At 45.9% G+C, this 72,089-nt stretch overlaps 1 protein-coding gene across 2 annotated transcripts; it reads left to right on the forward strand.

The window, feature by feature from the left end:
• The first annotated feature begins 12,286 nt into the window (after positions 1-12,286).
• INCENP (inner centromere protein) lies at positions 12,287-54,419 on the forward strand. Of its 2 annotated transcripts, none has more exons than XM_088454549.1 (18): positions 12,287-12,456; positions 20,228-20,372; positions 24,531-24,641; positions 25,611-26,377; positions 28,485-28,533; positions 28,651-28,678; positions 31,315-31,438; positions 44,713-44,749; positions 45,888-46,005; positions 46,081-46,227; positions 47,284-47,393; positions 47,599-47,719; positions 51,582-51,701; positions 52,223-52,398; positions 52,498-52,609; positions 52,712-52,867; positions 53,810-53,966; positions 54,043-54,419. In XM_088454549.1, exons 2-18 carry the CDS (start codon positions 20,236-20,238, stop codon positions 54,255-54,257), a joined length of 2,685 nt encoding a protein of 894 aa, XP_088310675.1. In that variant the 5' UTR covers positions 12,287-12,456; positions 20,228-20,235; the 3' UTR covers positions 54,258-54,419. The 2 variants fall into 2 exon arrangements, with proteins under 2 accessions (XP_088310675.1, XP_088310676.1); XM_088454550.1 differs by having other exon boundaries at positions 12,288-12,456; positions 52,223-52,395.
• Positions 54,420-72,089: the final 17,670 nt, after the last annotated feature.

Consider the following 72,089-nt stretch of genomic DNA (forward strand, 5'->3'; position numbering starts at 1 on the left):
AAATGGCACCTAGGCGACCATTCGCAAAATGGCGTCTTGCGATCTCATTTCCAAAATGGAGTCTTGCGGCCAGTCGCAAAATGGCGTCGCTGCGATTAAATTTTAAACTGAACTTGTCTCAGCCAATTATTCAGCTTCGACAATATTTAAAACCAGCTCTGTCCCTGCTGCCTGGTGCTGGTTCATAAACTTACAGTGGAACCCTACACATTTTTTTCCCTGTAAATTTAAGAATCAGGACTAGCTGGCAAGTCTTTTGGGGGGGGACCTCACGTCATTTTTTCCCTAAAATTTACCCTATTTTAACCATTTACATAAATAAACATACACAAATCACAATGATTTGTGTATGTTTCTGACCATCTCGCAGCTCAGGGGGTTGAGAGTTTGAAAAGTGATTTTGACAGAGAGTTTGCTCCTATCTCACCCGAGCATGTCATCCCGATTCTTGGTAAATTTGAGAGATGTATGTTTTAGGTGAAAAGTACTTCCGATTTGGCCTGATGGTGATTTGATTCGAGATTGCTATCTTACCCGAGTTTTACAAGTGAGATGAGAAAAATCTCTCTAACTCACCCGACTTTACCTTTAGTAAATTTGCAAGCAGGAAAAAAATTAATAAATCACCCGAGATCGTCATCTCGACCTATCTCGATTCTTAGTAAATTTACCCCCCCAGTGTCTATTCCCAGTGCAACTTTCTCCCAGTACTGTTCTGCTGCATAACATCTATTTCATCTTACACCTATGAGGAAGAGTAACATACATCCTTCCCTACTCCAAACCTCCAGCGCTATCAGTGAGCAGGTATCTAGGTCTCTCCTGGGAAATCCAGAGTCCCCAGTCCTGACAAATGACGTGACACGCCTGTGTTTTTGCCAAAAATCCCCAAAACCTTTCCCAAACCCTGCCAGCCTATCAATCACACTGCAAGTAAAAAGTACCAGCGATAATGTACTTTAACGCAGTTTACCAACAATCTCTCAACTCCGAAATCAGGGTCCTTGCCAAGCAATGTGAAATTGTCTTTATATCAGAGCATTTGTGGTCCTAAAACAACCCTGCTAATGATCTGATCAACATTTATCATTATGAAACATGATGTTTGTAAGATAAGATGAATGTTTCATGTCTGTGTGCGGTCCTCTAACAGCCCTCAATTAAGTCAGAAGATATTTCAGCTGAATGGATTGATATTGCCAAGTTTAGTATTCATGTCAGTCAGTATTGGACATGGCCCGGCTTGGCTTCACTCACCATAACTTTCACTTTATTTCCTCTGTAACAACAGTAGATAAACCATCTGTTAATTTCAAGTACGTTTATGCATGCTTAGGTCCCCTAACCATAAGGGCTGCAGAGCACCCTCTAGTGGCCAACAAAGATCTAACACCTGATTCAGAGATCGACACAGAAAGTGCTAATGCCTGCAGGAGGCGTCTGAAGGTAAGAGACGCCTCTAGCTGGCATCGCAGATCTGAGTGCTGTGTCCGAAGACGCAGCATCGGCTCAACGTCGCGACCTTCAGTTGCAATCTTTGTAGCATTGGCCATCTGAGTAAGCAGAAACGTACTCAGATTGACCACCTTCTGCCAGGAAATCTGCATCCTTCACCGCAGTCCCTGTCCTCTGCACTCCCAGAAAACGGGGGAGACACACCCATTACCAGGAATGCAGGCCAGCGACATCCCCTCTCAATCCCCAACAATTGCAGCTTGTCAATCATGCTGCGGCTTGAGGGCACTGCGTGCTAACACGAATGACTCGTTCTGCGCATGCACAGACCCACAAAAAAATAAGATGTACATAAGCCATTGGGTTTATGTACATGTCTGAGTCAGTCCCAATGGGCAGACTTCTAGATAAAGAAGATGGAGTTACATTATTGCACACCTCTTTGGAGACATTTGCATTACAGGTATTACTATTGTACGGTCTTTATTATTCTACTTACATCATTTTCATGCAGGTTTTGTGTATGCCTTATAGTCACCTTAAAAAATAATGATATAAAAGTAGATCGTTCAAGTGCTACACCTATATAGAAAGAGCTTGCAGTGTAATTTATAACCCGTAAAGTGTGAATGGTATGGTATCCGGATGGAAGGTTGACAGTAATTAGAATGAAAATCAATAGGTCGACACCAGATTGTCGGCATGCAATAGGTCGACTGACAAATGGCCGACAATGCAGATCGACAGGCTTAAAAGGTTGACAGGTTTAAAAGATCGACACAAAAATGGTCAACACATTTTTTTTTTTAATGGTTTTTCAACATTTTTAAGGTTAGGATGTTCTCAACCAAGTAAGTGTACTTATGGTACTGACGGATTTTGTTTGCAGTCCCATAGGGGACGACCTCCGATGCCGTTTCATGGGCAATTCGCCCTCCTCGCATGCGGGAACGAGTTAATTGGATTGAGCCCATTCAATTATTAGATGACATTAGTAAAATTGTGTTATAATGATACCTTACAATCTATAAAATGCCCATGTAATAATATTGTAAAAACTGGTAGGATGGGATAAAAATATTTGTTCCACATATCTATTTCTTAATATGGTAAAAATGACTCCTAGAGCCTTTTGTTAACATAGATTAAGTTTATACTAACTCATTCCAGGGTAGGGTATTTCCAATGCTGTACTGTTTCTCTATATAGATTATTCATCGAAAAATATAGACATTTTTAAGGTCTGGCTTATTTATTTATTAACAGTTTCTTATATAGCACAGCAAATTCCGTTGCGATTTTACAATTTGAATCAACATTAACATTTTAATGGGTTGTAAAAGACATACATACATACATACATAAAAGACATACATAAGGTTAAGAGGGCCTTGCTCGCAAGCTTACAACCTATAGGGAAATAGGTGTTGGTACACAAGGATAGGTGCTACATATTGCAAATTGGTCCAGCCCGATTGCAGATGTTCTTGGTGGGCTGTATAATCCAATCACACTGGAAAGTTGGCCTAGGGTTAGGAGGATGTTAAATTGAAGAAAGAGAAGATGTGATAGGTGTTTACTATAAGAAGAGAGTATTAGATAGGGAGCTATAAAAGGTTAGGTGGGCGGTCCTGGAATCTGCTAAGTTTGTCTGAAGAGGTGAGTTTTCAGAGAACGCTTGAATGTTTGGAAACTAGTGGAAAGTCTTATTGTGCATGGGAGGGCATTCCACAGGGTGTGTGCAGCCTGAAAAAAGTCCTGTAACTGTGCATGGGAACAAGTAATGCGAGACGCAGATCTTGTGCGTGCAGAGCGGAGATGTCGGGTTGGAAGATATTTTGAGATAAGTGAAGAGATGTTGGTGTGATTTGGTTAATAGCTTTATGTGTGAGTGTAAGTATTTTAAATTGAATACGGTAGAAGACGGGCAGCCAATGGAGGGACTGACAGAGTGGATCAGCAGACACTGAACGTTTGGTGAGAAAGATCAACCTCGCAGCTGCATTCAAAATGGATTGTAGTGGGGAGAGCCTGTTTTTGGGAAGACCAATAAGGAGACTATTGCAATAGTCAATGCAGGAAATAACGAGTGCGTGTATTGGAGTTTTTGCAGTGTCTTGCGTAAGAAATGGTCAAATTTTGGCTATGTTTTTTAGATGTATGTAACAGGATTTAGAGACATATTGAATGTGGGGAACAAAAGACAGTTCAGAGTCAAGGATGACACCTAGGCAGCGAGCTTATGGGGTGGGGTTGATTGTTGAGTTGTCAACAGTAATAGAGATATCAGGTTGGTAACTACTATTGGCCGGTAGAAATTGACAGTGGTCAACAGTGTCAAAGGCAGCAGAGAGATCTAGAAGAATTAGAAGTGAATAATGGCCTTTAGCCTTGGCAGTGACCAGATCATTTACTACCTTAGTCAGTGCTGTCTCAGTTGAGTGTTGGGAATGAAAGCCTGACTGAATTGGGTCCAATAAGTTGTGGGTGTTAAGAAAGTGTGTGAGGCGAGTGTAGGCAAGTTTCTCAAGTAGCTTGGAGGGGCAAGGTAGCTGGGAGATAATTTGAGAGTTAGGGTCAGAATTTTTTTTTTTCAAAATGGGAGTGATCACTGCATGCTTGAACAGTGATGGAAAGATACCAGTAGAGAGAGATTACAGATTTTAGTTAAGTGTGGAATGAGCACAGGAGACAGAGCTTTACTGATTTGTGAGGGTATAGGATCAAGAGGATAGGTAGTAGAGTAGGAGGATGAGAAGAGTGTAGATACTTCATCTTCATTAGTGGGGTCAAATGATGAGAACATGCCACTGGGTTCAGGTAGGGAATTGAACAAGACCCTGGCTGAGGAAGTGCATACCATTTCATTTCGGATATTATCAATCTTGTTCTTGAAATAGGAAGAAAGATCTTGCGCACTGATAGTAGCAGGTGGGTTGGGTGACGGAGGGGTAAGAAGTGATTTAAATGTATTAAAAAGTTGCTTGGGATTAGAGGCTTGGGCAGAATTAACAGATTGGACATATGTCTCTTTGGCATTATCCAGAACATTATGATGAGTGGTAGATCGTCTTATATGTGAGGAAGTCACTTGGAGTATGAGACTTTCGCCACTGACGTTCTACTTTACGTGAGAGGTTTTGTAGGTGTCTTGTGAATTTGGAATGCCATGGTTGACATCTAAGTCTACGCGGAATGTGATGGGTAGGTAGCTGGAGCTACTTCATCAAGGGCTTGTTCTAGGGTCTGGTTCAAATGTGATACAGCAGTCTCAGGAGAAGTGAAATTAGAAATAGGTAAGAGTGATTGTTGCAGAGAGGTGGATAGTTGTTCAAAATTAATAGCATTAATATTTCTGCGGGTTTGAGGAGGTTTGGTTAATTTGCTTGGCATTGAGTTTGACGTAATGGAGGAGAGTGTGCAGGTGATAAGGTTATGATCTGAGAGAGGGAAAGGAGAATTAGTGAAATCAGAGACTGAGCATAGTCTGGAAAATACAAGATCAAGGCAGTGACCATCTTGATGAGTAGAGGAGTCAGTCCATTGGGAGAGGCCAAGAGAAGATGTTGAGAGAAGTTTGGAGGCATGAGGGGATTGTGGACTGTCAATGGGGATATTGAAATCACCCATGATAATGGTGGAGATGTCAGAGGATAGGAAGTGAGGAGGCCTGGCAGAAAAATGTTCCAGAAATTGTTTGTGTGGTCCAGGTGGACAATAGAGCAATGCGCAGATAGAAAGGAGTGAAAGTCCTAATAGAATCTACTTCAAATGATGTAAATGTAAGGGATGGTACCTGTGGAATAACTGTGTATGTAAAAGATTGGGACAGTAGTATTCCTACTCCACCTCCTTTACTATTACCAGGCCTGTATATGTGTGTGAAATGTAGGCCACCATGCAAGAGCGCTGCAGGGGAAGAAGTGTCTGTGTGAGCCATGTTTCTGTTAATGCCAGAAGATTGAGGTTATTTGAAATAAAGAGGTCATGGATGGATGTTAGTTTGTTGCAGACAGAGCGTGAATTCCATAAGGCACATTTCAGTGTTTTGGAGGGTGATGTGAGGCATGTGATGTGTCTGAGGTTTGCTGGATTTATATTCTGTTGTGAGTAGGGCATGTGTGTAGGGATGTTATGGTCAATTTAGAAAGATAAGTAAATAGCTCATGTGTGTACACAAGAGGGGAGCAGATTATTGAGGCTGCAATATCTACAGAGGGGTGAGCTGCAGGGAGAGTAAAGGATGTAATAGCCTTAGAGAACATGCCATGGAGTGAAATAAGAATGAATAATATTTGGTACATGATTTAGAATAAAAAGAGAAAATCCTTAGAATACAAATACATATTGTTTGCATTTAGAAATTACCTGCTTTTTGATGTTGGTCAATGTTTGTTCAACTGTTTTTTAACTGTTCATTTTGGATACTATGCGCATACTGTAGGATACTTCGTGCATGGGATGCACAGCTCAATTGAGCACAGCTCTCTTAGAACTGACTAGTAAGATATACTGTGGCTGATTAACACAGGCTACATCTGAGACATGTCCAGCTGACCTAAGGTGTTAAATTGCCGCGTTTGACTATGTAAACAACAGCCCAGTATGCCATCATAAACTGTGCTTCACTGACATCACAAAAATAGGTAACAGGTATGAAATAGGTATTGCAACAATTTAAGATATCACATACATTTAAATAAGTTGAATGAATAAAGTTCAGAGTATGATTGCAGGAGGGTGGATATCACACACATGGCTTCTGTTCTTGCTGCTTTTCCTTGACTAGTGTGGTTGTAGGGTGATGATTGGATAACTCTGCATCACAAGCAGAAGAGATTATGATATGAAGAACAATGATTTTGATTATAAATATAGGTGGGGTGAGGGGAATGGGGAAAAGGGTTATTCCCATAGACTGAGTGTGTCAGTAGTGGGGATGTCTCTTATAGAATCCTTGATGGGAAATCTTGCACAATAGTCTAGAACAAATAAGTCCTTACAAGGAAGGTACAAGTGAATTGACTTGGTGTTCTCCTGATGTTCAAAGTTACTTCTGCTTTTAACTTGTATGAACAGGATGTTGAGTTGAAAGTGAAGGGGGTACCACAGATCATTAACTACCATGGATGATAGGCAGCTGGTACTCACACTACTAGCCCATTATATCTGTGGTGGCACCCAGACAGACCTAACTCCTTGGTATTGGACTGTTGTGGGCAACGCTGGGAAAGTACCCCTCCCGTTGGTCCAGTAGTGCTGTTGGTATGAGACACCTGCTACATCCAATCCATGTAGATCACTCTGAGGTAATCGAACAATAATTGCTGGAGCCGGTGCACTGGAAAAGCGCAATGGTTCGTCTGTGTCTAAATTCGGCAATGAGTTAAGTGTAAATGATAAGTCTTGCTCTGTAAATCCTACCAACGCGTTTCAACCACTGTTTTCTTTAGGAAATGTGGATAGTGACCATGTTCTTTAGATTGTAAGCTCTCACGAGCAGGGCCCTCTTCTCTCATGTGCTTTTCATTCCCTCACTTACACCATCATCTCCTCCTCACTGCCCATAATGGCCCCAAATCTCTGGGTTCAACAGCTGCCACTACTTTTGTGGGTATTGTGTTCTGCAGTGTTTTGTATTGTTAGTCTTTTGCATTCTTTTACTGGTTTTGTGTACACTGTTTCTGCTTACTTACATTGTAAGGCGCTATGTAACCCTTGTGGCGCCATACATAGGATAATAATGAAGTCTCCATGTTGTCTATTTTAATCATCTGGACTCTCGCCCGTGTTGCAAATTAATATACTAACAAGTGCCTATGTATTAAACCAGAATTATCGTGAGGCTTGTTACCATGTTAGTGTGCTATGGATCAGGGCCGGCCTTCTCGTTTTTTTAGAGCAGCCTCCTGGCCGCTTGCATAGCTGTGGCCACCCACAGCTATAGCGAGCGGCCAGGAAGATGGTCGCGATGGTCAAGACCATCGCGACCATCGGGCTTGCGACGAGACCATTGTGGTAGGGTCTCGTTGCCGCAAGCCCCAGAGAGATTTCGGCTCTAACAGATGTGATGTCTCCTCAGCTCTGGCCTTCAAAACAATTTGCTTTGACACTCAAATACATCTTTCCCTCCATTTTTCCTCACGTCTCTGACTTTCTGACATCTCATCCAGGATATGCCAGCATTTTATGGCAGAGACCAAACCCATTGTCCCTCCGCTTCCAGAATTTCTCCACCTCCTCTCCCTCTTTCTACTAATAACATTACCTTTGCTTTTCATGCCTGGGAGTCATTCTCGACTCGGCTGTCTTTTAATCTCCCAATTCTGCCACTTCCACGTCTGCATCATCTTCCGCTTTGACTACTGTAACCTTCTCCTCTCTGGCCTCTCATCACCCTTGCCTCTTAACATTTCAATCTATCCTTAAGGATCCTGCTTATCTCATTCTCCTCTTTCGCCATACATAATTCTTCCTCCCTCTGTACCCAACTTCACCAGCTTCCTATTCCCCTCGAAATGCATTTAAACTCTCACACCACTCTCCACCTCTATACATCTCTAACCTCATTTCTATGAACACTCCCTCCTTAATTCTCTGCTCCTCCAATGACCACCAGCTCACCTTCACCCTGGTCACTTCATCTCTCACACTCTACTAGATTTTGCCTGTTGTGTCCCCCTTTTCTGGAACCCACTGCCTCACCTGGTCAGACTTTCTACCAGTCTCCCCAGTTTTAAACGCACTCTATGGACACACCTGTTTATTAAAGCTTGCCAGCCTTCCTCGTAACTCGCCCTCATCTTCTCTACTACTCCACCATGCATCCTCCCCAGTTCACCCTCCAATTGTTTATCCCTTCCCCTTAGTATATTAACATTCTCGTGTAGGGATACCTCCTTAGTCGTCATCCCCCTTTCCTTAGCACAATCAATGTCACCTGTGCTATTCTCTTCTGTCTCCTTTTTGTAATTCAGTAACTCAGACACTTGCTGCTTGCCCATACATTAGGTACAGGATCACTGAGTACTGGTTTGACTACCTCTGCTCTTCCTCTTCCCCCGCAGTAAGTCACCACGCATGCGCCTTTTAGCACCAAGTTGCCTTACCCATGCCCCTGTTACTTGTCCCGCACTGTCTGCGGTGTTATAGTAATGTTTTGTACTTAGGCAATGTACTTATCCTATGGTTGGCTGTTGTGTATTGAAGTTCTGTTGTGTTACTCTGACCCGTGGCAGGTCTGTGACTGGGGTATGTGGCTTCTGCAGTGCTAATGCCAAGGAGAGCACAACAGCCCTACAGAGCTGGTAACCAGAGTCGCAGGCTGGAGAGTGAACATCTGACACAGCCATGAAATATTTTCGTTCTGAATAGACGCTGTGCTTTAAACGTGGAGTGATAACGGCCTGTTATGACACCAACATAAGTCACTGGACACTTAAACTGGGTACAGCGTGTGCTGCGCTGCTGTGGATGGGGAGCTGTGCCGGACCCGGGTTAGTACTCGCTCGCGGCTCCTCCCCCCTCTCTGCACCCCTGTGTACAGCGATCGGCTTATCGTACGTACACACTTGCCGATGGTCAGGTATGTCTGCAGACATATCTGTTCATTGGCTGTGCAGCACAGCCAATGCGATATGTCTGTGAAAGACGTTGTTCACAAACATATCGTCTGTACACACTGGCCGACGGGGGAACGATATATATTGGCCGATCAATTGATCTGCCAATATATCGGCCAGTGTGTACCCAGCATTACAGATATTTCACCTGTTCAATGGAACATGCCCGAAATAAAAAGTAGAAAACAAGCACAATAGTGCAATAATGCTTTTTGTAAAATATTAAAGATTTTTAATTAGCTAAGAAGCCACGAGGAATGTAAATAGTAAAAATGTTGACAAATGAGTTCTCTAAATAAAATAAAATTACATAAGATGAAAAGTCATGATAAACATAAATAAAATGTCTATTTGTGGACCTGTACCAGATGAATGTGGTAAAACAGCGTTGTATTGCAACCAGGGGGTTCCGGAGGTTCCCCTGTGTGACTCACTGTTTGTATTACAACAAGGTGGGTTCTTCTAGCAGCATGCAGCGGCCTGAAAAAGCATTATTGCACTATTGTGCTGGTTTTCTACTTTTTATGTCATGTATTTCTGATGCTGGAGAATATTTGCCCGTGAGGCAAGTACAGTATAATTTTCATTTTATTGTGTCTACATATAGTGCCTAGAGGTGCCTTACTACTTCATACCTACTATTTACATGTGCCCATCCAGTTGAGCTGTCAGTCACCGGCGGCCCCTGCAGCAAGTGTACGAGCAGTCGGCTGACGACCCGTACACACAGCACGATGCCCCAATATATCTGCAGACATGGTTCACAGACATATCATCTGTACACAATATATTGTCCGTTCGATTGAACGTCCGATATATCTGCCAGTGTGTAAACAGCATTGGTTCACTAATTTATTGCACTAGGAGCTGCCTGTAGCTTTCATTTGTGTGTGTGTGTATGGGATAGAGTCAGGAAGCCGACCGTCTAATCTCGGCGGGTGTCTAAAGGCAGGCGTCGAAATCCCGACGCCTGTCATTTTACCTAAGCATACCGATCGAAGGTAAGCCGGGTGGCGGGCGCGGACAGCCGCGGGGGGAGGGTTAGGGGCTCCCGGGGGGGACTAAGGGTCAGGCACCCCCCCTGGAGGGTTAGGCTAGGGTAAGGGGGGGGGGGGTTAGGCACAGGCACCCCCTGGGAGATTTAGGTTTAGGCTGTGGGGAAGGGGGGGTTAGGTTTTGGCACTTACAGGGGGGTTACGGTTAGGCACTTCTGGGGAGGTTAGGGTTAGGCATCCCTAGGGGAGGGTTAGGTTAGTGAATAGTTAAAATGCTTACCTGTCGGGATCTTCACTGCCGGGCTACCAGCGTCGGGATTTGAACCGCCCGGTCCAGCCGGCGGAATTCCATACCGATCCCGTGTGTCTATATAATACGGAATACATATGTTACACCACCGACCGCATGGCCGGCGGTTAAAATCCCGGCAGCACCAGCCCGACGTGGAAGGAAATCCCGATCGTGCGAAAGGTAAGTATTTCCTAATCTACTCCCTAACCCTCCTTTAGGGTGTGTAACCCTAATCCCCCCTTTCCTTGCCATCTAAACCTAAGTCCTCCGGGGGGGTGGCTAACCCTAAGTTCCCCCCAGGGGTGCCTAACCCTCACCCTCCCTCCCCCTAGCCTAAACCTAACATCTGATGGGGGGGTGCCTAACCCTAAGTCCCCCCCCAGAACCCTAAACATAACCCTCCCCCCACTGCGGCTGTCCGCGCTCGGCATCCCTTCGATCGGGTCTCCCAGCGTAGATTAACCCTCGCCGGGATTCTGTAATGGAGATCCCGGTGGTCGGCATAGCGACCGCCGGCATCATAAACGCATACCTATAATACGATCCCTTTAAACAGGGGCACATGAATTACACAGGTCTGGCTGACTTCAACCCTGTATTTTACCAGGTTTTAATCAGCCAAATAACCTGTGTAATTCAGGAGTGCCTGGGAGTCTAGGTTTAAATTGGCAAATTCACTTCTATCTGTATGAACCAATAGCAACTATTAGTTGTAAATACTTATAGCCACCAAGTCTCTGTCAGTATAAAAGCCATGCTGTCAATGTCAGTCTCAGAATACGGCCAGGTCAGTGTAAATTCAGCGGACCAGCCCTCTGACAGCATGGACGCAGCTGCCAGACATCCACACACACCGCACTAAGGGCCTGATTCAGACCCGGTCGCAAGCGCTGAGCGCTTTCAACCGGGTTGATGGTGGCCCACAGCGCATGCGCACGACGGAGCTGGCTCCATCGCGCGCATGCGCGAGACCCGGCTAGCGACGGGCACTCCGTCGCTCCGGGTCTAGCACAAAGGGGGCGAGCTGTCGATGTTGAGTGACAGCTCGCCCTCTTTGGTGGGCAGGCCGGGGGGGGGGGTGGCTGTCCAAACGTAGACGATCCCATGAGAACGCCTGCCGTTTGGAGGCAGCCCCACTGACATCACGAGTGATGTCAGTGAAGAGATTCCGGCTCTGAGGGCTTGCGGCCACGAGACCCTACCACAAGGGTCTCGTCGCAAGCCCGATGGTCGCGATGATCTTGACCATTGCGACCATCATCATGGCCGCTCGCAATAGCTGTGTGTGGTCACCCACAGCTATGCGAGCGGCCGAGAGCCCGAACCAAAAAAAAAAAAGCCCGGCCCTGATTCAGAGCGAGCGCTCTGTCAGAGTGACCGGGTCTGAATCAGGCCCTAATTCAGAGCCGGACGCTCTAAACGAGCACTCGCTCTGAATCAGGGCGGGTTTTTTTTTGTGCGGCCTCCTGGCCGCTCGCATAGCTGTGGGTGGGTCTCGTGGCCGCAAGCCCCAGAGAGACATCGGCTCTAACAGAGCCGGAATCTCTCCACTGACATCACTCCGTCGTGTGCATGCGCTGTGGGCCACCATCGACCCGGTTGCAAGCACTCATCGCTTGCGACCGGGTCTGAATCAGGCCCTAATACTAGATTTGGTGGAATAAATACAATCTCCAATTTGGTACAGGGAATGACGCAGATGAGTCTGCTGCAGTGCACAGGGCAGCCCAGCACGCCTGATATATATACTGCCCTGCAGTCACTGAGCCGGTCCGCATTACTCTAACAGGAAGAAGAATAGTATATTATAACTACTGTACAGTATGACATTTTCTGCTTCCCCCCAGTCACATGCCGCAACTCTTTTGTTCGGCATTTCCTTCCAGTCCTCCACGTAACCCTTCTATCCTCTGACACTGCATCTCTATGGTTCCAGGGCCCTCCTTCTGACGTCACTGCGCCTGTGGCAGCGGCCGTTACGATTTGAACTATTTGAACGGTTTAGGCGGGAGCGGGCGGATCTCCCAGTGCCGGCGGGGAGACAGAAACATCAACGGGGACGTGAGGAGTCGGGAGACCGGTCCCGGTGTAGGTAAGAATCGGGGCGTTCAGAAGCCTGCTGCTGTCAGTCCTTATGGTGTAGGTGATGGCGAGGTCGCTGTTGTCCGGTAGATATGTGCTGATGAGGGTCTAAGTGACGCCTGTCTGTGTGCTCTGAAGGGTCCCCAGCACAGGCATAATCTATGTCTGTAGGTGTCTGCACGTAATCACAAGAGTCTGAGACTTTGTGTGTATATGTGAATGTGATATATATATATATATATATATCACATATACACACACGGTACTGGCCATGCCATGGAGTCATTGCTAGCTGGTGGGGAGTGTGCTGCTGCTGTTGATATAGCAAGACTAGTGACCTGTTGGCTGCAGGCTTGTCAGGTTACATGCACCCACCAGTATCTGTGACTGCTGTTGCCACTATACAAGTCTGTCAAAGGACCTGGTTCAAACATGATTGCTTGTACAGCCGCTCTTGCGATGGTGGTTGTGGGAATATGCAGATGCTAATTTCAGCCTTCCCTTTGTGCAATGGAGTGTACGAGCAGTGTGTCGCCCACTTACGGGCTCTGTGGTCTGTGCATTTGCGGTGGAGATTGTAAACACACCAATGTTGGTCGCACCTTTGACATCTGCGGTATCCTAGAGACTACTCTAGCTACTCTCCTCAAATCCAACCCAACATGGCCTCTGAAGTATTGGATTTGCGATTGGGAATACAGCAGTGTTCCCAGACATGCCCATAAAATGCAAAAACAGACCCTTTTTGCGATCAGCTTTGGTCCCCCTCCCAATCTCCACCCTGATATGTCCAGGGATTGCAAACCCCTTCTCAATTATTGGCAATACTGTACGCAATTGTGAAGGTATCGCACTCATTGGTTCGCATAGGGGTTTTCTAGACCTTTTTTGTGTGCGCAGTAGCAAAACATTGCTCAGCTGTATTTGTAGTGGCTGTATTGTGGTGACATTTAACTGGAGCTATATAACAGTAATATGTTTTGTATTAAGGTCCCTCTTTTTCTGTCTGTTATTATTCAGTCTTGTTTTATTACTGTTCTATTTCCCAGTTGTAAAGCCCAATGGAACATGCTGGCTCTATATATAAGTAAATGTTGGTAAATAAAATGCCACAGAAGAAAGCATACCATAACTTTGGCTCTGTTTTCTGAGTGCGCACTGTTTATTTGTGGCCAGATTCTACTTCTCTTAATGCCATCCATACAACATTTATTTTATTAATTATTTATTACCAGTTATATATATAGCGCACACACATTCCGCAGCGCTTTACAGAGAATAGTTGGCCATTCACATCAGTCCCTGCCCCAGTGGAGCTTACAATCTATGTTCCCTACCACATGCTCACACACATACACACTAGGGTTAATTTTTGTTGGGAGCCAATTAACCTACAAGTATATTTTTGGAGTGTGGGAGGAAACCGGAGCACCCGGAGGAAACCCACGCAAGCAAAGGGAGAATATACAAACTCCACACAGTTAGGGCCGTGTTGGGAATTGAACCCACAACCTCAGTGCTGTGAGGCAGTAATGCTACCATTACAACATACATATTTAGTTATTTGTAGCTTTTTGGTACTTTTTGTTTTATATGTATTTATGACACTGTACCCTGTTATAATTCCAACATAAACAAGTAAAGTTTATAGTTTTAAAAACTTGATATCCCTAAATGTGTGTAATATATATCTGTATCCCCCTCCCCCAAAATCCACTGCTGCTGTTTAAAGGGACATTGCTGTATCCCTTATTCCAAGGGCATTAAGACAAATGGCTCTAGAGTGGAACTTGTTATCAACATTAGGATAAATAACCTCGCAAAAAAAAAAAAATTTAACTAAGTTAAGGCCCCCAAACATAGGCATTGTCGCAGTACCCTGATCCCCTGACGCCAGGGCATCAGTGAAGTCCAACATGTTGAATTTTCCTTGATTTATCAATCGCAACCAAAATATGATCGCGATTAGCAATCCGGAGATTTATAACAGGAAGAATTTCCCCAATTCCTAGATGGATTGGCAAACATCGTTGGCCGCTGATCAAAAGTGCGGCTCAGGAAATAGGTGAAACGGAGAGGTCTATGGACCCCTTTAAATATGACAGTATCATTGGTTAAGAAATTTGCTCAGTCGATACAAACAAAATATGAAAACTAAAGCCGACCATACACTGTGCAATTAGAAACCTCACAACGTGTTGTATGATTGCCCTTGCGATTCTTCCTTTGAAAGTCTCCATACGATGTGGTCAAATGGTGTACGATTGATCGTTTGCAATCATACATACATCATAATACATCCTACACAACAGATCGCAATTTTACGGTTTCTCCGTAAGATGTACGATCCAACTATACGACGGCGGGGACACGCATCGGCATCGCAAAAATACCAAAACAAAGCCTTATGGATCGGAACGAACGATCGAAATCATGCACATTGTGCAAAAAATAGCTCAGTGTATGGGCCGCATAAGTGTTTATTTTCCTTCAAAGACTAAAAATTTGTAGTGACCACTGTCTTCACCTATTTATAGCTGCAAGTTTGTGGTAAATATATTGGAATGTAGATGGATAAATTAAATAGTGATAGTAAAGATATCAGAGCATCCTTTAGGAACAAGGTCTGTTAATTAGATGACAGTCCCCAAGATAAATTGGTGCAGGTCTCTTTGTTAAAAAAAAAATAAAAAAAAATATGGATGTTGCTCTTAAGGTGCATATCCACTACACGAGTGTAGAACGACTGTACAATTACAACATAGTAATCGTTCATCATACCGTGCAGAGGTTATTGTGCCCACACTGAACGATGCATTGTTCAGTGCAGACACCCTCCCTCATCCCTGAGCATACACAACCTGACTAGATCAGCAGGTTGTGCAGCATGTTCAGGCGATGACAGATGCCGGTAATGATCAGCGGGAGCGTGCATCGCTGGTCGTTGCCGGCATATTCACTGCACGATTAATGAACGATAACAATGTCGTAAGCGTTCATTTTTATCTTGTAGTAGATATGCACCTTTAGTTTCTGGTCCTAATCAGTAATGGACTTAACATGCCCCAATTCCTATAGATATGCCCTATGGTATTTGCAGCCACTGAAATTGAGGTACCACAACATCTGCCCAGCAAGTGATGTACTAAGTGTTGGTCATACTGTAAATCTCTAGAAAAGCAAAACTGAGAGTTCTGACTGCCCCCTAAGCGCTTTATGCTGGAATTCACTATACAATTTTCTGGGCAATCCGCCTAATATCGGTGGGTCACCCAGGTAATTATACTGTGTGCGCACGTGACCGACCCGAAAATATCAATCTGTTGGGTGTGTGTGTGTCTGATGTGATATTTTTTTTAACTTAAGTCAGCTGCATCGGGCAGTGTATACACTGCTGCGGCCAAACGATGGACATTTCCCCTGTTCCTGTAGAGAAGGGGACAGAGTGCAGATATCGGGTGCCATACACTGAAATATCCCAGTGTCTAGCCTTATATCTGCTGGGTGTCAGACTGCAAGATAAAATGCCTGTGGGTCTGACAGACCTTTTATCTGCCAGTGTATGCCCAGCATTTATATTATTATTATTATCATTTATTTATATGGCGCCACAAGTGTTCCGCAGCGCCTTACAAAGTACATAGACAAAAAAGTAACCATTGACTTACAATACAATACAGGACATGGATAAACATTGCTATATTAGTGACATTAACGCCCGCATAAGCAGCCAAGTGTTAGTTGCCCTAGTGGATAGTAAGAGATAAATTAAATTACAGTAGGGAGAAGCACAAGAGGGTAGAGGGCCCTGCTCGAAAGAGCTTACATTCTTTAAGGGAGGGGAAGACAAACAGGAGTGACACAGAATGGGGTGGGCCGGGAGAAAGGAAGACGTAGCAGCAAGTTAGGATGAGAGCTGGAAGGCTTTAATGAAGTAGTGGGTCTTAAGAGCTCGTTTGAAAGATGGTAGAGAGGTGCAGATTCTGATAGGGAGAGGGAGGGAGTTCCAAAGGTGAGGAGCAGCACGGGCAAAGTTTTTGAGGCGGGAGTGGGAGGAAGTAATCAATTGGCATGAAAGGCGGCGTGTATTAAGTGAACGAAGAGGGCGGACAGAAGAGTGAAGGGAGATGAGATCAGAGATGTAAATGGGAGAGGAATGGGTGAGGGCTTTGTAGGTGAGTGTAAGAGCCTTGAATTGGGTTCTGAAAGGGAATGGGAGCCAGTGGAGGGCTTGCAAAAGAGGGGAGGCAGATGTAGAGCGTTTGGAGAGGAAGATGAGCCGAGCAGCAGCATTGAGCACAGACTGGAGAGGAGAGAGATGGGATTTGGGGAGGCCAGCTAGGAGAAGGTTACAGTAGTCCAGTCTGGACATGACCAGTGAATGTACAAGGGTTTTGGTAGCATCCTGGGTGAGAAAGGGTCTGATCTTGGAAATGTTCTTGAGATGGAAACAACAGGACTGTGAGAGGTTCTGAATGTGTGGTTTAAAGGAGAGAGAAGAGTCCAGGATGACTCCAAGACAACGCACTTTGGGGCTAGATGAGATAGTAATGCCATCTATTAATAAAGAAATAGTGGGACATGATGTTATGTGGGAGGGTGGGAAGACTATCAGCTCAGTCTTAGACATATTAAGTTTGAGAAATCGCTGGGACATCCAGGAAGAGATAGCAGAGAGACAGTTGGAGATATGAGTCAGTAGAGAGGGGGAAAGATCAGGTGAGGAAAGGTAGATCTGAGTATCATCAGCATAGAGATAATGGAGGTCAAAAGAGCTGATGAGTTTACCTAGAGAAGACATATAGAGAGAGAATAGGAGAGGTCCAAGAACAGAACCTTGGGGAACACCTACTGTAAGAGGCTGTGGGGGGGAGGAGTCGCCATGAGAGGAAACAGAGAAGGAACGGCCAGAGAGGTAGGAGGACAGCCAGGAGAGAGCAGTGTCACGTAGACCAAGGGAGTGCAGTATATGCAGCAGTAGAGGGTGGTCCACAGTGTCAAAAGCAGCAGAGAGATCAAGGAGAATGAGCAGTGAGTAGTGGCCCTTGGATTTGGCAGCAAGGAGGTCGTTGCTGACTTTTGTGAGGGCAGTTTCAGTGGAGTGGAGAGAACGGAAGCCAGACTGAAAAGGGTCAAGGAGGGAGTGGGAGGAAAGAAATGTGATGAGGCGGTTGTAAACAATACGCTCAAGGAGTTTGGAGGCAAAAGGGAGGAGAGAGATTGGACGGTAGTTAGAGAGAATGTTTGGATCAAGGTTAAGAATGGGGGAAACACGGGCATGCTTGAATGCAGAAGGAACAGTGCCAGATGAGAGGGAGAGATTAAGGAGGTGGGCAAGATGGGTGCAGGCAGAAGGAGAGAGGGAGGGGATAGGGTCGAGGGGAGAGGTGGAAGGGGGGGGGAGGACTGGATAAGGGCCTTAACTTCCTCTCCAGTCACAGGGGAGAAGGATGTCAGAGTCTGTAAAATGGATGGGGAGGGGTGATCCGGGAAAGGAGGAAGTGGAGAGCTGGGGGACTGGTTGGATCTGGTGTCCTGACGTATAGAATCAATTTTAGATGTGAAATAGGTAGCAAAGTCAGTGGCAGAGAGCAAGGAGGGGAGACGAGGAGGGGGTGGGCAGAGGAGGGAGTTGAAGGTGGAAAAGAGACGCTGGGGATTTGAGGACAGGGAGGAGATGAGATTCTTGAAATATGACTGTTTAGAGAGGGAAAGGGCAGCACTGTAGGATGACAGCATGAATTTGAAATGGAGAAAATCTGCCTGAGAACGTGATCTTCTCCACTGTCGCTCGGCGGTTCGTGAACATTTTTGCAGGTATCTGGTGCATTTGGAATGCCAGGGTTGAGGTGTGAATTTGCGAGGGTGAGTAGTGATCGCCGGAGCAAGAGAGTCCAGAGCAGAAGTAAGGTAGGCATTGTATAGGGAAGTGGCTTGTTCAGGGCAGGAGAGAGAGAGAATAGGGGCAGTGGTGGGCTTGGCCGGGGGACAGGGTGCCATGTGCCCCCCGGGCCGTCACTGACGTCAAGAGCAGAAGTAAGGGAGGCATTGTATAGGGAAGTAGCTTGTTCAGCGCAGGAGAAAGAGAGGATAGGGGAGAGAAGTGAGTCAAGTAGGGAAGAAAAGAAAGCAGTGTCGATGGCTTCAATGTTACGCTTAGTGATGGTGGCTTTCGGAGGTAGTGGAGGGGAAGGAGAGAGGGATAGGTTAAAAGAGAGGAGGTGATGGTCAGAGAGGGGGAATGGGGAATTGGAGTAAGCAGAAATATCACAACGGTGAGTGAATACCAGATCAAGCAAATGCCCACTCACATGGGAGGGTGAGGAGGTCCATTGGGAGAGTCCAAATGAGGAAGTGAGGGTGAGTAGTTTGGAGGCAGCAGATTCTGTGGGGATATCAATAGGAATATTGAAGTCGCCGAGGATAATAGAGGGAAGGTCTGAGGAGAGAAAGTGAGTGAGCCAGGAAGCAAAGTTGTCAAGGAACTTGGAGGGAGGGCCAGGGGGACGGTAAATGACAGCTACTCTGAGGTGTACTGGTTGGAAGAGGCGTATAGCATGAACTTCAAATGTATATGTGAGGGACCTCACATTGCTGAAAGCTAGAGCTAACATTTTCAGTAATGCAGTATGAGGGTGGTAATTCTGATTTGTTTGAATTGTGGTATGGTTTTTATTTGCAGTGATGTAGCGTTCCCGCTAGGCTGTTTTAGCGGGGCGCAGTGCCCTGCCCTCCTTCTGGAGGGCAAAAAGCACCCTGCCCTCACAGCCTGCTGGTGCCGTCTTCACCTGCGGATTGCAGTGTCCCCCGGGTGGAGAAATGTGCAGTAACCTGGTCACCGCCTTTAGAATAAACGCCGGACGCATGCGCCCGGCATCTATTCTCCTTGTCTGCAGCGCTTGGGGGCTGCCCGACATGTCTGTAAGTGCCGGGCATGCCCCCAAGAGTGACTAAAAGGGGATGCGTCTTATAGACACGCTGCCCTTTTTGAGCACGCACGCGCCTTTGACGCGCGCACAAAAGTGCCCTCTCTAGCTTCGGCACCCTGCCTGACGCCGGAGCTGAGTGAACACTAGTGATGTATAATATAGTTTAGGTATTTCCGATAACTGGGGAGCAGTCACCTAAAGCTTACTGCTACAAGAGGTATGGAAATCAAACGGACTCCATGTTTTTTTGCATTTGAAAATTCCTTTGGGAGTCTATATATGAGTAATGTCTTTAATGGTCATATGTTGACTTCTAATATGTTCTCCAACGTCTGCGGTTTTTAAATCTCAAGTATTTTTCAAAATTTGTAACAGCCTAGGGCAGGTTAGATTTGTGGCAGGGTGTTTTCCGTGCGGCTAAAGCTCAGAGTTTAATGCCAGGAGCTACTCAGTTATTAGGCAGTTTCTTTGCATGGCTAACTTTCGTTAACCCATAGATTCCAGGTTAAGTGCCTGGAATTTGTGGGTTACCCTGTGCAGTAAACCCCAGATGGTGCATATAATGTACATTTTTATATTTGTTATCGCAACTCCTCAGGCTGTAAGGATAAATCTGTTAAGGGCATACTGTACGGGATAGCGACACTTAATTGAATACCTCAGGGTAGAGCTTTAGCTGCTACTTGAATCTGCCCCCACGTCTGTTATAAACTTGCAAATTACCAGTGTTTAGTTGTATTAATATCAAATAGGCTATTTTGTTGGAGATTTCAAAGTTTCTAAACAAAGGTTTAGTTACATATTGCTGTTTATATGCATAAAACAATAAACCTATTACTACACTTTCTGCAGGCGCCACCATGAGCGATCCGGAGAGTGTATCCCAGCTTCTGCAGGTCTGTGCTCGTAAGACAGAAGACTTTGTGCAGCTTCTGGATAGCAAGCACATGGTATGGCTCCTGGAGATTGAAGAGGCGGCTAGGAAAATGTTTAGCAGGTGAGTTCAGCTGCATGTACTAGCAAATCACAGTCAGCAATTTCTGCAAGCTTGCCTCAAAGTTTAGATTATTTTTAAACTGTTAAAGCAATTGTCCACCATGTTTTAACTTAGTGTGGGTGCCCAAACTGTAATGTGTTTTGATAATGTTGCTACTCATCATATTGTATTTCTCAATATCCTGCTAAGGGGTTGATTCAGTTGCGAGCAATGACCGTGAATAAGTGTGTGCCTATGCCACACTTATTGTAGCCCTGAGATTGTGAGCCCTATGTGGTGCCTTTGTAAGTAAACCAATATATGTATTCCTAACAATGTATTTTAATGCCTAGTACTTTACTGCAAAGTGCATTTTCCCACAGAGGCCAGGCATGTTGTGTTCCCTTTTATGAAGAACTGTAGGAACTTGCATTTGAGGCAAGTATGGTATAAGGAATTTAGAAGCGAATACTGATTATAGTCTATGGTAATTCCTAGATAACCAAGGTTAGATACTCCTCTTAGTAGCTAGGGCTGTAGATGTTGTATCCTCGTTATTTACACATTTTCGGAAAATGTTCCTGCTGATTTTGATATGTGCATAGATAACAAACATATTGCAGATATATAACACTTGTTATTGAGAAGAGACCTCTGTTGTGCTAGGAAATATTCTTTGCATCTTCAGATTTTATTGTTGACCAATGTATCGCACAATGGGCAGGATATATACAGCGTCGCATTTGGAATGGTATACATCCTGCCACTTACCGCATGCATAGCAGCATTTATTAATGTCGTATACATGTAATTTTGTAATTAAGACCACAAATGACAGCTCTTCTGATAAGCAGGCCTTTGCGGTGTGGGGACATCTTGGTTTATGACCTGGGAGCCCTTCTGCACATATGCAGCCAGAAAAAGAAGCCAATATGCTTCTGTTAGACAACACCATCTACAGATGACATTGCCTCTCAGGTGTAAGGTCCGGAAAGTTTCTTTTTCTGGAGCTTGATACGTATGTGAAATGCGGTCATACCTCCGAAAACGGCGTCATTCAGAGGTTTAACCACATTCATTATTTATTACCAGTTATTTATATAGTGCACACATATTCCACAGTGACTTACAGAGTATATTTTAAGGTTAGTGCATCCTGCCCCACTCTTTTGGAGTAGGTGTTGCTACCACAAAGAAGTCAACCAAATATACAAAAGAAAGTGTCTGTAAATGGTGCATTTGGAGAATAAATTTTTTTTTTTAACCTACAGCTAGCACAAAATATTTTGTAAATGTCTAAGAACAAAGCAAAATATTCAATAATGTAGTGCAGGGCTTGCCACTCCGCAAACCCTGGCCGCACATAGACCCTCTAACTGGAGAGCTCTATACAGCCGGAGTTGGGATACAGCAGGCAGCCAGGACGTACAGGAGGATAAGCTCAGACTGGGACAGACAGCAGGCCCGGGATGGAGATGATGAGTCAGCGCACGCCAGGGACGGAGAGGAGTTAGTGCAGGATGGGACGTACAGGAGGATAAGCTCAGACTGGGACAGACAGCAGGCCCGGGATGGAGATGATGAGTCAGCGCACGCCAGGGACGGAGAGGAGTTAGTGCAGGATGGGACGTACAGGAGAAGCCAGGGCGGACATACACAGCAGTCACCTCAGGCGACTCTCAGCACATGCACTCCTGTGCATGAAATGACCACTGCAAGACTACAGATACTAATCTGCACTGGGGCTGATGAGGGTCTGCTTTCACCCTCCCTGCATATTCTGGTCGCCATGGCGACCTGGCACCCAGGATTTGTCAAGGCCTGATATAGTGTCAAAAGGAAAGAGTGCAAATAAAATATTTAACAGCTGCGCATCTGTTGTGTGATTTACGATTTGTCATATAAATGCTATGTTTGTAATGGATAGCTGTACTAGATATTGCTACAGTCCAACCACTGCAGAGGTAAAATATTTTTCTGCCTCTGAGGCAAGTTTTAGATATTGTATATGTCACACTAAATTTGGCCAAAAGACATTTTGCATAAATAAGGTAGTCGTGGGTACTCCATTAAATTATTGGTCAGCAAGATATTCTAACAATGGCTTATCCCTCTATATAGTGTGTTCTTCATATATTGGTTCCTACAATTATTTGCCTGTATATTTTGCACAGTTCATATCGTTCAAGGTTATGCAGTGATTATGTAGAGAGAAATTTTGCCTAAAGCTGGGTACTCACTAGAACGATGTGATGAAGGACGGAATGATCCCTTGTTCTGTCCTTCCATCACCTTGTGCGGCTCCGCATGCGATAGTCTTGTTGGCCTTGCAGTGTGACCTATCAGAAGATATCGCTAACGACCGCGGGAGCACGCAGGATAGCCGTACACAATGAATCATCCGGCCGATATGTTCCGACTTGGCCGAAAACTACATATCAGTCCACACATGAGGTCTGGCATACTGTACATATACAAGATAATTTGATATTTCAAAGGGGATACATGTGTAACTTTCTAGAAAGTCTTTAAACACTCAAAGGAATTTCTGTGCTGCTGAATAATACTGTCTAATGGTGCGTACACACTGTACGATAAAAATGCACGATATGAACGATAACTATCGTTCAGATCGTGCATTTTTTTTTTTGGTGCCTTTATACCCTTAAACGACTAGCGATGCGCGGGCATGTATGGACGATATCAATATAGTCAATCTGCCATGCATGCAGGTCTACCTGTTCGATATCGACCAGGTTACATAGGGACCCGCGATCGTTGATCGCGGGTCGCTGGCCCATCGTTGGTGGTGTGCTGGATAATCAATATCGATCATCCAGCACACCGGGACAGTGCAGGGAGATCAGTCAGAGATATCGTTATCGCTGACTGATCATACCGTGTGTATGCACCATTAGGCAGTGATTCCCAAACTGGGTACTGTGGCACCCTGTGGTGCCACATGTTGGTGGTCCAAGACCAAATCAACCAGTAATAGTGGCTGCCAATCATAAAAAATGTGGACAAGCAGAAGTGCAGCCCTATCCATCACCACATAACTAGTGTTCACTCTAGGTCCGGCAGCAGGCAGGGCACCAGACCTAGAGCTAGGGCACTTCTGTGCGTGCCCAAATAGGGAGTGTGGCCAAAGAAAAGGGGACGTGACCCCTGTTCATCACTCCTGGGGGCGTACCCGGCACTTACGGACATGCCGGGGCAGCCCCCAAGCGCTGCGGTCGCAGTGAATGGATTGCCGCGCGCATAAACGGCGGTGACCACTGCGCTGCAGTTTTGACCACCTGCTGGACACTCTGATCCACGGGTGTAGACAGAACCTGCAAGCTGTCTCGGCGGGGCGCCGCGCTGGAGTGCAGGGTGCTTTCTGCCCTTCAGAAATAGGGCAGGATGCAGCGTCCTGGTAAAACAGCCTAGCGTGAACGCTACATTACTGATCTAATGCTGGGTACAACATACACAATGTGTACCCTGCACGACATTGCCAGCGACAGGATCTTGCACACGGCAAGTGCATACACACTTGCCAATGCTGGGTCCAATGGGAGGGAGCTACATGTCATGTTGCTTCTGCGACATGGCGTTATTAGCGACATCCCCCGTCGGCAGTGCTGCTAGCGACCTGCGGAAGCACACACATATATATGGTACACACTAGACAATGTACCCGATATATGGTGCTCCGAGCCACGGGATCGGGCGACATATCGTCTGTGTACCCAGTTTTTGGAGTTCGGTATGCAATACCGCCAGACGCAAATCCCGATTCTGGAAGACCGGCACCAGTAAAGATCCCGACAGCAGCTAAGGTAAGTACTAACTAATCTAACCCCCCTCCCCCTTAATTCAGGGGGTGAGCTAGGTCAGCATAGAGGATCTTTTGCAGAAGAGCACTGTTCACCTTGACCTGTGCGTGATCTGCATAGTTGCTTTAGAGTCAAATGCTGCTTAGAGTTTTATATTGCAAGTTCCTGTTGTAGGTACAAACGAAATGCTTACACTAAACTTCATCCTACATTGGCGCACCCCTCAAAGCTAACTTTATATCTTATTTCTGTATGTGCCTACTGCACTGTAAATTGATAGGACATAACCAGCCGTATGTGGGTGTTTGCAAAATGGTAATTTTTACTTTTGTTTTTTCTTTTTTTCTTCTGCCCACAGCGACTTTAGTGCTGAGCCAGAGTTGATGCCAAAGACTCCATCTCAAAAGAGACGGCGAAAGAAGAGAACCTCAATTGTACCAGATGAAAATAGAGACCCCAATGGGCGCAGGTGAGTGGAACCACTTTCACTACTTCTTTGAATTTTTTTTTTCTTAACACCTTTTCATCAAATTGCATACTTTTTTTTTTTTTTAATATACTTTTACTAGGAAGGATAAGATTGAAAGTGGCTTTATTTTCCAGTAATGTTACTTGGTTACAGACAGAAGGTATTAAGCATTACATTCTAATACTTGCCAATAGAAGCGAGTGACAGCTTTTAAAGATTTTAGGTGACTGGCAGATATAAGTGACTTGTGTAGGTTGTCCCAGAAGTGAGGAGCTGGGTAGGTGAGGGCAGAACATCCAGATTCGTAATTGGATTTAGTAAGAGTTAGCCAGCTTCTGGAAGTAGATCTTGGCTGATAAGTGCTATAACCTGCAGGGAAAGAAATCTGTTCAGTTATTTTCTGCTCATCATTAAAAAGCTTTATGGACATATTACAGTTTTTCCATTGTGACTTTAAAGGTGCGTACACACTGTGCGATCAGGAAATACAGTACAATTACGACGTTGTAATTGTACCGTCGTTCCTGATCCCCTGCAGTGCCTACACTGAACGATCAGTCGTTCAGTGCAGGCACACTCCATCATTCCTGAACATGGCCAATCTGTCGTTATCGGCAGATTGGCCTGCATGTTCAGGCGATGGACAATGTCGGAAACGACCAGCGGGCGCGCGCATCGCTGGTCGTTTCCTACATTTTAGTGCACGATTTGTGCATGATGTCTTAATCGTACAATAGCTCAGTAATATCGCCCAGTGTGTACGCACCTTTAGGGTCTGTACTTTTTAACTACATCAACCTTAGTCTGGAATATGCATTGATATGCCTTGTACACTGCTCTTTCTAGCCATGAGAGTTAGACTTTATTTTATAAATCCTACCACTGCATAACAAGATTTTATTGTTGCTTTTTTTTTTTTTTTCGATGAAACCTTTTCTCATTATAATTATATAACAATTGTTTCTGCAGGTTATCAAGACGAAGCAGTGCCAGCTGGAGTACATCTGTACGTAGACTATCAACTAGACAAATTAACAAACAACTTGATACATCCATTCCAGAGGAGATCGTGCAACCTAAAAGAGTGACTCGGGCGAGGGCACAAGCTAGCATAGTCTGTATGCCTGTGGCAGAGAAACCACTGCAAGAACTTATTTCAAGCTCTGCCAACGATCGCGTTCTGCAAGTGAAGATCAGTGCTGAAGATCGCCACAGTGCAGAGCTGCAATTAACAGAGCTGGTTGCTTTGGGCTCTGTGGAGCAAAAGACTGACCCACCTGTCCCAGCCAGTACCACTGCTCCACCTGTCCCCGTTGCTCCTGCAGCGTTGATTGCTACAGAACAACCTGCCCCTGTCACCCCTTCAAAAAATGATCGCACAGCAGCCAAATTAAAGATTGCAGATAGTTCCACTCCTAAGATTGCAGCTGTTGATAAAGAGTTAGTAGATCTGACCCTTGAATCTCCCCAACCTGTTGCAGAAACAGCCAATGAGCTGGCACTGGAATTGTCAAATCACAGCACGACTCCCACAGGGTCACGGTCTGACCGCCGCTCTGTGCGACGCAGCATTGTTGCACGAAAGTCGGTCAGCTCTCGCTGCTCTTTGGCTAATCAGTACTCCCTTGCCAGCAAGCGTGAAAGCATGACTCGAGAAGCTGTGCGCAAGTCCATTCGGCGGTCGGTGTCAAAAAAGAAATCTACAGAGACCTCTTCATCGTCTAGTTACAAGAGCTGTGAGTGACTTCTAAGCATTGCTATGTTGTTATTTATCTGCATAATGCTAACATGTGACACTATAGCCTTTCCAGAGGCTATAGAATCTTTTACATATGTCCCTACCTGTTGGGTATCTTGCAGGTGTGGGAGCCATAAGTGCTTCGATTTGCATAATTTAACAGTGTGGATGTTAAAGCCATGATTCTTAAAGCTAAAGCTTTTTTTTGTCAATGTTGTTGCGACCATGCTTAACACACAGGGCTTGTTTCATCCAAGAATTATTATTGGGTTTGGAAGACCTATTTTAGGATGAGAAGAAAGTTTGCTTCCGTTTTTCCTGGAGGGCATGGAGAAAGGTTTCATGCTTAGTTCCTTTATAGGTTCACATTTCATCTTTCAGAAGATAAATACCATCTGTTTATTCCATCTTTCAGAAGATGGTGTCTGTTCTAATGGAGGCTCAGATTTTTTGGTTGGAGTGCAGAATGTACAGTTTCCATACACTCATCATATCCCCTTGGGATTTACAACATGCTCCTCGAACCTTTTGTATTTGGTTCAAGTTTCATACTTGAAACCAGTGTTTCTTTGGATATCTAGAGCACTTCTGTAAGAGTGCCTAACTCAGGTAACCGATCTCTATTTTATGTTGTTTAGGATGTGGGCTACCTTTCAGCCTAAAGTGGTATCAGACTTCCCCTTATATCAATACACTGATTTGCCAGTGTGCCGTTTTGGGAAGAAGATGCCTACATTTATTTGGCGTTGTCAGGACTCTGTCAGTTACGTGATTAACATAAGTGCTTCAATTTTTTTTTCTCCCCAAAAAAAACAAACTTGTCGTTTTTTTTAATGATTGAAATAGGTCAAGAACATCGTTTTTTTTTTTGTTTGTTTGTTTTTAACTGATCCAACACCATTTTATTTTAACATTTAAAAAAAAATAAAAAATTTTTATGGTATACTGTGTTTAAAAAAAAAATATATATATATATATATATATTTTTTATATATATATGTGTATATATATATATATATATATATACATACACACACTGTAGTGATGACCATCGATGGCTGTAACATAATTGGCTGCTTTTAACCATTGATTCAACAATCGATGGATGAGTTCTGCATATGATCAATTATTCGATTTATTGGAAATAATAGTAACAATGGTCGGGACGGCTTGGGAGAATTTGGGACTAGGGGTGTCCATCTGTAATCACCGCTGGATCTATCAAAGATAACAATCGATGGTTTGCACCCCTGGATGGCCACCACTGCTGGGGACACAGTGGGCTGCAGACCAATCAAAGTGGGGGAGGGTTTGGTGGATGTTAGGGGGGCAGGATGAAGCTCCATCTGGTTAAATAAAACCATGCAGCAGGGTACAGATATGGAACTACCTCTTCTGGCTACCCAAAACCTAACGGGAGAAATGTGGGCAAACTCCCAAAATGCATTTGTCCGCATTTCTCATATGCACCAAGCCTCAGAATGCGATGCACTCCGTGCTTGGTTGCGGTGGGTAGCGCCATCTTCGGATGGTGTTACCCTATAAAAGCCTATGGGCTTCCCTCCGCAGTGCTGAGAGAGGGATCCAATCTGATCCCTCCCAGCACCCCCGTGGCGCATGCGGCGTTCTGTGCATGCGCGGAAGGATGATAGAGAAGCTTCTGGGTCATAGACCAGGAAGTCCCTCGTTCACAAAGGACTGCTTTTATAGAGAGCTGCCCTTTGCGCATTCATTCATGCATATCAGTGTAATGAACGCCCTCATGCATGCGTACAGCGGCGGGATGCGATGCGTCATGCATCCTTCCCATAGGGTGGCATGGTTACTGTTCAGTGAGAGGGAGGCGCTGCTAGCAGCCTTTATCCCTGGTGGCTGCTTCTCCCTACTGGATTCAATGTGGGGGGAGGCGCCGATGTCTGAATCCCGGTGGCTGCTTCTTCATGCACTGGCCTCTACTGACCAGCTGAGTCAGGTAGTCACCAGTTCATTAGTAGGTACGTACGTACTTTTAGTTCAGCACTTAGCTTACAAACCACTAAGGGCAGCTTTGTGAAAGTTCCCAGCATTTTTGGTCTGATGGTTTTATTCTGTGCTTTTCCCTGCAGACCAGAGTTCTGTTGAAGTAGTGGATGAAGAAGTCATTGTTAAACTAAGGTGAGGAAAGCACTAACAAAAAACATGCATGCATACTGAACATATTGATGTTTTAGTTACATTCGTGATGCTCCATCCTGCTTGTTTATAATACTATTTATCTGTTCTCTGATACAGGCCAGACGATGCTGAACTTGCTGAGAAGGTAAGCGATTCTGCAAGTCACTTAACACTTAGAGTTGATGATGGGGTTGTAATAGATGTTTTTGCTGTATTTATTGAGCTTGGTTACATTGTAGTGTGTGCAGCACTTCTCAGGAATTGAGGCCCTGATTCAGAGCCGGACGCTCTGACAGAGCGCTCGCTCTGAATCAGGGCTGTCCCTCCTTTTTGGAGCGGCCTACTGGCCGCTCGCATAGCTGTGGGTGACCACCCGCAGCTATAGCGAGCGGCCAAAATGATGGTCGCGATGGTAAAGACCATCGGGCTTGCGACGAGACCCTTGCGGTAGGCTCTCACTGCCGCAAGCCATGGAGTGCTTTTGGCTCTATCAGCCAAAAGCACTCCCACTGACATCACTAGTGATGTCAGTGGGGCCGGCCCCAGACGGTAGGCGTTCCCATGGGAACGCCTCTGTCTGGGCAGCCACGCCCACCAAAGGGGGCGTGCTGTCAATCAACATCGACAGCACGCCCCCTTTGTTGCGAGACCCATAACGACGGCTTGGCCGTCGTTATTCGGGTCTCGCGCATGCGCACGACGGAGACATCTCCGTCGTGCGCATGCACACATGGGCAACATTGACCCGCTTGCTAACGCTCGCGAGCGGGTCTGAATCAGGCCCTGAGATTCTACCCTAGTTCATATAAATCATATAATAAACTAATAGCTTTTTATTTAGTAAAATCTGATGGCTAGATCATCTATATGCGCACACCGTAATGTAGTTTAGTGGAATGTCTACCTTTTATTTTTCTGAAGTTGTTTTATTTATAGTTGTCACAACTTAAATAGGATGGTACCTTTTTAGTGCTGAGCCTTGTTCATAATAAGTTAGTAGAGTTCTGCGTAATATTTTTACGTGAGTACTATGCTGCTTTAACATACCGTACTTACGCATTGCACAACACCACCTCTATACCTTAAAGCTGACAGTCTGAATCTGGCACATGGCGGCCATGGAGAAAATATCAGCTTATCTCCAACACCACTCATAAGTTTCTCCAGTTTTGGAGTAACTGGTTCCCATATAATAGCACCACGCCACATGGAATCCTGCCCTCAGGCTTTTTGAACCTACTACTTTAACGAACATAATTTACTTATTTATTCATTTATTTTCTTTTGGTTCTGCTATGGTGATTTTTAATCAGGCTTTCCCAATATACATATAATCCCGATTCAGTCTCCTTCCTACTTCCCCTGTAACCCCAACATATTCTTCCCCTTTTTTCCTTTTCCAATCTTTTTCTCCATTTTCTCCTACTCTTAAGTGATTGTTTCCTACTTATATTTTCTTAAGATCTTATTTTGTATTGTTATATACGATTTTTTTCTAATGTGTTTTGATATACAGTATAAGTTTGTTTTTTGTTTTGTTTTTTTTTCTATACTATATTTTATTTTTTTGGATTAGTTTGTGTCAATATGATACCATGCTATTCTGTATTTCTGTATTTTCCAAATACTCTTCTCTGCCTTTGCACATATAGTTGTACTATTTTATTTTTGTAAAATCTAAAAACTTGTTTAAAGTTGGCAGTCCGCACTTATGACTATCGCATGAATAACACGTATAAAACCCATGTGAAAACATGTATTGCCCTACATATGCAGGATTGTTATTTCTTCTTCAGGGTCCATAGGGATCCACAGGGATACCTTGGGGGTTTAGGTGGAGATTAGGACCAGACAGTTAAAGCTGTTGACTCCAACAATGCACTGGTCCTTCCCCAATACCCCATCCATAAGCCAGAAGCCCTCCAGTTAGTTTGGGTGTCTGCAGGAGTCAGACCACCGTTTTAGAGAGTGGGCTGCTTTAGGCAGCCCATAAGCATTTCTATTTCTTTGATTTAATAGTTTTATTAGTTTTCTTTCCAAGTTGGTCTCTACATGGATTCCATTAGAAGGGCTGGCCTGCTAACAAACAGAACCTGGCCAGATAGATTCATATGGCTATCTCTCAGGCCTACTTGCGCTCGGGTCTCCTTGTGCCAGCTACCATCACTGCTCATTCCACTCGCTCTGTGGGACCTTCGTGGGCAGCTCGCTGTGGCACCTCGGCTGAACAGTTTTGTAAAGTGGCCACTTGGTCCTCTGTCCACATCTTTCTGCGCTTCTATGTGTTTGACACGTTTGTCTCTCAGGATGCTTCCTTTGGGCACCGAATTCCCCTGTCAGCTCAGTAGCGTCCCCGCCCTTGAATACTGCTTTGGGACAGCTCCAAGGTATCCCTGTGGATCCCTATGGACCCTGAAGAAGAAAATGAATGATGATAACTTACCTTTTAACTCTTTCTTCAAAGTCCTCAGGGCACCCGCCCTAGCTTTTCTGGGTTGATTTCCCTGGTCACCGTTCTCCGTCTCCCTAGTGTGAGTGTTCCTTCTCTCCCGTCGTCGTCCTGCCATTGGCTTGCTAACTAACGAATGCCTCTAGCTTAGGGGTGGGGGTATAGGGGTAAGGACTAGTGCATTCTGGGAGTCAACAGCTTTAACTGTCTGGTCCTAATCTCCACCTAAACCCCTAAGGTATCAATGTGGACCCTATGGACTTTGAAGAAAAAGAGTTAACAAAGGTAAGTTTTATCATAACTCTCATTTTCTTTGCTGTTCGCTCCTCCAGGCTCTGACTTCTGGCAGCCGTTCTCTCCGAGCACGTGGTTTTAAAAAGATTACAATTAGCAATTTATCAGACTCTGACCAGCCGCAAAGGATGGCGACCCGGCAGTCATTGACATTAAATGCTGGTGAGTTTAATTTGAATGTCTTTCTATGAATGAGTGCTTAATGACTGGATATGCAGCTTACTTGAGGGTCAACCTTGCTGCTTTTAGAAAAGGACATGTTTGCACAGTAAATCATACAGTAGACGTTTTTCCTTTTTGTTTCTCAATCCCCTATATTTTACTATATAATCAGAGTGGATTATTTGTGATTAATCCTCTAACAATCCTGCCATTGCCTAGCAAAAGGGGGAAGAGGTGATGCCAATACTGTGGAATGAATGTTCAATAGGAAGATGCACTTGTTCTCAATCCTTACACATGGGTAGCATAAGGCTATGTGTAACATGTATTTCCCATATTACTCCGCACAGTTGGAATATGAGCTTGTCCACTGAATTTCTGGACCATGTCAAGCTTTGAGTCCAGTTTGAGGATCTCATGAGCATGTCACAGGTTACACAAGTCTGGTGTGACTTTTCTGCTTGGTACAGAGTGCTAGTTTTTATGCCTAGATGTAAGGACAAGCTCCATGTTGTCTGAGCTGTAAAGTGTTGCATTATACAGTATTCTTAAGATAAGGCCCATAGAAAAACATATGTCATTATGAGAGAGGCTGACTGTGTGGGTTAAATTGCTTTTTATTGTATGCCTATAAAGCAAGAAAAAACAAAACACAAATTCCCCCCCTTCCCCCCTGCACTGGGTCAGAAAAGAGACATGCATCCTACATGATAATAACATGCAGATGTTCAGTGACACATTGAGGTGGTCCCACACTACACAATAGCCCCACTATCGGTCATATATTCATGCATTTATAAAGCCAACTTACCTGGAGACACCCCAAGATCCTCCAATATGGCACTACAAGGATCAGCATTCCCTCCAGCTACTGATCCTAAACATGCCCCTCAGAACAGTGATACACAGAAAGTAAGCTGCTCATAATGAATTTATTGGCCCATTACATACAGCCGTTGCCCATTTTATAATAGAATTCAGGAGGCTAGTACAATAAATGGTTGCCAGCCCTGCTGCATCCAGTTGGGTTGCATATAAAATTGTGTGTTGGATGTAAGCTGTTTTCAGCCAGTAGATAAGTTAACGGATAAGACCAGGAGAGTACTTAAAATATCTATTTGGAGAAAGAGAAATGGACATCTAGAGGAATAACTTTGCTGTTCTTTGGAGGAAATGAGGGCTGAATTCAGTAATCTGAGTAATGGGAAAATATACTGCAGGTTATGGTGCATACACACGATCAGATTTTTTCTTCAGATATGGACGATAACGATTTAAAAATCGTTCAGTCGTTCATATCTGAAGGAAAATCGTTCATATCTGACATGCCTGAACGATGGACGATCAACGATGTGCGTTCCCGTTTGTCAGATAACGATATCTGACATCTGATGGGTTTGCAGTCAGACTTGGACGATTCCATTCATTTTAATGCAGTCAAAAATCGTTCAAATCGTTCAAAACTTTAGTCAAATCGTCCAAATCGTTCAAATCGTTTAATCGTTTAATCGTTCAGTCGTTCATCTGACAAATCTGACCGTGTGTACGCTCCATTACTTTACCACCCTTACCGTGCAGTCATGGCTGCATGTGTGCTCCCACTATTCACACTAATTATAATGCTTATCCCGAGGTTCGTGCAGTAATTCTGCCTGAAGCTAAGTGTGGGGAAATTGCTTATGGTCACTAAATATCCTACTTTACTGTGTGCCACTGTTTGGGATACAGTGCAAAGTATTTGGGGCTCTTAAAGTGTCAATTGGTTGATTTTTGCATTTTCAGTGAACAAATGGTAGAAAGCAAGGGTTTTTTATTACATTTTTTTAACAAAAATGACATGCTCTAGATTAATTTTGGTGTGCATAAAAATGCTCGTATGGTAACTTGTGTAACTTTGAAACCACTTAATCAAACACCTGCCCCTCAATACAACTCTCCATATACCTGTACCAGAATCTGTATGTAATGACGGCTGTCGGGATGATCCTGATAGTTTGTATTACCCTCCCCTTTTGTAGCCTAACCCTCCCTATTAGTGCCTAAACCTAACCCTCCCCTCTAAGGGTGCCTAACCCCCCCTCCGGTATTTTGACAACTATCTGAAGTCCCTTGTCGGGATTGAGACTGGCAGCATCACTGCTGCCGGTCTCATAACTACATGCCACCTGTACCACATCATTTAAGCCATTATGTATTTTTGGCTCATATTCTGCAAAAAGCATTTCTACTTCAGGGTCCATAGGGGGTCCACAGGGTTGACCTTGGGGTATAGCTGGATCTGGATCCACGGACACCACGCAGTTAAAGCTTTGCTGCTCCCAGGATGCACTTGGGTCCGTCCTCCTCTATACCCCGCCCCCGACCACAGGCACCTCAGTTTTAGTTGGTGCCCGGCCGGAGTCGGGTCACCCTGTCGCAGTGGGGCTGCAGGAGCAGCCCCTAAGCTTTATTTTAAAAGAGAAATTTTTTATTTTTTTCTACTTTTTTTACACTTTTAGAGCGGCAGCATCAGACTGTCCTTTAGGACGTCCACGCTGCCGCTCCTTCTCCCCGTTGGCGCCGCGACGCCAGTACAGCTCTGGGGATCGCGGCGGGACCCCAGAGCCTGTACTAGCCGGGCTCTGGGGACTCCCTTGACTGCTGCCGGACGCGACGGGGATCAGGTAAGCCGCGGGTCGCCGCGTGCGACGGCCTGCGGATACTTTTTATGCAGTCAGAAGCTTCCGGTCTCTGGGGACAGACCGGAGGCGCTAGCGGCGGCGGCGGGGTCCCCCTCTATTGAGGAATACCCTGCGTTTCCGCTAGACCACCAGGGTAACAGGTTGGTAGCGGGACCGGCAACCCGGGGGTTAATTGCTAGCCAGGGGAGGCAGCCTTCCCTGTCTAGCGGCTCCTCCCCTCAGCTCAGCGCGCCTTTCAACTAGCAGTCTGGCGTCGCTGAGCTGCTCTTAACTTACGGCCACGCCTCCTCTGAGGTCTCCGGCAGCCATCTTTACTGGCAGGCATCGTAGACTCCCAGGCGGTATCAAGTGGACCGGTCCCCCTGTGTACCTCTCCCCTGCTAAAGGACAGTGTACACAGCGCTATAGCCCTCCCAGACATTGGGCGGTTGATTGTAGCGGAAGGTGCAGTGAGTACTAACTTTTCTGCATTGTATGTGACTATTGCTAGTGCTGCCTGTCTGTGACTTATTCTCCTTGCTGTCAGCTTATAACTATCCCTTTCCTTCTCCCACGGCCCGGCAGGTGTGTGGGGGAAGGGCGTTTTTCTGAGACCCTCACTTATATAAATCACGTATTAGTGGGATCAGTCACATACTGTTGTGTGCTACACAGTACCATATCTGGGCTGTTGTGTCGCATACTGGTGAGTGCGCGGGTGTTAAAACCGTAATTCCTCTGGTGATACGTATTTCTTGTGTATTTACGGTATCATGTCTGATGAGGAGACTGAGCGCTCTGTGGCTCCTGTGCTATTTTCCTGCAGACGCTGTGCTGCTGGAGTTGATGGGGAGGACTTATCTCAGGATGGTCTGTGCGGGCGGTGCCAGCTGGTACCGGGCCCCTCCAACCCCCCTGTATCACAGGACCCTCCTTGGGCGATGTTTTCACAGGTGCTGGCGTCTATTGCGGACCGGTTATTGGTCCCATCAGCGGTCCCTTCTAGGGCGTTGCCGCAGCCCACCATCACCCATTCCCCGGGTGTTCCACAAATGTTGGGGTCTCCCCCCGGGGCCCAGACTGTGGGTCCTTACTCGGGACTGCCTGTGTATGTGCAGTCTTCCCCAGTGACGCGTCAGTCTGTAGTGCCTTTGCAGAGTTTTGCTCCGACGGCTCCTCCGCCTTGGGTGGATGTTCTCTCCAGCTCCGTACAAAGTCTGGCGGCTTCATCCTCGGCGTTTCAGTCCATGTTGCAAGTTGATGTGCCACCAAGGGCGTCTAAACGTCCGGTTGTGAGTTCACTGGCTGCGCAGTTGTCGGACTCGGAAGTGTCCTCAGATGATGGAGAAATCCATGAGGACTCTGATTCTGATGCCATGGGGCAGGAGGTGGAAGCCAAGTCCTCCATTAATGTTTCAGCCTTAGTTAGGGCGGTGCGGGCTATCCTACATGTTGAGGATGATGCGCCGGCTCCTAGGTCGAAGTTTCCTAATTTTAAAAAGGCCAAGGTGACTTCAACTGTGTTCCCCCTGTCTGATCAATTATCGGATCATATGGCGGCGTCCTGGCAATTACCTAGTAAGAGGTTCCATCCACAGAAGAGGTTGGCGGCGAACTATCCTTTTCCTGAAGCTCATTGCAGGAAATGGGAGACTCCGCCGGCGGTGGATTCCCACGTTACCCGCTTGATCAAAAGCGCGACGCTGCCATTGCCGTCTATCTCCTCTTTGAAGGATCCCACGGACAGGAAGGTGGAGACTTGTTTAAAGTCCATTTATTCTTTTTCCGGGGCGGTGGCTCGCCCGTCCATGGCTATCTCCTGGGTGGCTAAAGCCATTGAGGCATGGGCCAATGCCCTGGAGGATACCTTTCCTGATGAGGCTCCGGATATCCAGAGAGCGTTAGTGGGACAGATGCGGGATGCAGCTTCCTATATTGGGGAAGCGTCTTTGGATGCCAGCCTGCTCACTTCTAGGGTGTCGGCTGCAGCGGTGTCTGCTCGGCGCTCCCTGTGGCTGAGGTCCTGGAGGGCTGATGCAGATTCTAAAAAGGGTCTGGAGGCCTTGCCTTTTAATGGTGATTTACTATTTGGTCTGGATTTGGACAAAATAGTGGATACTTTGGCTAAGTCCAAGTAGGCTTTCCTCCCTTCGGCCTCTGCGCCGGCTAAAGTGAGGAGCTCTGCTTTCGGGTTCAGGGTAAGGCAAAGGGCCAGTCCTTCCCGAGACATTCGGCGACCAAGGCCGCACCCAAGCCCAAGAAGCAAGCATGGAGTGCTCGGCGCCCTTCTTCCAAGCAGGAGGATAAGCCTGCTGCCTGATGGGACGGGCCTCTCTCTGGGGAACCCAAGAGTCGGAGGCAGACTTCTCCAATTCGCCCAGTGTTGGCACAATACCACCACAGATGCCTGGGTTCGAGAAGTAGTCTCTCAGGGGTACGCCCTGTCTTTTCGGTTCAGGCCGCCCCACCAGTTTTTCTGTACGAGTCCTTCTCTGGACAAGACCAAAGCTGGTCAGATTCAGGTAGCTATAGAATCCTTGCTACAAGCAGGGGTCATTGTTCCCGTTCCGCAGTCTCAGCGCGGGACGGGGTACTATTCTACTCTTTCTGGTACAGAAACCCAATGGTTCTCATCGCCCTATCCTGAATTTGAAGTCTCTGAACAGATACCTCAGAGTTCCCAAGTTCAGGATGGAAACGTTACGTTCCATCATTCTGGCGATGGAACCCGGGGATTATATGGTCTCCCTCGATATCCAGGACGGCTATCTCCATGTGCCCATAGCACCGGCACATCAGCGGTATCTGAGGTTTGCTATCCTGAACCATCACTACCAATTTCGGGCGTTGCCTTTCGGCCTTTCCACGGCTCCGAGGGTGTTCACCAAGGTGATGGCAGTTATGGCTGCCCACCTTCGGGGTCAGGGTCTACGTCTGTTGCCGTACCTGGACGATCTTCTGCTGCTGGCGAGCTCCCCGGAGGTGCTTCTTCGACATCTCCACCTGACCATTGCTTGTCTTCAAGGACACGGATGGTTGATAAATTGGAAGAAGTCCTCCCTGATTCCATCACAGCGGATGGTTCATTTGGGAGCCCTGCTGGATTCTCGTCAGCAACGGATTTTCCTGACTCCGGAGAAGGTCTCCTCCCTGCAGCTGCGGATACACAGTTGCCTGAGCAGTTGCCGCCTGTCGGTCCATTCGGCTATGAGAGTTCTGGGGTCCATGGTGTCGACATTCGACATGGTGGAATTTGCCCAGTTCCATTCCCGGCCCCTGCAGGGGCTGATTCTATCGGAATGGAACGGGTTATCTCACCGGATCCGCTCTCAGATGCTGGTGTTGTCCCCGGAGGTTCGGCAGTCTTTGGCTTGGTGGCTTCAGACAGCGCATCTGGTCGAGGGGCTCCCCTTTTGGATCCCGGACTGGGTCCTGCTCACGACGGATGCCAGTCTCCGGGGTTGGGGGGCTGTGACCGGCTCATTATCGCTTCAGGGTCGTTGGTCCGCGGAAGAAGCACTTCTCCCCATCAACATCCTGGAACTGCGGGCTGTGTACAGGGCCCTGCAGTCGTCCGGCCCCGCTCTTCACGGAAGGGCGGTTCAGGTGCAGTCCGACAACGCCACCACGGTGGCGTACATCAACCACCAAGGGGGAACTCGCAGTCGGGTAGCAATGTCGGAGGTGTCTCGCATTCTTGCTTGGGCGGAGTGTCACGTTCCAGCGATCTCGGCAGTCTTCATTCCCGGAGTCCTCAATTGGGAGGCGGACTTCCTCAGCCGTCACGACGTGCATCCCGGGGAATGGTCACTTCACCCAGAGGTGTTTCAGCTACTCGTGGACAGGTGGGGGCTGCCGGAGCTGGACTTGATGGCCTCCCGTCACAATCACAAGTTGCCCGTTTACGGGTCAAGGACAAGAGACGCAGGCGCCTGTCTGGTAGACGCTCTGTCGGTGAAATGGATGTTTCACCTGGCGTATCTGTTTCCTCCGATATCCCTGCTTCCTCGGGTTCTGCGGAAATTCAAGCAGGACGGCGGCACGCTCGTGCTGGTAGCTCCGGCGTGGCCCAGACGTCCTTGGTACTCCGATCTGAGGTGCCTCTCCATCGACGTTCCGTACCTTCTTCCTCAGCGTCGGGACCTGTTGTCTCAAGGGCCCTGCCTTTACCCGGATCTGGGTCGGCTGTCTTTGACGGCGTGGCTCTTGAGACAGCAGTCTTGAGGTCTAGGGGTTTCTCCAGTTCGGTCATTGGTACCATGCTTAGGGCATGCAAGCCTGCTTCCGCGTGGATTTACCACAGGGTGTGGCGCACTTATTTTCAGTGGTGTGAATCCAGAAACTATGATCCACAGGTGTTCCGGGTTTCCAGAATCTTGGAGTTTCTTCAATCGGGTTTGGACCTCGGCTTACGCCTGGCCTCTCTGAAGGTTCATATGTCTGCTTTGTCCGTGTGGTTTCAGCGACGGATTGCTACACTACCAGATGTTCACACCTTTTTCCAAGGTGTTCTCAGGATCCAGCCTCCCTTCGTGGCTCCGTGGAACTTGGCGGTGGTACTGAGGGTCTTGCAGGGTCCTCCTTTTGAGCCGCTTGAGTCGGTGGAGCTCAAGTGGCTGACGTTTAAGACCATTTTTTTCCTGGCAATTGCTTCTGCCAGGAGGGTTTCAGAATTGGGGGCGCTTTCCTGTCGCCCTCCTTTTCTGATTTTTCACCAGGACAGGGCGGTGCTCCGCACGCGTCCTGAGTTTTTGCACAAAGTGGTCTCAAAGTTCCACATTAATCAGGAACTTGTTGTGCCAGCTTTTCAGTCACCTGATCTTTCTGCTGGTGAGGCTTCCTTGGATGTGGTCCGGGCACTTAGAATCTATGTGGACCGGACTGCTTCGGTTAGGAAGTCGGATTCTTTGTTTGTCCTCTTCGGTTTTCACAAGAGGGGTTGGCCTGCCAACAAGCAAACGTTAGCCCGTTGGCTTCGTTCAGTTATTTGTGAGGCTTATGCACAGGAGGGTTTACCTGTGCCAGCCTCTGTTAAGGGTCATTCCACTCGTTCTGTGGGTCCCACTTGGGCTGCTAGACGTGGCGCCTCCGCTGTTCAGCTGTGTAAGGCGGCTACTTGGTCTTCAATTCAGACGTTTTTGAGGTTTTATGCGTTTGACACCTTCGCCTCTCAGGATGCATCCTTTGGGCGCCGGGTACTCCTTTCAGCACAGGAGCGTCCCCGCCCTTAGTTGAACTGCTTTGGGACATCCCCAAGGTCAACCCTGTGGACCCCCTATGGACCCTGAAGTAGAAAACAAGAGATATGGTAAGAACTTACCTTTGTTATCTCTGTTTCTACGAAGTCCATAGGGTCCACAGGGCGCCCGCCCTGACTCACCTGGCTTCCAATGGGCTGTGTTGCTGGTCACCGGTTTTCCGTCTCCCATTTCTGTGAGTATGGTTTCTTGTGTGTTCCAGTCTTCCTTCTCTCTGTTTAGTCTCCTCCTCCGGCCTTAGCTGCTTACCAACTGAGGTTCCTGTGGTCGGGGGCGGGGTATAGAGGAGGACGGACCCAAGTGCATCCTGGGAGCAGCAAAGCTTTAACTGCGTGGTGCCCGTGGATCCAGATCCAGCTATACCCCAAGGTCAACCCTGTGGACCCTATGGACTTCGTAGAAACAGAGATAACAAAGGTAAGTTCTTACCAATTCTCTTGTTATCACTATTGGCCAATTATACTATTGAGAAACTTCTGAATGCAATATTAATAATAAGGGTTGGTGTTTCCCAGAGGCTCTGAACCAAGTCTTTCACTTTAAAATAGAGATTTTCACCTACTCATGGGTTCCACAGGTATGCAAATTAAGGTTAAATTAAAATTATTCATTATTACGTGTTTTTTTCTTCAGGGTTCATAGGCGCCACAGGGAGACCTTGGGGTGTAGGTGAGGATCTGAATCCCGGGCACCACGCAGTCAAAAGCTTTCAGCTCCCAAGATGCACTTTGTGCACTCTCCCTATACCACGCCCCCGAGCCAGCAACTCAGTTTTGTTGGTGCCCGGCCGGAGTCTGGTCAGTATTACGCAGGGGGCTGCCCTTAAGTTTGTTTTATTTTTATTAATTTTACTTCAATTAGAGCGTGCAGCAGCAGACTGTCCGTGGGACGTCTGCACTGCCACGACTTAAGTACTGAGCCTGGGAGCTCGGCGGGTATTCCGGGGGTCAGAGCTAGCCAAGGCCCATGGGGAGGAACAAGACTGCAGCCGGACAAAGGGGACAGGTAACAGACACGCGCATTAAGGCATTCAATACCTACGGTCTCAGGGGATAGACCGGAGGTGGCTGAGTGTGGACGCAGGCTCTAGCAACCGTGATCCACTAGACCACCATGGACAATCGTGTGGGAACCAGCATCCCAGGGGGGGTTAACGATCAGCCAGGGGAGACAGCTTCCCCATTTCAAGCGTTTCCTCCCCCTCATCTCAGGGTGCCTTTCTTCTGAGGTCTGGCTGCTTTGAGCTGTTCTCCTCCGGCCACGCCCCCTCTGAGGTCTCTGGTGGCCATTTTCTTCAAGTGGTGCAGTTGCTGCTCTCAGGACAGCGCGAGGTCCAGTCCCCCTGCATACCTCTCCCTTGGGTTAGTGTATGTAGCATTATTGCCTACCAGACACTGAGTCTACGTAGTTGATTGTAGTGCCAATTTGCAGTGTGAATTCTGCCTTGTATCTGACTTATGCTAGCGCTGCCTGGCGGTCTTTTTTCCCTGTCAGCATAGATCTATACCTTTCCTCTAATCTGCCCTAATACAGGTGTATGTAGGGTGGTTCTTATACCTCACGTATATAAAAAGATAGTATTTGTGAGGTCTGTCACATACTGTTGTGTTCTGCACTGTGCCATTTTTAGGCAAAGGCTCCTGCATCTTAACCCAAGCATCAGACAGGACAAGTGTTTTTTGCATATTTAGGCAGTGGGCTCCTGTAGCTTATCCAAGCATCATCAGGACCAGTGTTTTGCTCTCCAGCTAGTATACTATATACTCGTGATTGCGTCATACACCGTGCCATATTGTGTGTCCGACAATGTTAACAACACTTCTGCACCCTTTCTGCTATCTTGCAGGTTTAAGTGAGGAGGATTTGGTTTGGGAGTGTCCATGAGAGGTGTTCTAATCCTCCATGAACCTCAGACCCCTCTCCTAAACCTCCCCCAAAACAACAACGGTTGGGCTGCCTTTTCTCAGGTCCTGGCCTCCATTGTTTTGTTTTTTTTTCCCAGTTGGGGGTTACCTCGACAGACCATCATGCCCTCTCGGGGTCTACCTAAACTATGCAGACTCCTCCTGTACCTCAGCAGTCTGTCATTCCCTTACAGGGACTACCACAGGCTATGCATCCACCATGGGTATAGGTTTTCGCTGCTTCAGTGCAGAGCCTGGTGACTTATTCTACCACCCTTCAGACCATGTTGCATGGTGAGAAACCCCCGAAGCCAGCTAAGCGTACTATTTTGTCGTCCGTCCACACAACTGAGTCTGAGATGTCATCTGACGACGGAGAGATTGCTGAAGCCTCTAACCCTGACTCACCTCTGCAAGAGGTGGAGACTAGGTCAAGCATTAATATTCCTGCTTTGGTGCGTGCTGTCACCTCCATATTGGTAAGAGGATGACGAGCCAGCCCATCAATCTAAACACCCTCAGTTTAAACGTGTTAAGGTTACTTCGGCAGTATTCCCTCTATCAGATCAGTAGATCACATGGCCCCTGCGGTGGATTCTCATGTTATACGTTTAATAAAGAGTGCTACACTACCTATGCCTTCCATTTTTTCCTTTAAAGGATCCTACAGATAGGAAGGTGGAAACTTGCCTGAAATCTATATACTCTTTCAGGACCTGTTGCCCGCCTGTCCATGGCTTTCTCATGGGTAGGTAAAGCTATAGAGCTGGGCCGATGCACTTGAGGACTCCTTCCCCTTGGAAGCTCCTGAGAATCAGGTGTCATTGGTTAGCAACATTAAGCGGCTGCATATATTGGTGAGGCTGCTCTGGATTACAGTCTACTGACCTTCAGAGTCTCGGCCGCCGTTCCCTGTGGCTGCGCTCTTGGAGGGCGGATGCTGATTCTAAGGAAGGTCTGGAAGTCTTGCCATACAATGAGGAGATCTTGTTTGGTCCAGACCTGGACAAGACTGACACATTGGCAGCATCAAAATCTGCATTTCTGTCTTCAGCATCTGCCCCCTCAAAGTCTCGAACCTCTTCTTTTCGGTCCTTCTGTCCCCATGGAAAACCCAAAGGACAGTTCTTTCCTAGACAGTCCGCTACCAAGAAGGACATCAAGCCTAAGAAACGGGCCAGGAGCACAAGACACCCTGCTTCCGAACCAGAGGATAAACCCTCAGCCTGATGGGACGAGCCTCCCTCTGTGGGATCCCAGAGTGGGAGGCTGACTTCTTCAGTTTGCCCAGTGCTGGTGTCAAACCAGGACGCTTGGGTAAAAGAAGTGGTCTCTCACGGGTATGCCCTCTCATTCCTTCGAAGACTACCTCACCAGTTTTTCTGCACAGGCCCTTCTTCAGACAAGAACAAGGCCTTTCAGATCCAGAAAGCCATACAGTCCTTGCTGCAGGCAAGAGTAATTGTGCCAGTCCCACTATCCCAGCGAGGGACTGGTGGTGATTCTACTCTTTCTGGTGCAGAAGCGGAATGGATCTCATCGGCCTATCCTCAACCTCAAATCCCTGAACAAATTCCTCAGGGTGCCCAGGTTCAGGATGGAAACCCTACGCTCCATCATACTGGCTATGGAATCTGGGGATTTTATGATATCACTGGATTTTCCGGACGCATACCTACATGTCCCTACAACGCCCTCTCACCAGCGTTATCTCTGGTTTGCTATACTACAGCAACACTTCCAGTTCCGGGCTCTTCCCTTTGGCCTGTCCACAGCTCCAAGGGTGTCTTACCAAAGTTATGGCTGTCATGGCGGCCCATCTGCGGAGTCAGAGTATCTGGCTACTACCATACATGGACGACCTCCTCCTACTGGCAGGTTCTCCAGAAGTGCTTCGCCACCACCTGCAATTGACAATTGCCTTTCTACAGACGCACGGGTGGTTAATGAATTGGAAGAAGTCCTCCCTGAATCCCTCGCACAGGATGATTCATCTGGGGGCCCTACTGGATTCTCAGCAGCAGAAAATATTTCTGACTTCAGACAAGATCTCCATATTACAACTACGAATATGCAGAGGCCTCCCTAGGCGCCGGCTGTCAATCCACTCGGCGATGCAGGTTCTGGGAGTCATGGTGTCCACCTTTGACATGGTGGAATATGCTCAATTTCATTCCAGGCCTCTTCAGGGGCTGATCCTCTCCTGATGGAACGGATTACCCTACTGGATCAAAGCTCAGACAATAATGCTCGCTCCGGAGGTGCGTCTGTCTTTGTCTTGGTGGCTGCAGACTTCTCATTTAACCAAAGGTTGCCCCTTTTGGATCCTGGGCTGGGTGGTACTCATAGCTGGGGCGCAGTGACCGGTCCGCACTTTTTTTTTTTTTTTTTTTAGGGTCATTGGACAGCAGTTGGAGCAACTCTTCCAATGAACATATTGGAATTTCGGGCTGTTTACAGGGCTCTTAAGATGGCCATACACATACTGTACTTCACGGGAACCCCGTGCAGGTTCAGTTCGACAACGCCACCACGGTAGCTTACATCAACCATCAAGGAGGCACTCTAAGATGGCCAGCAATGACAGACATTCTGACATGGGCAGAGTCACCTCCCGGCCATTTCGGCAGTGTTCATTCCGGGAGTTCTCAAATAGGAAGCTGAATTCCTCAGCCGTCCCGACATGCATCCAGGGGAATGGTCTCTTCACCAAGAGGTGTTTCAACTCCTAGCGGACAAATGGGGCCTCCCAGAGGTGGACCTCATGGCCTCCTGACACAATCACAAATTACCAGTGTATGGGTCCAGAACAAGAGATGCCGAGGCAACCTTGGTGGACGCTCTGCCAGTGAAGTGGGCCTTCCAGTTTGCCTACCTGTTTCCTCCAGTCTCCTTTCTTCCTCGAGTTCTAAGGAAGTTCAGTAGCGGGGGCCATGCTGCATCCAGCAGCATGGCATCAGTAGCAACACACTCAGATCTTTCTGCATGTACATTTAAATCTGAGGATGCAACAGACGACCCGCTAGAGAGCGACCTTTAACATTGTGATAGTGTCTTACACACTGGACGATTTGTCGTTCCGATGCATTGTAATCGGCCAAATCGTTCAAATTATCGTCTAGTGTGTTTCCATTTATACACAATGTCGACATTCAATGTGGATGTCAGCATGTCATCTGTCTACATTCTGAGCATGTAGACATGGCGTACGTCAACATACTGATCAGGTTGGCATTATAGTGTTGGCATAATAAATGTCAACATCTCATACCACACCTAAATATATAAAGGTCTATATTGTCTAGTTTGAGGTTTGTATTTTTGAATATTGTGGGTTTTTTATGGAATTTTTTTAGTACAGTAATTGACCTTTTAATTGTACTGTAAAAATTGTACTAGTAGTAATACCTTCTAACCATATTTGACTTTCTGATTTGATTCTGTATTTACAGAAACTGGTTCAGACATACTTGATGATCAGACTATAAGGTAAATGTCTTACTAGTGCTTGAACTCTGTACAAAGAGGAAGGTCCTATTTGTAACTCTAGTGTAACTACACTTCAGCAATAGTAAGGCCAGTGTACTTCACCCCCTAGAAGTCAGGACACTGGAATATAGTAAATGAGACTGTAGCATGGCACCACCTTTTTTTCTTTTTGGTGGAGTGTGCAATGTGATGTAGAAGCCCAGCCAGGAGTCTGGGAACACTGTAGACCTGCAACTCTGAGGGCTATTTTTGTGTTTATTTTGCCTAGTTTCGTCTATCATTGTATATGCTCCATAGTTTGTGTAGTACATACCGTATGTCCCCTTGCTTGATCATTTATCTTCATTATATGTTTATGCCTTTTGTTAATGAATGGGACTTGTTGAATGACTTCCTCTTATACCACTTTCAGACAGAAGATGACAAATAACCCAGCATTTGCGTGCTGGGTTGTTTTGCTCTTCTGTCTGAAGGGGGGTAGACAGGGATTGGCAAATTACCAAATCATACATTTCTATCCAGTAATTTGCTGATTAATATGGCTATGTATTCTGTCTGAAAGGATCAACCCGGGTCAAAAATCCCGGGTTGAAGTCCCGGAACAATACCTGTGTTGACCATCAAATTACCGGGTTCAAATGAAAGACCCGGTAATTTTGGTTTTCTGTCTGAAAGGGGTATTAGTTAAGTGAAGTACAGGTTGAGTCTCCCATATCCAAAATGCTTGGCACGCAAATATTCCAAAATACAGAATATTCTGTTGTCATAATGAAATATCTTGGGAATGGGACCCAAATATATACACACAATATGAATTTGTTTTATATACACCTTTATACACAGCCTGAAGGTAACTTTATACAATATTTTTAATTTGTGCCTTAGCCAAAGTTTGTGTACATTGAACCATCAAAATCAAAGGTTTCATTAACTCAGTCATGCCAAAATAATTCGGTATTTCGGAATATTCAGTATTTCTGAATATTTGGATATGGGAGACTCAACCTGTATAGTTTTTCGGAGTGTATAGAAATTGTACCTACAGTGATAAACAGGAGTTATTGTAGAACGCTAGTTTAGATGTCGTAGCTTTGTTTTTAGATTAAGGATTAAATCTAATCCTGCCGTTTTATTACAGGCGGAAGAGTTATAAGCGAGCTGTGGATGAACTGTCTGATGACGAGCCTCTCAGCGATGATCAGATGCTCTCCCCTCCCAGGAAGAAGACTCCATCTCCACCATGTCCTCCCAGCAAAGTAAGTTCCCATCCTGTTGAAAGAACACCCCTTCCCTTGGACATTACAGCTAAGTCTATGTATCTTTTCTTCTAGGTTGTAAAACCTCCTCCCCATATGAAGAGTTTTCTGCATACAGTGCAGAAGAATCAGTTTCTGATGATGACGCCAGGATCTATTGGGAAGAGTCTGATGGTGAAATCCTTTATAAAACGCAACACCCCACTAAAAACAGATCCAAAGGTATGTGCGTGGTGACACTTAATTGTTACACTAGATTTAGATTTTTATGCTACTATGGTTAATTACATTTGAGTCGTGTATATATGACTGTTCACTTGCAGAGGAGATAGCAAGTAATGCTGTTGGACACTTGGTAAACCATACATGTATTAACAGGTTCACCTTATATACTGTGCAGAATTTACTATTTTCTCTAGGGGGAGATTCAATGCAGTGGGAGTTGAATAGTGGCGGAAGGTTTGGTCTCGGGGCTAGTCCATTCAGTGCACTGTTTAAGTCCAACACTTACAAGTTAAGTCGGAGAATGCTGGTTCTCTCTACTTAACCTGGGTGTTTAGTCGCAGAATGCCGGTACTCGTGACTAAAGTGCTGGCCCTGATGCTATTAGGTAAGCCGGATAACTGCACTTTAGTCGAAGGAACAAGCATGTTAAATGCAAAACCAAGCTGGTGGCCACACAGTCATCTGTCCATACCTTTGCAAATTCTACAGAATTGCTGTTTGCATCCAAAGATGCTGACTTTGTTTAGCACACGCCAATTTCATATGGTTCCCTTCCTTCCTCTTCCTTCTGGAAGATCCCCATGGTTCCAGTGTCGTCCCCACCCCCCAATTGCTTGTTGAGAGTGGGATTTATATACTTGCGTTAAATACTTAATCATTCTGTTGTGTGAGGCTTGGTTAGAAAAATGACTGATCCGAGTCTATAGGCTGAGGGAGACAGAGGAGAAGCAGTTTAGTGTGACTAGTTTCTTAGAGTGCTCAAGCTCCTGCATGCACCTCTATACCCCATGGTATTCGTATCCCCCCCTTAGTATTTTTTTAATGATTGATTCAGAAACCGTTTCTTATACTCTCAATTTTGTTTTTTGTTTTCCTTCCTTGGGTAATACCAGACAGAAGTAAGTAAATTCCAATGTTTTGAAGGTGTCACAGGTGTGTGAGAGGGTGCTGGTCACTTTGCTTGGTGTGGCTGTTCTATTTGCACAGTCTGGGGTATATCAAACAGGTGGTTGGTGTTTGGGTGCCTTCATTTTTCTTTTTGTATTTTCTTAGGAGAAGGAGCGTCAGCGCCTTGAAGCTCTACGTAAAAAGGAAGAGGCTGAGCTTCAGCGCAAGCAGAAGATTGAGGAGGGAAAGAAACGAAAACAGGAGGAACTTAAGCTGTGAGTAACCAGACGGTGCAGTAATGAGCGAGTCCTCGCACTTGTTTTCTGTAAAGCTTACGCAGTTAGGTTGATGTTTACACCACACAGTGACGCAAGCAGAGGGATCTAGTGACCTTTAAAACCAATAGATTTATTTCTCATTCAGATTATTTCTATGGTGCAGTTTCAGTTCGTTCTTCTGCCTTAATTTACCTTATTTTAGGAGGAGGGAAGAACGATTGCGTAAGGTGTTGCAAGCGCGTGAGAGAGTGGAACAGATGGAGGAAGAGAAAAAGAAAAAGATGGAGCAGAAATATGCCCAAATAGATGAGAAGAGTGAGAAGGTAAGTGTTTTTTAAGTTGGTCCTGATCTATACATTTCATAAACCCTGTAACAGCCAGCAGTAACACACACACATACAAAAATAGTTTTCCTCTTACTGCCTTAACTGGGGGAGACTGCTAGACTCTGGGTTTAGAGGGGAGGCTCAGACGTAAGAATTAAATAGTTAACCAACAAACTCCTCCCTCCTCCGCTGGGTCTTCAGTAGGCATGGAGATTTATTTTTTTACATTTATTTTATTTTGACTTTATTATTGTGCCTCAGTCAACCTTTAATGGGACTTGGTGCCCCACAGACTGGGTCCACAGCGCTGGTACTCAGTGTGTTTTCTGCTCTGTAGAGGTTTCCAGAGTGAAAAGACACCGGCCATACTGCTTCCAGGGAGCCTACAGCATCAATTAAAGAGATGGCTACTGCCTACAACAGGGCAGCGATGGACTGAGATTAGTTGCCCTGCTCACATGATCTGTTTGACAGGCTCCAGCGGCCGACAGTTATGTTCCAGTGGATACTGCAACAGCTGTAGGCCTCGCGGAGAAATAATGGGGGGAAAACAACCTCTGGATGACTCAATTTTCTACTCTGGCCTGAATAGGGAATTGTTCCCACCCCTTCAATGGGGCTCATCCTTGGTGAGCTTTTCTTCTGGACTGCTGTAAAACTTACTCATGGCTGTTTATAGACACAGACTAGGGCTTTCTGTCATTGTTGTGTTTTTGTTTTGTTTTTTTAATGTAGTAATAGGTTGTTTATCCGGGTGTGTTGAAACCACTAATATAGTATAGTATTCTTGCTGGGAAATCCTCCTTTATGCTGCATACACACAGGACAATTTTCCTTAACGATGTAGTTCAACAATAAATCGTTCATATCGTTCATTTTTATGCCGTGACCGGTTGACCAACGATGCGCATTCCGGCATGAACAATAACGATATCTATGGTCGACCGTACATGCAGGCCAACTTGACCAAGTTTGTCAAGACTTGCCTGTAAAGACATGACTTCACTGATAGATATCTATCATAGATCTCTATTAGTGTGTACACCCAGAATAGTTTGCCCTGCACTACAGAATGTTGGATGGAAATCTATCATCGATATCTTTGGTTGTGCAAGTTGTACCGTGTATGCAGCATTGCTCTATAATTACCTATTTATATATAAGAGAATGTCCATACCATATTGGTATCATAACATACCAAGTGTATGATGTATAGAATATCAATGTCTTGGAGGTGGACACACAAACTCAATTTGTTTCACAATTTATAGACCAAACTAAAAAGTTAAATAAAAACCATAAAAATATAGAATTGCTTAATATATAATCTTAAAAAAATAAAAAAAAGTGTAGGGGTGTGTATATATAATAACATTAGGCAAAGGCAATTCAAGTAAAGCATTAAATACATATGTAAGTTACTAATTTTGTAGTGTCAATGCATTTTGCAGACAGGTCTGCTTTTTGGGGCAGTAAGTCTTTTATATTCTACATTCTGAGCTATTTTCTCCCAGTGATCAGATTACAGAGACAGTGGCATTAGCAGTTTTCTGTCAGAATGGTAGCATGTCTGTGTAGTGGCTCAAACCTCAGAGCACCTTCCATGGTTCTTGACTAGCCACTGATGCTGGGATTTTTGCCATCCAAGATGATCAACGGCTTGTCTTAGCTGTGGTTTGGGATTATTGTACTGGGCCCTGACCAATTGCCTGATAGTTCCAGGTTTAACTGTACCTGAGCAGCACTTCTGTCCCTGGTAGATTGGTTGCATCCATTTAAATTTCGGCTATTACAGCTTTAATTTTATTCATGGGAATACCAAATCCAAAGGATTCCTTTTTGTGGGAGGTTCACGTTGGGTCACTATTAGGTGCAGATTAGGTGTGCCCCTGATCTGGGGGCATCCTCGCATCATAGAACATTAAAGTCCCTTATATCCATGTGCCTTCTGGGGTGGCACTTAGAGCACGGCTTGTATTTGGGATTTGGAAATTCTATTTCCAGTTCTGGGCCTTTTGTTGATATCTCTGACGGCTCCACAAATGTTCCTTATCAGAATGTCCTTATGCAGTTAGCTTGGTGTCATTGTAATTTCCTGTTTGGATTGTGGTCTTTGGGCTGCTTCAGAACCCCCTGTGTCTGCTGGTTCCAGAGGCTGATTATTTTTTTGAGCCTTTTGTCGACACCAGCAAGGCGGCTTTGCCTAGGTGAATGCTGGCTTTCTTGTAGGCAGTGCCTTTTGCTGGATGATATTTTTGGTCTGGATTATTTTGTCCCTTACGTCCTGAGCTAGGCTTTTTATGGGTCTTGGATGACTGGTTCATTAGTATTCAGTCCAACATTGCCTCTGGGAGAGTGTGATCAAATGCATCAGCAGGACTAGTGCCCGTGGCCTCAGCATTTCTCCTGTCTGGCTCGGATGTATATGGCATGCAGTTTTTCAGGCCAGGTTGTTAGATAAGATAGGCGTCTTTCTATCGGAGAGGGCTCAGTTCTTTTGAGTCCGCTTTTCTGGCCTGGTTTTCTGGAGCAGTGGTCTAGACTATGCTTATTGTATGTCAACCAGCTATTGTGTGTACAGGCTGACCTTAATCCCTGATATGCACTCCTCCTTTCTGCACACACTGTTGCCTTAGATCTCATCTGTTCCTTCTTGGAGTTTACATCTAGTCTTTGGCCTTTCAAAGTGTCACATGACTCAGTTGTACCTCCTCCCTAGAGCCTCTCTTTTCTGTGGGCTGTTGTCTTGACCAGAAGTGTTTCCTGATATAACAACCACTTTTGAAAGTGACCACCCTTACAACCCTCCCCCATTTGAAACGGGACGATTCCTCCAATTATCTGATCTCATGGTGGTTTGGCCTTGTGGAACTACCTTAACCATACTTCAACTCTTTGTGGCACTGATGGCCTCTGGTGTTTTTAGATGCTCATAGCAGGTGCTGACTGGCCTCTGAGCAATCTGTAGCACAGGGGTTTATCGCCACTATGGGACAGGTGTCTGTTTCCATAGTACAGGCTTGTGATTGCATTCCTCAAGCTGTGAGCTGTGCTTCTTGGGTGACTAGGCATGGTGTCTCGGTCAAGCAATATGCGCAGGGAGACAAATGTGTTCCCTCTGCTTACATTTACGAAGTCTCTTGTATTCTACTGCCTGAGATGCTGAGTTTTTGGTGTCAAGTACTGCACATTGCTTTCCAGATCTTACCCCCTCCTTAGGCTTGTCTTAGGACATCATCTGGGGGACTTTGTGGGTCTTGCTGTATGTGGTTCTTCATTCGACTTTGTTAGATAATAAAGTTATGGTCCAGTGGTGGTGGGGGGGAGTTGGAGATTGAGTTAGTTAACTACTGTATATACTAATCCTTGTAGAGCGAGAAATTGGATGGAGATAGGAGCTGACTTATTTAGTTTATCTCCAACTACTTGATCTCTCTCCAAGGCTTAGTACATAGACCCCTTTGTGCATGCTATTGAGGCTCTCCCAGCGTCTAGCAGTGTCCCCCATATGGAGAACAATGCGGGTTTTATGAGTACAAAATTTCTGTTGCTTCCTGTGATATTTTTGAGTGTTGCCTCTTGTTTTGTTCTATATGTTTACCATTTTAAACTGGTTGTGCTCTATGGTTGCTAAAGCCTACCCTTATGATGATCAATGAATAAATGGAGTACATTAAAAGTTCAGTGAGATCACAAGTTCTGAGTCCCCATCCCAATAGTAATGGTGGTACAAAATTGTATGCAGCTGTTTGACACCGTACAGGTTGTTTGCGCTATTAGAAACTTTAGTGACTAAGAAGACAAACCTGGATTGCGGTTTGTGCTGTTTTATGTTGAAAGTTGTAATTTTACCTTACAGGTGCGAGAAGACCGCATAGCGGACGACAAAGCCAAAAAGAAAATCACTGTTAAAAAGCAGGAGGAAACAGAGAATAGGAGGCGGCAAGAGGAGGAAGCGCGGAAACTAAAAATAAAACAGGTGTGTAGTGTGTGTGGTACTGGAACCTAAGAGCTAATCTGTCACATGGTTGCTGTTGTATTAATTTCAGGTGCTATTTTGTCATGTGTGCGCACATGAGGGCACTTGCTAAGGCGCTACTTTACACGAGAATTTGCAATTACGATATCGTTCATTAATCGCGCAGTAATTACGCCGGAAACAACCAGTGATGCATGCTCCCGCTTGTCGTTGTCAGTATTTGTCATCGGCTGAACATGCAGGGCCAACCTGACGAGATAGTCAAGTTGTGCATGTTCGGTGGATGAGGGAGGGTGCCTGCACTGAACGACATATTATTCAGTGTTGGCACATTATCCACTGCACGGTATGATCGTTTAAGATGTTCTAATCGTATAGTCGTTCCACTCTCGTGTAGTGGATAAGCGCCTTTTAGTGTTTTACTTGTTTGTTATATATTGTAACCTATTTAAGCAGTCACCTAAATGGACCTTTATTTTATATAGCAGAAGTAATGTTCTTGTGTGCTAACTTGTCGCTAGGAGGAAGAGGAGCGCAGACAACAGGAGCTTCTCTCCCAGAAAAAGCGGGATGAGGAGGAGCAGGAAAAACAGAGAAAGCTGGCAGAGATGCGGCAAGCAGAGCAGGAACGCGAACGGCAACGGGAGCTGCAGTTGGCAGCTGAAAAAGAGCAGGAGCGTCTCAGACTTCAGAGGTGGCAAACCTATTTTTACCAATACCCTGTCATTAATGCATAAAGTATACTCTGCCTTATATCCCAAGCCTTCATGTAACATTATTTTAATTCCTTTTATAGGGAAAGGGAGCGTGCAGAGAAAGAAAAGGCTGTTCAGCTGCAGAGAGAACTTGATCGAGCGGCACAGGAGAAGGAGCAGCAGCGCAGAGAGGCGGAGGAACGCAAAAGAAGAGTGAGTAAATCCTAGCCGCTTGCTAGCTTGTAATCTTTTATATTGGCACACTTAATCCAAGTAGTAACTATAAATGCTAAAACACTGGCCTTGGCATTCTAGGAGCAGCAGGAGAGGCTGGAACATGAGCGTCAGGAAAGACTACACAGAGAGATGGAGGCCAAGAAACTGAAAGAACAGGCGCAGAGATTGCGTGAGGAGCAGGAGAGAGTGGCTGCAGCCAATGCACCAGTGCTGAATGTTACTGTAGATATCCAGGTACTTGGGGACTGATGGCAGAGAGCCTAGGGCACGCTGACGAAGTATAACGTGACCTAAAGACAACTTTGTTCTCAGTGTCATTTGCCTTCAAATTCTCAGTATCAAAACCACTGCTTACGTAGAGGTGTAGTGCTTTTCACATCAATGATTTCAATACTAACATTTTAACTTTTGTATTATGCTTACGCTATTGCATTTGTTACATAGGTCATACACTAGGACAGGGTAATTCAACATGCAGGCCTCCTGCTGCTGTGAAACTACACATCCCAGCATATTAGGGCATGCTAAAACTGCGACAGGGCATGCTGGGATGTGTAGTTCCCCAGCAGCTGGAGGGCCACTTGTTGAGTACTTCTGCACTAGGGTTCCTTTTTTATTTTTTGTTAGTATTTAAATTAATCTGCCAGAATTTTTTTTTTTGGATCGTATGAGGAAACTGAATCACCCAGAGGGGGTACACACAAGCATAGTTAGAACATGCATATAATATCAACACAGATGGGGTGTTTGTCGGAATTGAACCCAAGACCTCAGCGCTGTGAGACTGCAATACTAACCACTAAGCCAACCATGCTGCCACAGTGTTTAGTCAAGGAATCGTTTATTTTTTTTCCTCCAGCGCTGGAACAGGCACCCAAAAGATGGAATTGGGAATCTCCTGGTAGCTGAGTAAATCAATCTTCATTATTTATAAAATTTAGGTTAAGGATATTCTAATTAGAGACCACAATCATAGTATGGCTTATACATTGTGTTATTTTACATCCAATTCCATCTTTTGGATTCCTATTCCAGTGCCGGATGGAATAACGTTCTCCTTACAAAGATAAGCCATTTCTAATCTCCTGACACTCGCTCATAACCATTCAATGTAACATTTGAGTAGCATACATCATATCTTACCAAACGTAAGTCTCTCCTGTGCTTATTACACAGAAATCCCCAGCCTGTGAATCCTATGAGATGACTCCAAAGGGCTGCAAACCGTATGCTGCCAAGAGCAATTCAGATGACTATGGCATGGACTTGAACAGTGATGACTCCACTGATGAAGAGGGCAAACCTCGTAAGCCCATACCAGCTTGGGCATCTGGTTAGTGTTGGTCATTATAATTGTTCAGTAAAGAGATTCATTGTCACAGGTTTATTAATAATGTTTCTATTTTCAGGAAACCAGCTAGATCAATCTGTGCGCCAACAGTACTACCACCCCATAGATCTGGACAGGTTGTTTGGCACCATCGACAGTCCGAAACTGGAGGATATGTTTAATAAAAGCAAACCCCGCTTCCACAAACGCACTAGCTCTGCAGTATGGCACTCTCCCCCACTAAATGGCAACAGACAGCATCTTACTGTGGGCTATGGCTTGAAGAAGTTCTGAGTTGGACTGTAGCCCTGCTAGCCCATGTCCCAGACTATTGCACATAGCTCTGTAACCTCTGTATGACTGTCTTTTATCTGTAATTTTTTATGTTTACTGGCTATCTTATATATTTGTATGGTAGGGATGTATCATTTTAAAAATAAAGATTCTTTAAGGATTGCTACAGCCTCTGCTTAGTATAAAGTTCAGATTTCTGGTGGGACGATTATATTGATAGGTGCTTGTGTCAGTGGTAATGTATGAATGATGCTTCCACTGTGTTAATATTTTCAGAGCAATTCATTGCCTGAACAGTCATTAAAAATTACATTGGTTACTGCTCTTACCAAGTAGAAATGCTGGTAAGCATGATCTGTTAGATGAGTTTAAGGGCTAATCAAGAGAGCTGATGTATTGTATTGTGACTAGACCAGTGGTTCCCAAACTCTCCTCAAGGCACCCTAACAGTCCAGGTTTCTACTCCAGGGTCCTTAGGGATCCACAGGGATACCTTGGGTTCTAGGCTTCGTCCATGGGCACCACACAGTTAAATCGGTTATCCCAGGATGCACCGGGCCCCCTCCTATACCCCGCCCCTAGGCCAAGGCACCTCAGTTTCAGTAGGTTCCCGGCCGGAGCTGGGTTACCACACGGGGGCTAAGTTTCACAGCCCCTGAAGATCTTCAAGAGCAGTAGCATGGACAGTCCAGCGGACGTCCATGCCGCCGCTCAGAGACCCCTGCCGGCGCCGACCACCAGTAGTGATCCGGTGAATTTGGGGGTTCCAGCTAGCGGAGCCCCCGGTGCCCTTGGATTGTGGCCGGACCTACAGGGGGCATCATAAAGTTAAGCAGTGGGCGTCTTCGGTAGACGCCCGCTGTTACGCAGTCCATTGTCCCCAGGGCTGGGGGGCTCCCTGGGGATAGCAGTATAGTGGAGCCAGGCGCTGAGCCTGTGTTCACACTCGACCACTAGGGATGTGGGCTGGAGCGTTATGGAAGTGCTCCAGCATCCCGGGGGTTAACAGCCTGCCAGGGGAGGACGCCTTACCTGTTCAGCACAGGAGCCCCCCTCGCTGCTCTCAGCACCTTCCACTGAGGTTTTGGCGGGCTGAGGCAATGATACTCCCCAGGGCCCGCCTCCCTTGATACCCCCGGTGGCCATCTTAGATGAGCAGACGCTGGTACAGTGTGTGGAGCCTGGGTGCCCCTTACATACCTCTCCTCCGTAATACGAGGTCAGCATATGTAGCACTATCGCTACCGGGCTGCTGCTCTGTGTAGGTGATAGTGCAATTAGTTCAGACAAATTCTGCATTTTATGTGACTATTATGCTAGCGCTGTGTGTGCTTTTCTCCTGTCAGCCATTTACTATCCCTATTTCTTCTTCCTGTTCAGCCCTCTCGGTGCCAGTACTGTAAGGGTGGGCATCTGCCTCACAGTTTAAGGTGTTTATTACTCTGGGAGTCACATACCAATATGTCAAGTTAGGATTCTGTGTCTATGGGTGCACCTCTCCTATTTTCCTGCTCCAGATGTAAAGCAGGCGTGGGGGAAGGGCTGTACTTCAGGATGGTGTGTGTACGACATGCTTACATTCCTGGTACCTCTGCTGTACCCAGCACCTCCCAGGAACCACCTTGGGCTTGTTTTGCACAGGCCTTGAATGTCCTTGTGAATAGGTTGACTGTCCCCCCCCCCCCCCCCCCCTGTCCAACCCCCCCCCTTGCGTTTCCCCAAATGGGGTTCGCACAACAGGCGGTAGTCCTGTCTCCCGTACTAGGGACAGATGGTGATGGCGCAGTGCCCCCCTCAACAGGTTCTTACTCCGACAGACCCTTTTTGGGCTAATTCTGTGTCAGCTATGGTGCAGGATCCACTTAGGCCTGCTAAAAGACCATTATTGTCATAACCATCCACACAATATGATGAGGATGACGGGTCGTCTGATGAGGTCGAGATTCTAGATTTGTCTGACATCCCTCATTTAGGGGCGGAGGTTAAATCTAGAATATATATTCCAGGTCTCATACATCGCGGTCCATGCGGCCATGGTGATAACGAACGACAACCTACCTGCAACACCTACCAATGTTTATTTTAAGGAGGTTAGAGGTACTGCAGCAGTTTTTCCTCTATCTGGTCAGCTAGTAGATCACTTGGAGGAGACGTGGAAATCTCCGGGAAAAGTATTTCAACCTCACAAACGTCTGGCCCGTGCATACCCCTTTGCAGAAGATTATTTCACTAAATGGGAGTCTCCGCCTCAGGTGGATTCTCATGTGATGCGCTTAGTAAAGAGTGTGACTTTACCCATGTCTTCTCTGACGGACGCTACAGACCGTAAGGTGGTGGTGTGCCTTAAGTCTATGTATTCCCTCGCTGGAGGAGCATCCAGACTGGCAGTCTGTTGGGTGGCCCAGGCTATGGAAAGATGGTCGGACACATTGGAAGTATAGTTTGCTTCGGAGTGTACCAGTCAACAGGTTGTGTTAGTGGGTAAACTACGGGATTCCGCGACGTACATTAACGAAGCGCCCTTGGATTTGAGCCTTCTAGGATTTCCGCCGTGGCCGCTCCTTGTGGTTACGTTCTTGGAGGGTGGACGCTGAATCCAAAAAGGGCTTGGAATGCTTACCTTATAATGGGCAGGTCCTGTTCGGGCCTGCTTTGGACAAGATAGTAGACACGCTGGCAGCTGCCAAATCTGCATGTCTACCTTCAGCTCCGACTTCGTCTGGGTCTAAAAACCCGTCCTTTCGGCCCTATCGCCCACAGGGCAAACCTAAGGTGCAGTCCTTTCCGAGACCTTCAGGTCCCAAAAAGACCCCTCAGCCCAAGACAAACAAGTTTGGAGTACCAGACGTCCGGCCGCCAAGCCCTCAGCCTAACTGGCTGGGCCTCCCCTTGGGGGGCCGACTTCTGCGATACGCCCAGTGCTAGTACCAGACCACCACAGACACTTGGGTAAAGGAAGTGGTATCTCAGGAAGATGTCCTCTCCTTCCGCAGAAGGCCTCCTCATCAGTTCTTCACAGCAGGCCTTCCTACAGATCCAACGAAGGCTCTAGCGATCCAGGAGGTGGTGCGCGCTATGCTCCATATGGGAGTCATAGTGCCTGTTCCGTTACTCCTAAGGGAGACGGGATATTACTCCAACCTCTTTCTGGTCCAAAAACCAAATGGTTCATTTCCGACCTATCCTCAACCTCAAGTCCCTGAACAAGTTTTTAAGAGTCCCTTGGTTCCGAATGGAGACTCTGCGTTCTATTGTTTTAGCTATGCAGCCTGGGGATTTTATGGTGTCCCTGGATATTCAGGATGCTTACCTGCATATCCCCATTGCCAAGGCTCATCAGCGTTACCTCAGATTTGCTGTGTCAGACCACCGTTACCAGGCTCTACCGTTTTAGCTTTTCCACGGCCCCTCGGGTGTTCACAAAGGTAATGGCTGTCATGGCAGCCCACCTGCGGGTTGCAGGGGGTTTGCCTGTTACCTTATTTGAACGACCTTCTGTTGTTGGCAGGGTCGCCACAGGTCGTTTGCCATCATCTGCAACTGACAATAAGTGTTGCAGGCTCACGGCTAGCTAGTGAACTGGAAGAAGTCCTCTCTAATTCCTTCTCAGAGGATGGTTCATCTCGGAGCATTGTTGAACTCTCAGCAGCAGAGTATCTTCTTGACGGAAGAAAAGATAACCCTGTTGCAGTCCAGGATTCGCAATGGTCTAAAGAGTCGCCGAGTCTCTTCTCTCGGTAATGAGGTTACTGGGTTCCATGGTGTCAACCTTCGACATGGTGGAGTATGCCCAGTTCCATTCCAGGCCTCTGCAGATGTTGATCCTCTCCAGATGGGACAGAATTCCCCGTTGAATAGAGACGCATGATCAGGCTCACTCCGGAGGTGCGCCTGTCCCTGACTTGGTGGTTACAGAATTCCCATCTCAGCAGGGGACGTCCGTTTTGGATTCTAACTGATGCCTGCCTTCGGGGCTGGGGCACTGTGACGGGCCCACACGTCTTCCATGGCTGGTGGACGTCAGAGGAATTGGTCCTGCCGATCAATATATTGGAGCTTCGGGCAGTGTTCAGAACGCTGCAACAAGCAAGACTTTGAACTTGCACGGACGGAATTGGTACTCGGGTCTTCAGTGTCTGTCCATCGACACTCCATTGCGGTTACCGCAACGTTCGGAACTGTTGTCTCGGGGTCCTTTCCTCTACCCGGACCTGAGTCGTCTGTCTTTGACGGCGTGGCTCTTGAGACTTCCCTCTTGAGGTCTAACGGTTTTTCCAGAGCGGTGGTGAATACCATGCTATGAGCTCGGCAACCTGCTTCGGCTAGAATTTACCACAGGGTGTGGCATACTTATTTTGAGTGGTGTCTCCCTAGAGGGTATGATCCTCAGGAGTTTCGGATATCCAGAGTGCTGGCTTTCCTACAGGCGGGCTTGGATCTAGGTCTACGCCTCACTGAAGGTGCATGTTTCTGCCCTCTCGGTTTGGTTTCAGCGTAGGATTGCTACGCTGTCTGATATCCGCACCTTTTATACAGGGTGTCCTTCGCATCCAGGCTCCCTTTATTCCTCAGGTGGCTCCTTGGGATTTGGCTGTGTGGTCCTGAGAGCGCTACAAGGTCCTCCATTCGAACCTTTGGGTTCCGTGGATTTGAAATGGCTTACGACTAAGACAGTGTTCCTTCTGGCTATTGCTTTAGCCAGAAGGGTGTATGATTTGGGGGCTCTCTCCTGTAGTCCCCCCTTTCTGATTTTTCATTCGGACAGGGCGGTACTTCGTACCTGCCCCGATTTTTCCTTTCTAAGGTGATATCTAGTTTCCACGTTAATGAGAAAATTGTGGTCCCAGCCTTTAATTCGATCTCTCGGCTGGTGAGGCCTCTTTTAGATGTGGTACGTGCTCTGCGGATTTCATGTAGACCGTACCAGTTCTTTAAGAAAATCGGACTCTTTGTTTGTCCTGTATGGATTTCATAAGAGGGATGGGCCTGCCAATAAGCAGACTTTGGCACTGTGGATTTGAATAGCTATCTCTGAGGCTTACGCTCATGAGGGTCTTCCAGTGCCACCCTCTGTGAAGGCTCCATTCTACGAGATATGTGGGTCCTTTGTGGGCAGCTCGCCGTGGCGCCTTGGCTGTTCAGCTTTGTAAGGCGGCTACGTGGTCCTCTGTCCATACTTTTTATCAGGCATTACGCATTTTAAATTTTTTGCTTCTCAGGATGCTTCCTTCGGGCAGCGGGTTCTCCTCTGTACAGGAGCATCCCCTCCCTTGAAGGATACTGCTTTGGGACATCCCCAAGGTATCCCCGTGGATCCCTAAGGAGCCTGGAGTACAAAACGAGACATCGTAAGAACTTTTATCTGTTTCTACGAAGCCCTTAGGGTCCACAGGGTGCCCGCCCTGTGCTTCTGTAGGGAGGTTTTCTGGTTGCCAGTTTCTTTCTTTCTTTTCTGTGAATATTGCGTGTTCCAGACTTTCTTCTTCCTTTTTTCTCCTCCGACGACCTATGGCTTGATACTAAAACTGAGGTTCCTTGGCCTGGGGGCTGGGTATAGGAGGGGGCCCGGTGCATCCTGGGATGACAGATTTAACTGTGTGGAAATTTCTTCAAATGATTTGCCGGTGGCTTTTTTTTTTTTTCTTAAAGACACCCGACAGAGCAATTCAATTGTTGCTCTGTCAGGGCGCGATAGCCGCCTGCATTTCTGCACGCACTCAGGAGGGTGCGAGCAGAAATGTGTGAGACCCCCTGCTTACGGTGCGCTAACTGGAATTTTAGACTGTTTTAGCCGTTTTACACGGCTAAACCTCGTCTCATAGGCGGCGAAGAGGGCGATAATTAATGAGCGCCCAGAACAATTGAATAGCAAACTGGGCGCTCATTAATTATCACGACCTAAAAAACATTTGAATGTCCCCCTGTGAATCCAGAGTATGTCTTGTCAGCTCAACATAAAGTTTCTCCCAATGCTTCTATTCTATCCCAGATAAATCATCTTAAAGGCCAGCTGAACACCCTTTTATCTTGTCGGCCCGCAGCTATTTTGCAGAAGCTGAGTCAGCGGGTTTATGACAAGTCTGACAAAATCGATACCCTCCTAGTGAATAAATTGAGAAGTAAACAGGCTATGAATACAGTTGATAAATTATATTCTCACAAATCAGATACCACCACTTATGATCCTAAGGTAATGGTGAAGGAGTCTCATGACTCTTACAGTTCCCTTTATAATTTACCAGAGCCCTTTTGACCACTTCTTGTGGATCCGAGGGAGTGCGCCCATATTTGTCGACCATTCCCTGCGGTGTGAATAGACTCCCATCTTTTTATTCTTAATGAGGACTTCTCAGTAGAGGAGACGACTGCTGCCATTAAATCTATATGATCTTCAGCTGGCCCGGGCCCAGACACCTTTACTCCTCTGTATTCTAAAACTTATGTCCCTCTTTAATAGTATATTGGAGGGTGCGTCCTTCATGCCTGCTTTCACACAAGCGGACATTGTCGAAATCCCAAAACCGGATAGAGATCCCACACAGTGCTTCAACTATAGACCAGTTTCACTGCTAAACGTAGATCTTAAGATTTACGCTCAAATTCTAGCTAACCGTTTGGCCCCCCTTCTTACCCACCTGATGCACATGGACCAGGTGGGCTTTATGCCAGGCATCAGACAATACCAGAAGGGCTATAGATTTGATCCACTCCATTCACAGGCACAAATTGCAATCTTTGCTTTTAGCTTTGGATGCCGAGAAGGTTTTTTGACCGTATTTCGTGGTCCTTTGCCTTCTGAGTTCTCCAAAGAATGGGAATACTCTGGAAATTCTTAGGTGGCGTTTCAGCTCTATATAGATCCGCCACAGTCTGTCAACGACATCTCTTCTCCCTTTGGAATCTCCAATGAGACAAGGATGCCCACTTTCCCACTTGCTTTTTGCTCTAGTTATGGAGCCCCTGGCAGCAAGGATTCGCAGCAACCCTGACATTTCTGGGATAATAACAGGCCCTTCAGAGCATAAGATTGCGTTGTAAGCGGACGATGTCCTGATATCCTTAGGAAATCCAACTCAATCTGCGCCATCTCCTTTCTGAGATCGATCTTTTTTATGATGTAATCCGGTTATAAAATAAACACTAGTAAAACAGGTGCTTGGCTTCTATATTCTTGGGCCAGCCAAACTCTCCTTAGAGGCATATTTCCCATTTAAATGGCACACAGAAAATTAAATACTTTAGGTATTTTATTTTTTTTTAACACATTACCACCATCAGCTTTTCTAAACTAATTTCCCCTGCATTTTAGGTCGTATTAAGTCTGATTTAAAGCTATGGTCCAGCTATTTCATCTCTTGGACTGGCAGAATGAATTTGGTGAAGATGAGTGTACTCCCTCGGCTCCTCTACCTTTTTCAGACCCTTCCGATATTTGTTCCCGTGTACGTTTTTAAATTTCTACAGGCTTCTACTACACTATTTGTTTGGACAATCGAACGTCCTTGGGTGAGACTAAAACTTCTACAACTAGTGGTGGGTTGGGTATACCCAACTTTAAACGATATTATTTAGCTGCTCAACTGTCCCACTGTGTTCAGTGGTGCAATCCAGGTGCTCAGAAGGTCTAGTCTACTATTGAGGCTAATTAACTGGGTTTAACCACAGTCTACTCCCTCCTCTGGCTTCCGAGGACTCACTGTCCCAAAATTGTTGCCTCACACCCAATTGTTTCCCCGCTCTTTATCTATATGGGATTACACCAAAAAGAAATTTAAATTGTACCTCCGGTCATTTAGATTTTTCATAATCCAGATTTCCCCCAGGCAAGGAAAATATTTAATTTTCTGCCTGAAAAGATAGGAGTATTTTTCATCTTAATGATCTCACTAGAGAGATTTTCCTCAATTCTCTCAAATTCAGGAAAGCTTAGCTCTTCTCTCTAAGAATATTTTCCAATTTTTACAGCTCAGACATTTTCACTCTAAAGTGAAATGTTTTTTTTGTTGGGTAGACCCCTTTCCGCCTTTGAGGCTTTATGTATGAGACACGCCTCAACCAAAGGCTTGAACTCTCTTCTGTATATGTTGCTTGTTGAAGAGTCTTCTCAGCGTGATTCCCACGAGAGGACCTGGGAGGCGGATCTGGGTACAACTTTAGACGATGAGTGGTCTGTGAAAATGCTATCTCTAGCTCTATTTGCGTCAGAATTAAAGAGAATATCTATAAACTACTATACAGATGGTACTATGTGCCTTCTCGCTTGCACAGAATATATCCTGATGGATCAGATGCTGGAGAGGATGTACATATGAGGGCACTTTTTTTTCCCCATATTTGGTGGTCCTGTCCAAAGGTGGTACCTCTTTGTAAGGAAGTTATTAGTCTTATCACAGGTTTACTTAACATTCCCATTCCTAATGATCCGAAATACCTGGGGCTGTTGAGCTGCTGGTTCAAATCCCGACTGGAAGCCCGACAGGAGGAGATCACGACGCCAGCTGGTAAGTATCCTAACTCCCCGACCCCCCCCCCCCCCCCCCCCAAACCCTCCCTTGGTGGTGCCTAAACCTACCCCCAACCCATTCCCACACCCTAAACCAAACCCTCCCAGGGAGGATGCCTAAACCTAACCCCCCCCCCCCCTCCCCTCTGCCTGTGGCTAACTCCTAAGACGCCTAGGACTTGCCTAGTTCAGGATGGCCTCTGGCAGGATTCTGGTGTCGGGATTAAGATCGGCGACGGTATTTCGTTGCCTAGCTTAAGTCCCGTGTCTGGCTTGAACTGTCTGCATTTAGACGGGCGGAAGAACAAGCAGTCTGAGGTATAACGGCGTCTGTTTACATGTGCAATGTCACTACTCAGGCGTAGATACAATTCTTGTTTCTCTTGCATAATGTCACTAGGCAGACTGCTATTAATGCACACATGCAATTCAAACCTGAAATGTTGATGTCAAACACTAATTTAATTTGTATGTAGGAGTGCTTTGTTCCTCTGAATGATTCCTCTGAGTTTACTACACTGGTGTCTCTCATTACTCCTATTAAAGTCCTTGAACGCTCTGATTTTCTTCTAGTTTAAACATTTTGGTCTACACATCAGGGGATTTGACCTTTATATTAAACCACCCCCAAATTGCCTGAGCCCCGGAATCTGGCCCTGACTGAAGGAGTTGCTGTGGCTGCCATCTTGGAAACAGCTGGGTGGTTCTGTACAGCTCCATCAGTGGACTGCGCTCCACTCTACTCAGCAGGTCAAGGTGGTCTCCTTCCTCCCAGCAGGTAATCACCTTGCCTTCTCTCTCAGGCTGTTGGTCACACTGTCTACTGCTTCTGCCCCTTCAATGTCATACCAACCCTGCTGCCTCTGCATAAGCCAGTTTGAGTCTCCAGTGCTTGCCATCTTTTCCTCTCTGCAACTATTGGACCCTGATTTAATTTGGTCACATCCATATCTGGGGTCTGGAACCTTGCTACTGCTCACTATTATCAGCCACCACTATGGAAAACTGTGCGGCTAAGCAACCCAGGGCCCCCAGAGGTAGCCAGGCCGGTAAGGGTCTGACTCAGGTGGTGGTTTGATTACCTTCAGCGGGCTCTGGTGATAGCCCAGAACAGCAGATGACCGCACTGGCTCCTGCAGGATTGACTCTTTTATCATCTCTAGAAATAACAATTGTTAAAGATTTCTAGACAGCCGCTTCTATTTATCAAAGACGCCACCATTACAGCAAAACCTGACAAGTTGGAGGATCTTGAAAGATGGAACAATATACGTATCATTGGTTTCTCGGAAACCGTAAAGCCTCATGGATCTTGTCTCCTGCTTGCGTCCTGATGCATTGGGTTGCGCTTTCCCCTGGATGTGTATACTTGTGGAAAGAGTTCATCATATTGACCCAGAATGCATGAATCAGAAGGAGTGGCCCCACCCAGTCATGTGAATTCTTAATTGTGCAGAGACAGTCCTGCTATTACAGGCCTACAGGAAACAATCAGGACTTTCTCACAATGGGGACAGACTCCTCATATTCCAACACTTTTCCTATATGTTAGTGACAAAGTGATGTGAGTTTTCTTCTTTGGGGTCCATAGGGATCCACAGGGATTCCATGGGGGATATTATGGTTGGAAGACCAGGCACCAAACAGTTAAAGCTTCTGCTCCCAGAATGCCCCGGGTCCTCCTCCATATATACTCTAGCCATAGGACTTCAGTTGTTTGGTGCGGCAGGATCAAGACGCACCCTTTGTAACTGGACTGCTCTGGCAGTCCTAAGCTTTTATTTTGTGTTTTATTTTCTTAAGTTTGAGTCAGCAGTACGCAGCGTCTCTATTAAGACACAGATAATGCGACTCCAGCTCCCTCCGCCGGGCCACAACATCAGTAATTGGGCTGGTGATTTTGGTGGGTTGCGGCTGAGCTCAGCAGCAATGCTGCGAACTGGACTGCACCCGATACTCTGGAAGTGTCAGGTAAGGCGATTCTTTGCAGCAGTCCTTGCTTCTGGTGTCAGATGCCCGGGATTCTCCGCGTCCTCACTACACCAGCCGGGGCCTTAGCATCTGCTGCTGGTCCCCGGTGTAAGACGTTATCTGCTGCCATGAGGCCAGCGTACACGGCTGGTTAACGCAGCTTATGGGAGGTAGGCGCTCCTCCCCCGACCCAGATGCAGTCACTATGAAGAGTTTCATGCATCTAGGTTGTTCCACCTACCCTCCTCGTGACTGAGACGCTCATGGTCCACGCTCAGTGCGTCCTGTAGCTGTGGTCTCAGGAGGGTCTGGGTCAGTCTCCCTGTATACCTCTCCCTTGGTTAAGGTAGATGGTGCTCTATGTCTTACCATTCCTTTGCGATGCTGTAGCTGATTTAGAGCCGTTTGTAATTATAATACATATGCATTGTTTGTTGGCTGCTGATTGACACACTTTTATTTCTAAATCTGTCAATTATAACTGTCGAAGTCAAATAATTGAATATGTTCGCTCACAATTATCTGATCGTCTATAGTCTTATGTTGAGTAAACCACGATGCTACTTTTGAGTCGCACAATTCAATGCGCTAAACTGCATATTCACAAACACACATACACTGATGCACAGCACACACATATAAATGTATATATACACGGACGCTCATATGCGTATGCACATACTTACACATGGACGCTCATTTGTATATAGTTGCTAATTCAACACATAGACGCACATATGCGTCCGCATATGTGCAAGATGGTTCCCACACGTTATAGTTAATAACCAGTGTTATTAAAGGTATCATTGTCTAATAATTATGATGTAATATGTACTTAAACGAGATCTAAGGTTTAGAACATAGTGGACATTATATATTTAAAAGGAAAAAAGTGGGGCACTCTTTAATAATAGATAGTTAAAATGTAACTTTTATTATATATAAATAAGATGTATAGCATCACATATCCCCGCAAGGTTATTCAAGTGCAAGTTAACCTTGTTTAAAAACAAAGTCTTGAGGTAATCCTCTGGCGAAATATTAATAAAGTTCCATTACGATGGGTATGCAATGATAATGGTTAACACAGAGTATATTGCATGGCTCACTCTTTGTCAATGATATCAAAAGACAAACATAATTTGGCTGACAATAAAGCCACCATTTCCTGGAATTTCTGTTATAATGGTTAAATGTTATTATCACGCACAGACAAAGAATAAGAATAGCATGCCACTCATTAAAGGTTCATATAAGTTATAAATAACACAGAGTATATTGCATGACTCATTATTTCTGTTTGAGCGATTATATATCATTATCACGCATATATATGTAATAAGAATAGCATGCTAACCATTAAAAAATCACTAACTTGCCCAATCTCGTCCAAACGGTGACGGACCTGGTCAGTACCTGGATGGGAGACCTCTAGGGAATACCAGGTGTTGTAGGTTAAAAGAGGAACATATGGGATTTTAGCAACGATTGGCAGAGCACCACAACTACATTCCTGTTTGTCACATTCATTCATGGTTAAACACTGCTATTCTTGTTAACCATTATCATTGCATACCCATTGTAATGGAACTTTATTAATATTTCGCCAGAGGATTACCTCAAGACTTTGGGCCTGATTCAGAGCCGCTCGTAAGCGGCCGCCTGTTTGCTTCGAGCGATGTTCGCACCACTGCGCATGCGCCAACCAGTCAGTGCGATCGGAAATCGAGCGCTCGCAAAATAGCGAGTGCCTGCTAGTTTGAGTGACAGGATGAGGCGTTTGTGGGTGGTAACGGGAAGGTGCTTGAAAACGGGGAGTGGAGATCCGAACGCAGACGTGCCAAACGGTCAAAACGGGCGTTTTAAGGGTGTGCATAATTAACAAAGCAGCGTCATCGACCACGTCACTTGGTTGTTTCTTAACCTGAACTGTTCGCATGATTGCGGTAGGATAAACCTACCACAAGCACTGCGAGCAGTTCAGATGCCTTTCGATGTACTCGATTAATCTAATAAATAGCGGAGATAACGTATGATGCGAGCGGCCAGGGGGCGCCTTTACAAAATAGCGAGCGCATGTTTCGTTCGCTCGCTCAGACATAGAGGCGTCAACAGACCGCGAAGAGCGAGCACTCAATTTAAATAGCCGGCCCCTTTTTCTGACCGAGCGAGCGCAAATAGCGTCCGGCTCTGAATCAGGCCCTTTGTTTTTAAACAAGGTTAACTTGCATTTGAATAACCTTGCGGGGATATATGGTGCTATACTGTACATCTTATTTATATATAATAAAAGTTACATTTTAACTGTATCTATTATTAAAGAGTGCCCCAGCAACTAGCCCTACTTTTTTCTTTTTGCATATATATTGTCTTCTTGAGCTATGGGAGCACCGCCAACAAATATTATCTAATGATACTATTTAAGTAATGACTATTTATGGTTGGTTTATACAAACGTAATTAAATTAGAAAGATGTGTGCAGAATCTACCCTCTCTTCTAACATAGTGGACATGTCATGTTTGGTATCATACTAAATCCCTGTTTAATTGCAGACTTCCGTTCCTATCAGCAAAGGAGTCTCATCTTGCGTCCGCTAGTTATGGATGATAGGGATTTATTGCATAGAATGTTATTATCTGTATGCAGTGTTGTAGCCAGTATTAGACAGTAGTTCGGCTGGAAACTACACAAAGAGACCGTTGGGAGAACTGAGCCATACCCCTGATGACAACGTATGAATCAACCAATGACCAGATTATCCAGAAGCAAGAACCAATGGAAACTTGTAAACTAGTTCCTTTGTTAATGTAGAACTCTGTAAGGTATATAAGCTGCGACCCGACTACAGTTTATAGTCATCCTCTTTGATGATCACAGACTTCTGGATTGATGACTGTATACTGGGACCAGTGCGCATGCGTATGTATCGGCTCGTACTATTATTGATTGCTTTTTACTCTAATTGTTAAATCTTTCACCGTGTTACTTTTTCTTTACATAAATAACTTTTTGTGCTTTGGAACCACACAATTGTACTGGAAAGCAATTCTTTCTTAAGCGACTTGCAACGCTAAATATCGACTATTAGGAATCAATAGATGGGGGCTCGGCCTTGAGGTCACGCTACCGGAAATTACTCAAGGCGACGACCGGATTTCGATCCCTCAACAAAGGGTGGACGCGTCACATACGGGTAAGAACGCAATGTGTTTTAAACCTGTTTTGTACTCAGTGTTGTGAAATCGAATATCCGTTCTTTGGGTGAGCTAAGGAGCACTGATTAGAATCCAGGGACAAGAGATAAAAGTCTGTTTCTTTTATTGTCACTTTACGCTACAATAGGCGATTCGCAAATAGCGTATGCATCTTCCCTGCAATACTGCCACATGTTTAAGCAATCGTTTTGATAGATAGTCCTGCATCGCTTGTTAAAACCTCTGAATAGATATTGTCACGGAGGGAAAGCATTTTTTTGGCCAGAAAACAAAGGTATATGAATGTGAACATATACTTGTGATGCGAAAAGAGAAAAAGGTTTTTTTCTTCACTGTCAGAGAGAGAGACAGGAGAGACCCGGTAGTGTCTGACGAGGCACAACTACTACCGAGTAGGTATACCAAGCGAGAAAACGAAGTTGCTTTTCTCAGCCTAACCCCCATTAGTAATTGCAAAGTCCATTGATAAGAGGTAGTGTCACTGGGCAATGCGATCGGACCGCATGGTAGTGTACCATGATTGTGACTTGGGGGTCGTGGGAGGACATCCCTGGAAAGGGTAAGTGTTATTGGAATACTTAAATTCTACAAGTGGAGAGTAACTCAAAGTAGGAAGCTTGGTAAGTTGAAGTTGTACGGAAACAGAATAATTGCATAGGCTACTTTCCCTCATTGTGCAAGCCAATGGAAAAACGCTTAGCGGTCGGCGGTGCACAACGGGTTGAAGTGAGTGGATGCATCTTATTTAATTCGTCCAACGCTGAAATCCCTAAGGAAGGAAGCGAAAGCGTTGTCCCAGATGGGTGCTAAGCAATCGCTAGGGATGGTCGAGGGAGAGCTGCTTATGAATGGGCATATTTGATCGGTAAGGTATATAATGAATGAGAAGTATGGCGTGTACGCTACGGAGTACTGCGACATATGGGTCAAGATGACCAAAGAATGTATGAAACCCTTTCCCAAAGTTGGCAGTTTCGATTCAGAGGTACTGAGTAATGTTAGAAATAACATATGTTTAGTTAAATCTTTGAAAAAGAGAGTACAGTATAATGATTGTTTAAAGTTGTGGCAACACGAGAGGAACACGTGGCACGGTGGTGTATGTGCGTCGCAAAGCAGTGTATTCACACCACTAGGCAGCGTGCACACCAGCAAAGTAGCGTGTTTACAAATGGCGCACACATGTGGCATAGTAGCACGCCGCAAAACAGCGTACTCATGCCGCAAAGCAAGACGTCGCCCGGCAGCGTACCCACGCTGCAAGGTAACGTCACTGTGCATAAAGGAGACAGCCAAGCACACCTCGGCCGCCATATGCGAGCGCAGGTGAGAGTACAGCCGATACTAAACATAATAAAAAGATCGTAATAAGTAACTTGTATCCTGATTTAAGTCCCCTCAAGGAAAATGTTTTGGTAGAAGATGATGAGTCTACTATAATTGCAGCCATTACACATGCTGTTAATATATTAGATGTGCCACAGAGAGGAAAGGCAGCGATCCAACCAGCAGCTGAAATGGGTGAGACTAGTGGAGACCGTACTAGGAGAGGTTATCCTGAACAAAGTGATGTGGTAGGTGCACATCCTGTCCATACAACTGCAGTTCCCAATGGGAAACCGGACAAAGATGGCATAGTTCTCATAAGGAATGTAGAAATGCACTGTCCATGGACGAAAGCAGAATTACATTCAATTATGTCAGATTTTCGATTTTCCAGACCCTAGGAAAGAGTTAGCCAAATGCCAGAAATTTATTAAAGATTTAGGTAATGCTCAAGAGCCAACTAATAAGGATTGGCCAGTGGTGTTAAGGGCCTGTCTCCCCTCCAATACTGATGTGCAGAAGTTTAGAAGGATAAATCCTTGACTGATGAGGAAAACCAGGCAAATATAAAACATATGATAACACAATTGGCTATATATTTCCCATCGGTAGTTAACTGGAGTAAAATTTTCACTATTAAACAAAAGGATAGTGAATCTGCAGCAGATTATTTTGCCCGAGCGCTGCTAGCAATAACCCGGTACACTGGGAAAGCAGATATAAAGGATGATGTACACCACAGGGAAGTAGCTGTAACGGTACTAATGGATGGTCTCAAAGACAATCTAAAAACCAGAGTGCAAACCTCTCTACCTAACTTGGGAGGGATTACTGTAGATGCACTTAGAGAGTCAGCCATAGAACATGACAAGAACATTGGCAGGGAGAAAGAGGCACAGAGTGAGAAGTTAATGGCAGTTAGCATTCAGGCTCTAGAGGGATCACAGCCACAGTCTTACAACACATATCAGCAGCGGAATTATACGGTAAGGTGTTATAATTGTAATAAAGTACGACACATGAGAAGGGATTGTAAAATGAGAAATCAGGGGCCACCTCGGAAGGAAACACCCAGGTACACTCAGAGAGGGCACTCACAAGATTCAGGGAATTTCCAACGGTCACCTGCTCACATAGTGACAGCCAATGCTCTGCTGGAGGATGATAGCCAGTGCTAGGGGTCAAGTCATACCTGTAGTCTACAGCGTCAGGTTACCTGAGAATACTAGGGAAGAACCTACAATGACAGTTGATATATCTGGTACTAAACACACTTTTCTTGTAGATACAGGGGCGTCCAGATCCCTGATAACTTCTCCATTTAATTTACAGGTTACCAACAAGACCATAGCGGCAGTGCAGATGTTACGATCAGGCTACTGCAAACCAAGCATTCCTTTCTCCTGGCAGCGGCGGCTCCTACTAACTTGCTGGGAAGGGATTTGCTGTGTAAAATGGGATGTGTTATATACTGTACCGCTAATGGTATATACCTAGATATACCGGAAAAGGTTGCTCATGAGGTACATGATATCTCGGATACACCACAAAGGTTAATGTTACACTCTGCCGTGTCCATCTCAGGTAAAAGAAATGTTATTACAAATACCAGGTTCCCCCTGGACCAAAGATGGACAGGACACTGGATCGATGGCAAATGTATCTCCTGTAATGGTAAATTTGAAGAGTGGTAGGCAAGCTCCAAAAATCCCTCAATACCCATTAAAGCCAGAGGTGGAGCTAGAGGTTTATCCCATAATAGAAAGGTTACTGCAACAAGGGATTTTAAGTCGTACAGCTAGTCCAGCCAATAGTCCAATTTTTCCAGTGAAGAAGGCTGGTGGGAGGGGCTATAGATTAGTACTGGATCTTAAGGGTGTTAACAAAGTTGTTGAGAGCCAATTCCCCGTAGTGCCCAATCCAGCTGTCATCCTCATGCAGATTCCACAGTCTGCAACCCACTTCACTGTCATTGATCTATGTTTCTGCATTTTTCTGTTCCTCTTCACCCCGACTGTCAATATCTGTTTGCATTTTCATACAGAGGGGTACAATATACATGGACACGATTGCCCCAGGGTTTCATAGATAGCCCCAGTATTTTCTCTCAGGCCTTACACGACTGTTTGCAATCTTTTCAGCCAAGCAATGGGTCTGTCCTCATGCAGTTTGTAGATGATTTGTTGTTGTGCTCTGATTCGTTTGTCATGTTTAAATGATACTAAACTGTTACTTCATCTCTCACAAACAGGGCACAAGGTTGCAAAGGACAAATTACAGCCATGCCAGACTAAGGTTAAATACTTGGGACACTGTCTAACCCAGGGGCTATGACACTTGACAACTGACAGAATACAGGCCATACAGACCATGACACTGCCGCAAAACCAGCAACAAATCCGTACCACCTTGGGCATGTGTGGACTGCAGGACGTGGATCCCAGGTTTTTCTATTTGGCATTACCATTGCAGGAATTAGTTTCATCCTCAAAACCCGACCATGTCATACACACTCAGGACACAGAGCAGGCTTTCCTTAACCTTAAGGATAGTCTGACAAGAGCACCTGCCCTGGGAATACCAGATTATGAAAAACCCTTTTGAGTTATTTTGTACGGAAGCTGATGGCTGCACAGCAGGTGTCCTCACACAAAAACATGGTGACGCTAGCAGACCTGTAGCATACTACAGTGCACAATTGGACACTGTAGCAAGATCACTCCCAACGAGTTTAAGAAGTGTAGCTGCACAATTACAGCACAGAACAATATAAATGTAGGACTAATTTGTATCAATAGTCCATTTGTTGGTTAGT

The sequence above is a fragment of the Taudactylus pleione genome, unplaced genomic scaffold (genome assembly GCF_031769625.1).
Source record: "Taudactylus pleione unplaced genomic scaffold, aTauple2 ptg000619l, whole genome shotgun sequence".
Lineage (NCBI taxonomy): Eukaryota > Metazoa > Chordata > Amphibia > Anura > Myobatrachidae > Taudactylus > Taudactylus pleione.

Excerpts from the sequence above, each read along its gene's own strand:
- INCENP (XM_088454549.1), top strand. The coding sequence starts at position 20,236 with ATGAGCGATCCGGAGAGTGTATCCCAGCTTCTGCAGGTCTGTGCTCGT. Across the intron at positions 28,679-31,314 it reads ATGCTGAACTTGCTGAGAAG|GCTCTGACTTCTGGCAGCCG; the intron begins GTAAGCGATTCT and ends TCGCTCCTCCAG. Across the intron at positions 31,439-44,712 it reads GTCATTGACATTAAATGCTG|AAACTGGTTCAGACATACTT; the intron begins GTGAGTTTAATT and ends CTGTATTTACAG.